This window comes from Ambystoma mexicanum, chromosome 6q (genome assembly GCF_040938575.1).
Source record: "Ambystoma mexicanum isolate Mex_15411 chromosome 6q, UKY_AmexF1_1, whole genome shotgun sequence".
NCBI classification, from domain to species: domain Eukaryota; kingdom Metazoa; phylum Chordata; class Amphibia; order Caudata; family Ambystomatidae; genus Ambystoma; species Ambystoma mexicanum.
This window is the reverse complement of record NC_090937.1, coordinates 896,246,773-896,318,861: the sequence shown is the minus strand read 5'-3', so window position 1 is coordinate 896,318,861 and position 72,089 is coordinate 896,246,773.

Genomic DNA, 72,089 nt, shown 5'->3' with positions numbered 1-72,089 from the left:
TTTTTTTCCAAAAAGCCTTCTTAGGTCGATAAATGAGTACCAACACAGGTTGGGTGAAATTTTATATTTGTTCTATAGAAAAGAGCTTAAGCGTTAATGCTACACAATAACATATTATCGTTTGGCCTTGGACCTCTGCTTGGATTCACAGTAATTTAGTGTACTTAGGAACAATGCTATTTGATGCCACTTCCTGTTTTATCAAGGGGTGACAGGTTGTGGTTCATCACTTCCCGGGATGTCACTTTGGGGTGGGGTCAAATGACATCACTTACGGTGATGTCATGAGAGGTCATGAGCCGTGAACCGAGGGTGGGCCACTTTTTTTTGGGTGACCGGGCCTATTTCTTGTCCCAGTCCGACCCTGCCTGTGTGCATGGTCAGAACAGTTTGCCATCTGCTTTGACCACTCCTTAGCAGCCTTCCTCCTCACCCTCTGCATCCTGGATCAAAAAGCAAACCCCTACAATTGAAGTAGTGCAGAATCTCTCACAGCTGCTATTAGAATACCTACCTACATTCTTTTGCCTTATTCCATGACTGGTTTTGATGTTTGATTCTGAGAAAGCCTTCAACACAGTAGGCTTTGTTAGATCCTTCTCAAACAACTGCAAATGCAAATTAGACAGATGGTGCAGCCCACGAAGAACAACATGGAAATCCGGTGCGGATGGCCTTCAATCCGATAAACACCTAACAGACGTGCCTATGCAATTCAGATACAAGTACACAAATCCATTGCATCTTAATACAGAATCTACAAAGCTCAACGTCTAACCATAGAACTTTTCAAATGTATTTGTGCATTAACATTCAACATCCCTTCTTCTATTACTAATACACAAGCTCACTCGCCAAATCCTCTCTGAATACTTCTAGAAATCCATGAAAAGGTTCAACTCAATCCTATAAGAACATGTCTTCTCTGCCCCCTGCTTTGCTGTATGAACAACACCCCAAAGACCAACCTCAATATCAACCACTTTTCACGTCCTCCTCGCTCTATTCTTCGGTCACCTTCCTAAAACTCCTAACAGCCAGACACCCTGCCATGCAGAAAGATAGTCTGCTCTCCACGTGTGTTAGTAATCTTGCATTTTCTATCATCAATACCTCATTCAACTCGAGTGATTTCCCTCCCTCTCCTTAAAAAGGCATCTTTCTTTGACATCATCAACTACATATCTATTTCTAAAAATTGCTTTGTAGTGAAACTGCCCACGATTAACATAACCACAGCTATGAGTCTTTTCTGAGTCCAACAAATGCCTACATTTTGCTAAAACCAGGTTTCAGAACGATTTGAGAAATCTAATCAATCTTACTCTCTTATTGGATGACCTTAAAAGACATATTCAGAAGGAGCCGCTGCTCTCATCTAGTGCTAACTCTCTGTAGTATTGAACACCCAAGACCATTCCATCCTCAACAGAAAACGCCATAGGATCAGCAATTTGTGAGCTACCTCTGAACTGGATTACTATGCACAACAACAGATTATGTATGTGATGGGATGAACCTTTATGTATTGCACCCACATGGGTGAAGAGCAGGTCATCATCAGAACAGTTGCATATTATTGCTTTGCTGCATGTGCCTGTTACTGAATATCTGAAAAATCTATGTAGTATTAGGGCCACCAGCGTGCATTTAAGACATCAAACAAGTTGCAGAATCCAACATTAGCGTAGCACCTAGGTTTTATGACATTGCAGGGTCAGTGGGAAAGACATTGCAAGGGTGCATTATATGCATCATGGCTGTTAGTACCTTGCAGAGCCTGTCGGAAAAGCAGGCTGGGTTATGCCAATGGCCTGTGCCTTGCAGGTGGAGGAAACTGAGCTGCATTAACTTTGGGGGTGGATGTTATTATGACCTTTTGGGCTCTATTTCATCCTCTATTTCTGCCATAATGTAGAAGACGGTGAGCCATAAAAGATGACATGTGTGATGTCATCAGTGATGTCATGCGTGGTGTTGTCAGTGTGCTTACGGGATTGCAAAATAAGGGGGTTCACAGTTAACGTGGCAAAGCTTCCAAAACCTGCCAATTTGCATGGGTTTTGCTGTTTCAAATCGGTACCTTGATGTTGCTTCAGCTAGAGGTGTTTCACCAAATAGCAAGGATACCTTTGCATTGAATTGTTTTCCTTATTTGTGGCTCAACCAAAGTTGTTTAACAGAATTTCAGGTGTGTTGTTATGCTATACTTTATAAAGGTATCTCAAAGGAAAAGTCCAATGGTACATTTTGACCAATGACGAATTAATAAAAGACCAACACAGGAATGTTTAACATACGTGGAACAGGAATGTCATAAAACAAGTAGCCGGTAGCAAATACCAACATACATAACTGATGCTTAACGTCAACCATGAATGAAAAATTGGCTCATCCCAAGATTCTCACTCCTTAGCTTCTTCAGAAAGTGTTGGGAAGATGTGTAGTTTTACTTTTACTTACACATTTTTTTTCTTCAGACAAAAAGAACATACATCATAACAACAGGCTCAATAATAAAAGAGAATGTGTATCCAATGTAAAAATGCATTTGCATTAACTTCTGCCCATCATATGAATACTGACAAAAAGAAATGTATGTTTCTTGTGCCCTACAATTGAAGGCAGTGGATGGAAAACTGATTTACTGGAGAATACTAAAATGTGCATCTATCTTTAATGTATCACATTACAAATAACTTCAAAATGCATTACATGTAAGTGGAAGTGTTTGTTAATTGTTATTAAACCAGTGTTAGTATAGGTAAACATTGAAACCAGCAAATATGTTTCCAATTCCAAAAACATGGTACTACAGCTAACTGCAAAGTGTCCCATTTTTCATTGTTATCCCCAGCCATATGGGATTGTATAAGCTCCCTAAAATTCAACATGGTTACATAACTCTTGATCTTCCATACCACCCTGAGGTCTTTAGCTTATGCCATTAACCTAAATTTAGACACGCAAAGCCAATCAATGACTATCCTACATGGGAGGAAAAGGTATGACGAGCAGGCAAGTCAGAGAATGAACTTCCATTATGTGTTTTTATGTCTGAGAAAAAGAGAAGGATCTACAACCATTCTCCCCCATTATCCCCCTTTGGGACTTTCATCATCCTGGCACCAAACCCTTCAACTTTCTTCTTCTAGCATCACACATTCATATATCCAAGGAGGACACCAGCGTTTGTCATTCAAATTCCCTAAACAAATGATAAATGGACGATTATCCAAATCAAATTGGCATCCACGATATCCTTACAGTTAGTAAAAAGGATGTTTTTGTCAGACATATTATCGCTGGTGGAGGGCCTTTGCTCCCTTTTGGTGCATCGCAAAAATGTATAATCAATAATCAATAAATCACACTGACCCTGCTTGCACACACACGAGTGCACACGCGCACACACGCACATACACACACACACACACACACACACACACAAACACTACCTTTCAGTTGTTTTAATACAAATATCTCGAAAATGGTGAAGCTGTTCAATACCAACGTTGAGATATTTCAGATTTCCTCTAAAGGTATTATGTTCAAATTGATAATCCATGCCTGCTATTCTAAAGTTAAATTCCACCTGCAGAGGAGATCAGAACAGCATTAACATTTCATTTTACTTGGCAAGGTATCCAGTGAACACAAGCACACATTCCTCTTTGTATCGAAGGGAACAGGAGCATAACCATATTTTAGCAAGATACAATGATGGCAGATTCTTAAGAAAATTGCACTTTTGCTCCTTTCATCAGAGTCAAATATATGTCCCTGGTGTTGAGCTCCATAAGCAGGGGTTCAGCTGCCAGGACCTCAGCTGCAGAAAAGACAGCTCGGTACTCCCTGGTGCACTACTTCCCTTGACAAAACAAAGAATAATCTCCAGTGTATACTATTTATTATGGAGATAGCGCATTTTGTTCTGCCTATCCAAATATACCTCATCAGCTTCAACTGATAGTACATATGTCTTACTCCACATGCATGCACGTACATTTTAGTCCACAAGGCAAACACAGGCACTTCGACCTCCGCATGAGTCTGATAAAAGCCTTATGATATCAAACACTTTTGTTGAAACACCTTGCAGATCCAGCAGTCCAGATAAGATTTTAACAAACGCTCTATTGTGAGATGTATTGACCCACTCCGCTATCTTATGTGGTATCACTCTGATAATATGGTGCAAGCAACAGCAACAATGGTGGCAAAACTCTTGTGTGCACCAAAAAACTCCAAAACTGCATATTTAAATGCACACAAAAAATATGGATGCACAACCTGCCACCCATGATGCATGTGTGGGCGGATAGATCACACACTGCAGAAAGTGTGCCATTGGGCTCCATGACCAGCAAACAGAGTTCAGAGAGGGAAGCAGCCCTTTGCAAGTAAAACTCAAAATGTGCCTATAAATGACATTTGCTGGGTTGCTAAAAACTTCAAAATGTGTATAAACAACACTTCTCAACATTCAAAATCTTGCTTGGTGCTAGAATTCATGTAATCTAATGAAGCACGGTGAATGTACAAAGTCCTAAAGTGTAAAGTACAAAAATGTCCTCAGACAAACTGGATTGTCTGTAAATGACAGCTCTTGTCAAAACCTGTGTGCAGTACACTGGGCTACCTGTGGATGACAGCTGTCAGATGCGCTCCTGATGAAACTTCAAAGTATCTAAACTAAAAGTATGTTGGGTTAGCAAACATAAAAGGATTGTTGCTAAAAGGAATACAGATCTCAGTTCTGTTTTTGATCCCACAAATTTAAAGCTAAGAAAGTAATGTATGCATGTTTGATGCAACAAGTTTGGTTTCTCCTGGATTGAAGAAGTTAAGAATTAATTAGCCTGGCTGAGCTGCAAAAAGTGGAAAAACAGGTTTCTCCAAAGGGGAGGGAAATCTTCTCAGCAGAAACTCACTGGGAGATGATAATTGTGGGTTAGGCCAGACACTTCTCTATAGAAAGAGAATGAACAATGGCAGATCCTTCAGCCCAGGAAACGGAGGTGTGAAAGGGTCGTAAACTAGGCTTGCAGAAGGATATCCAAAAGGAGGGGGCTGTTCCTGGACTCCAGAGACAGACAAAAGGCTGACCATTTGCTGTTAAGAATGAACAATGACCAATTTTTAAGACTCATAACTTGTGACTCAAAGTGGTGAAAAATATATAACTTGTGACTCAAAGTGGTGAAAAATATACAAAGAATAGATCTGTTAGTTTAATTTCTGGCTGCACGTTTTAAGAGGCGGTAGAACTGTGTAACATATTCTGGACAGGAATGGCAATATATGTGGTTTTATGTGAACTGTGTTAATGCTGGAATCATGAAAATGTACACACACATCCCTATGTTAAACGTACACATGTGTGGTAATTTGCAGAAAATTTGGAAAATGTGTTTGTGGCAAAAAGGACAACATTCTGTAGAAAGGTGAATCAAGATCCCACAGCTGCGGGATTTTGATTTACAGATGCTACATAAAAGGTAGAATCTTTGTGTGTGATTTGTGTAGAGGTGACCAAGGTAGAAATATGTATTTAGGATAAAATCCAATTTTGAGACTAGTGAATAAGGGGAGGTTTCGAAGGACTGTAAAGCTAAACCATAAATGTGACATCATCCGGCCTTGATCCAATCACTCAGATGCAAGGCTAAGATGAGGTCTTGATCCAATCCCAGCTCAAAGAGGCAAGCTTAGTTAAGCCGGCCCATACAACCATTGTGTGATGTCATTTGAAAGGATAAATAGAGATAGCAGACAACAAATAGGGACTCACTGATTTACTCACTTTCCTGATTCCGGCGAAGCACTCTGAGCCAGCATTCTACATCCAGCCTTTAACATCCTTCCAGATCCAGATGCCAAGACTCTTGCCAAGCAGGAGAGAACTATTGACTTTCATCAGGGCCTAAATCCTCAAACTTATTCTAAAAACCCAGGGTAGCGCTGTGGTGTGGAAAGGCCTTCTGAGCTAGTATCCTGAAACAATCTGGCTTGTTACCACCATGCTTGCCTGAGGAATTCACTATCCAGCTGATTTGAAATACCCACAAACAAGAAGGGCAGATCCTGTGCAAATCTGGTGACCGGCTTAGCTGATCCAGTCCCGCTCCTGATGTGCTGTCCTTCCTTGACGGACCCAATCCATGACCAGAACTGACAGTCCAATTTAATAACTTATGCTGTAAGTATTAATAGGAAGAACTGTGACACATAATATATCTGCATTGTATGATCCCAATCTCAAACCCATCCCATCTTTAATTCAGAACTCCAGTATTGTTAGAATCTTTCTTGTGCTGATTGTCTCCCCTGTGTTAACTTCCTAGTGATTTTGAATAACTAAAGTAAATCCCAGGAAGAAGTAGAGTATCCACGACAGGCGGGTTACGCTGATCACGTGTCTGTAAGATCCATATGTGGCATTCTCTTTTTCATAGTCATAATATAGTGTAATCAAACTCATCTGTCATTTTCAAAAGCTCATTGCTGTTTTCATTTTCGCGCCTAATTTGCAAAAGTGCCTCTTAATAAAACCTCTATAACTCCCTCAGTTTTTGTGATAGAAGCAAAATTTCAACTCCCACGTGTGCCTAACATCTTTAGCTATCCATAGCAAAAGAAACGGTGTGATTGGCCCGTTATTGCGAAAATCGCATAAGGAAAAGTTTGCTGCGATTTGACATTCTGAAAAACTTTACACGTGTGAATTAGCTTTATATTATTTCCTACTTTGAATTTGAGATTTCAAATGTTTTCTTCTGACTAAATCATTGCTTGTGATTGTTTGCATATGTTCAAAGCGGCTCCCATAGGAATTTATAATAATTTAAGTCTTTTTGATCACATTTAGTGTTTTTCGCTCAGCCAACTCCAAAGACAATTTCAAAGCCAATGCTGACATTTGAAAAGTCAATTCCATTTTTCTCTTGTGTTTGAAGGGGTAAGGTGGGAGTTATATTCTGTTTGATTTGTGTTTTCCGGAATACCTGCTCTCTCCTCATATCTATTTATTTGCCAATTGGTGAGTTGAGGGGTATTTCAGGGGGAACCCCTAACCATAGTGCCATCTGTCCAAACCAACACAAAAACATAATTTTCTGTGCTGCATTTGTTTTTGTGCTCATTACTTGATTCCTAGTGTATTAAAGATATTACTCAGTTTTCTGTCACCCCAATGGTGACTGTTGTTTACCTATTAAAAGATATTGTGGTTTAAATTCTAAATACCTAAATAAATATTTACCTTTGCAAACTAGCCTGATTCCTGGTTCAGTGTGAGGGGGGGGGTGGGGGTCTCAGTAGAAGGGTGTGATATGAGTGCTATATTGTTCAGAATATTGCACTTATAGATAAAATAAATAAGGGTTTCATTTGTGCACTACATGCTGGGCGTGACTTGGGTGTTTGCCATATTGAAATCACTTACTACTTGGGGGATTGTCCGGGATCCTGAATTTGACATAACACTTGTGACAGTCTAACACAGCGTGCTAGCCGACGGGGTACATACACCTTGTTGGGTTACCATACTCTGCTACACTGTACAAGCACCCCTCAAAAGAAATACTCAAAGGAATTGGGCCTGTTTGCAAAAGTAAAGTAACCCTGAGATAAGTCAGAAGGAAATTAATATTTCTGGAATGGTGACCCCAGTGGAAATTACTATCGCTAGGGAACACCTCCAGCACAAATTGTTTGTCTGGGGTGAATGGCCAGAACAGGACGAACCGGTATGCCTACAGGAAATAAAACATAAAATCACTGAAATCAACGTTGATACCTGGCAGGACAAGGGTCCATTACATCAAGCACTTAGCGAATTGTATGTGACCCCTAAAATAAAAGAGGAGCAGTGTAAAATTGCCAAAATAGCAGCCTACCTACCTCCACATAGGATTCATGCAGGAAAAGTACACAGACCATATAGATTTGACAAAGAGGCAAGGGGAAGCACTGCAGAAAATCCAGGATAATCTGGACTCTGCAGAGCAAAGGCTCCAGGATAGTAAAGAATCTGAAACAGAGGCTAGGCAGTATGCCACCAAACTCCAGGAAGATATGACTCTCTTACTGCAAAGGAATGCAGAGCAAGATGCCCAGGTACAGACACTGAAAAAAGAGTGTCAGGAAAGGGTGGACTCTCTACATCAGAGTCAACAAAAGCTGGAGCAGCAATTAACTTTTGACAGAGTCTGTGCAGAACAGTTAGTTATCCTACAAGATCGCATAGACAAATTAAAAGAGGAAAATAATAAATTAATCATTAAAGACCTAGAATCCCAAGCAGAGTTTGATGAGGAGCGCCAGAAAGCTGGTTCATTTAAAAAACAGAGGGACGACCTGGCTGAGCAGAGAGCCACTCTAAGTCAGGAGAAGGACGACTTAGGCCAGGAAGTCAGCAATTTAAAATCAAAGTTGGAGGAAAGTAAGCTGGCCATTCAGGAGTTTAGAGAAATCAAAACTGATTATGAAAAGCTGTTAGAGCACACCAGGCGAGTGGAGGATGCTTTGGCAAAGAACAATCAGACAAATAAGGACCAAACTCAGGAGGTGAGTCTCCTGAAGAAAACATTGGCCCAGTATTCCCAAACCAGGCAGGAAGCACAGAGAGACAATGAGGCTCTCTTTGAAAAGCATGACAGGCTGCACAAACAGATAGCCATGCTAGAACAAATCATAGAGACCAGTAAGGCCTTAATAGAGGAGCAAAAGAGTCAGATTTTGGCATGTCATCAAGGAATATGGGCTGAATGAGATGAGGTAAAATGGGAAAGAGAAACTCCTGAGCATAATCTCAGGACCCCTGGCATCAGGGACTTTAATCCCATCAGTTCCATGGATTCTGCCACCCTCATGTCCACTGGCTCATATGAACCAAGGGCCACGGGGATGTAGACTTCAACACAATGGGAGATATGGCACTTACAGATCAGCGCCTCCCCGAAATGGATGGGCGGGCATCTATGTACAGGTTCCCAAATATTAGGGCCAGCCTCTATGATAAGGGAGACTCCAGTAAGGGGAGAATCAGAGAACTGGATCCTCAGAAATATCACCTACCAAGGGAGCAGTCAGTCAAATTTGATTGGGAATTCCATGAGAATAATCCTCTTAAAAACCTCTTCCCAGCTCGGACAGTGGGGGTAGGGGGTACTCAGCCAATCCTGGGAGCAAGGAAGAGTCAGAAGACTCTTCTGAGTGCCACAGGTCTGAAGAGACTAGGCCCCACATTCTGCCAGTCATTCCCAAACCCGCTGTCAGGCTCCAATCTTCAAGCACAGGAGTGGTACGAACCAACCACCCCCTCCGCGGTCTGGGTGCCTGCAAGTCACAACTTACACAGACCTCCGAGATCCCGGCGGGGAAAGAGGGTTAGGGAATCGTTGGTTGGACAGGAACAGGTTTTCAGGATAACCGGAAAAAGGGTTAGGAGAGGGAAGGTGGACAGGACTGGGGGAGTTTGGTTAAATACGAACTAACAATTAAACATGCATACCCAAACCAGCATATCCATTACATGCCCACATTACAGTCTGTCATCAATGAGGCAATTAGAGCAAAAGGACTTATCTCTGTTTTTGAGTGCTGCCTCCTGCCTGCGCACTCTCAGGTCCGGTCTCCGGAGCAGATAAATGCTGCAAAGAGAGTTATGAGTTATTACCTTGTTGGTGTTTCCTCACACACACAAGAGATGCATCCAGCGGGTAAATGACATTCCTTCATGCACCCCCACTCATCTCCAAGTTGCCACGTTCTAACTTGTATGCCCCCTTGAATGGGTTTAGCCCTGATATGCGGTTAAGCCGCACGTGGTTCCGCAGTTCACACTGATCCACGTGTTAATATGGACACGTAGATTAAATAATAAACGTGCCGCTAGCCGCACGTGGCGCAGTGCGACTTCAGTACAAGTCACGCCGTGTTCCCAGTTGCGGTTCCCTTAGATGGCGCACATGACTAATTATGCATGAAAATAATATGCACTGCACATGGGATCGCTGCACTTCGGTGCGGGTCTTGCGCGGGTCTTAGCTTTGGATTAAAGGCTACTACGTGCTGCACTTATCTTTTGCCGAATAAAGGGACTACATGAGTCTGGGCGGTGCCCCCTTGCGTGTGCCCCGCTTCGCGTGGGAGTTTCCTGACTGTTCGCCCCTGAACGCAGCTTTGCTGCCCAAGCGCGTGTTTCCCAGCATGTGCTGAAGCTGCTCCCCTGCGCTTGCAGTACTTATCTCAGGCTTATGAGGGGCCGGGTGATGGCTGGCTGGGGTGTGGCCCTCGCGTGTGTCCCCTTCCTCGGAGCTGCGGTGAACATGTCCTCTTCGTTCGGGAGTTCAAGCACAAGCCCCGTGCTAACGTGCCCACGCGCATGCGCGGATGTGCTCCACCCAACGCGGGTGGGGTTTTGTAGTTTCTGGCCCAGGGCATGCTGGGAAATAGAGTTTGTAGGCCTTTGTTCCTGCAAAGAGGGCACAGAAGCCTTCTATAAGGCAATATCTGTTTGCGCTGGGGTTTTTTGTGTTTCCCCATGTGTGGACCACGTCTACAGCTCACTCCAGGATCCCCTCCACACAACCCCAATGCCTGCACCCTGACACCCGCAGAATCAGGAAAAGCCTAGAGGATTATACAGCCACCTCATTTAGCAGTGCCTCTGAGTCAGAGGAAGAGTGGACAAGGGTGACCAAAACTAAAAGGGCCAACAAAATTAAGAGGGCCATACTGAAAGATCCCCTGAAGCAAATTAAGGCTATTAGAAGCGTCATAACACCCTACCATAAAAATGCCAAATATTCAGTTAGGGAGCACCTTGAATTGTATGAGCAAATGATGGAGACAGCCAATGTTGTATTCAGTATGTCAAGTGGAAATTTTCCCCTGAATACTCCAGCTTCTTTGCACGGTTGGAGGATCAGAACCACTCAAGATTGTCCACCTCTGGGGCGGCCATCCTAAAACATTTCTCAATATGCAGAAACTCCCAAGAGGCCCGCAAGGCGGCCTACAATCTGCAATGTGGGGAAGACCAGGGCCCACAAGAATTTGTCCAAGAGCTGAAACATGCCTTTGCGCAGACCACAAGGAGGGTGCGCACAGAAAGCAGGGAGTTCATCAATACCTTCTTTCATGCACTCCCTAAATACATTATGACCCAGCTGGTGAGGGACTTTCATGAGAAAAGATCACTAGACTGGGACATTGAAAAAGCAACTCGCATTTATGAAGTGCAGAAACCAGTAGAAAATAAAAGTGCCAATAAAAGCTGAAAACCAACCAACACCCCTGCTGCTACTAAGGTAGCGGAGGTGAAGTTTTCCCCCATTTTAGATCTGGAGATGGGGGGGCCTAAAAACATTCCTGTGCAAAATCCTACTGACCAAAAACACAGAAGACCCTCGGGCCAATCCCAAACAGTGAGTCAGGGAGGTAACCCCACAAATGGGACCCCTAACTCCCCTGACTACATTAGCCCCCGTTACAAGGGCAGCAGACCCATCCTGGGCTATGTGTGGACTCCCTCAGCCCAAGGGTTGGGATCCAATCAGGCAGCAGCAAACACACAAAACTTCCCTTCTAACTTTCCCTAGGAGGGCAGTAATCCCCAAATGTTGGGTTGAGTTTCTTTGCGCGGTACCCGCCAAACAGCAACCCCCAAAAAACCCTTCTTTCTTTCCCCACTTTCCTGAGCCCAGACAGCCCAATCCGGGAGAGGAAAGACCAAGGGTGGAGGGGTATAAAAACTATGGGAGAAGGAACAGTTACCCTTCCCGTGATCAACCCAGTGTAGAACGGAGAACCCCATACCAGCCAGAGCGGGTGTCCGAACTGGATCGCCAGGTCCAGAGCTTGGCAGAGGATCTGGGTCGCATGTTGAGGGCTCAGCAGAACCCTCAGATGAACCTGGCGGCCCAGAACTCCTAAAATAAAAGGTCTGGTACTCCAGAGCAATGACGGGGAGAGAACTCCGACAACCCACCGGTTCCCAGGGAGGAGGCACAGGGGCAAGGGGGGGTGTAAATCCTTAGAGGAAGCTTCCTTCCCCACTTGTGAAAATCCCCTGGAAACCCAGGAACCAGAACCAGAATCTCCTGCCCCGAAAGTCTGCAACCTAAGGAACAGAGGGCGGGGAGGAGAAATAAAGAGCCTAAAAAGACCCATTTTGTGGAGGAGGTTTGAATCTTCCAATTTGAAGGAGAGAGGTCCGCAGAGGATTCTGGGAAAAGGATCTTCTTCTTCAGGGATGGGGGAACTCCTCCCAAAGAAAAATGGGTCCCAAGAGATCCTGATCAAGACTGGGTAGATATGGGGACCAAGTTAAAACCACCCATCATTGAACCCCAGAAGGACCAGCTAGAAAATCAGCTTGTTCAACCCAATTCTGGTGACCGCCTCCAAAAAGAGGCGGGGAGCCCAGAATCAGAACAAGGGGAGCCCAAAAGCCCCACATATCCAACTGTCACCTTTTTTTCAGGTTCCCAAAATCCCAAACAAAATACTGCCCAAATCACCCCTCTATCAGAATCTAGAGCAAATAAATTAATCCACCAATTGGCCAAACATGTGTATTATATTTGCCCCCTTGAGGAGAAGGAGGGAAGATTTTATGCCCCGGTCCAAATACAGGGGCAATGTAAATTTTTGGCACTGGTGGACACTGGATCCCAAGCCACCCTTCTGTCAAAAAGGGCCTTTGATCATCTGAATTCGGGAAGGGGGGAGAAATACCAAATCCCTCTCACTCCTCTTCCTGGACAACTTCAGAACTTCAATGAGAATGAGATTCCTGCCGAGGGGACTGAGGATTTAGACATTAAAATTGGGCGACACAAGGTGAAGCACCCGGTCATAGTTGTGACTCCAGACGGCACACCATGTTTACTAGGGAATGACATCCTGCGTAGATTGTATCCCCTAATAGATTGTGTAAACAAGGTCCTCTGGACCCAGACTAACCGACTAATAAAACTAAAACATAGTGTCAACAATGTTAGTTTAAATGGCACATGCCACATGGTTGAACAAAAACCTGACCAAATTGAGTTCCATTTCCAAAATAACCAAATCCCTGACGTGACAGTAGTTGCAGTAGGACAACAAACTAGTGATGGGAAGTCCGCTCTATTTCTGAAAATCAACCTTCCTTCCAGTCTTAAGTGGCATTCTACATTGGAAGGGAACACTCTGAAATTCTATACAAATTCACAGTCAGAAAATCCCAATTCTATAGTCCAAAATGATGAGAAACCAGCTCAAGGCTAGGCTGACATTCAGAAAATTGGAGAGCAGTTGTTCATCCCTATTCAGTTAAATGAGGGGAAGGACTCTGTTCTCGCCCGAGTGTGTGAGAACAACGGTAAGAGCTTCATCAGCGAGGCCATGATCCGAAAACTCCCAAAAGATCCAGCCATTCCCACATTTAAATTGATAGCCAAATGGGAAATGGACCTGGAAACACCCAATTCCAAACATCTCCTGCATAGCAGGTGCATGTTCAAAATTTCCAATAGTAACAAGAGCATAGTCCATAATTGTTGGGTTGTGCGAGATGTCCCTGCTACTTTTTATTTAGGCAGTGACATCCTCAATTGCTTTGCTATTAGTTTGGACCTAATAAACTTCAAAGCCTGGTCCAGATTAGCAGGTAATCCCATGGACTTTGATGACCCAGAGGAAGCATTTGGATCAGCACAACTGCTGCCATATGCAGTTGAAATTGAGATTGGAGAGGAAGTCACCATCCCAGAATGGACCCAACAATCCTCACTTGAAGTAAAAATTAAAAGAGGACAGAAACTAAAAAATCCTGACGCAAATGTTCATCTCAACACCCATTTCCAACAGCAAGGATTGGGGTTAATCCCAACACCACTAGTCAATACAAAACACAACACCATTCCAATAGAGGTGGATAACAGCGACCTGAGGAGTATCACTCTGGGCGCAGGCAACATTATTGGAATGGCGGTTGATGACCGGAATTTTTACATAGATTTAGGTAACGAACTGGTAGGACCAATTCCCAAAGAATGTTTTGACAGTGATAGGGACAATGACACAACACCAGACAGGAACTTCACCCGACATGGGGGGAATTTCCTGGTGTACTCTTCCTGCCCTTATGGTAAGGAAGAGGTGAGCTGTGACTTCATGCGGGATGAGGTGATCTTTCAAGTCCACCAGGACTGCCTTACCCACCTTAAGCAATCCGTCCAAGTCAGTAAGTTGACCAGGGACTTCTCCACCCAGCTGGAGGAGGCCACTGAGATAGCCAAACCAGAGGTCTTTCCAGGCTTCCAGCAGATGGTTGAAGAGAGAGTCAACCTAGCTGATGCCTGTGAGACTCTGGAGCAAAAGCAAAAATTGAAACAAGTTTTCTTAGATTTTCAAGATCTCTTTGCGGTGGACTCATATGACTGTGGTCGCACCGACATCCACACAACATCAATTCCCACAGACCCTGTCATGACTCCAGTGTTTGTGAAGCAATATGCTTGCCTCTCGCTTCAATGGAGTCCCTTTACTGAAATAATTAAGAACCTTGAGTCCCGTGGGATAATTCGTCCAGACCACAGCACCTTCAATAATCCGGTGCTGGGGATTTTAAAACCAAACAGCCAGTGGGGACTCTGTGCTGACCTAAGTGAGATCAACAAACAGGTCCATACTTCCCGATAGCCTCTTCCCTACATTGAACAAGTGCTGGCCCAGATCCAGCGGTCAAGGGTATATACTGCCATTGACCTGACCAATGGGTACAGGACTGTACCTGTCAGTAGGGAGGACCAATACATGCTGGCCTTTATCTTCGGGGGGCAGCAGTACACTTGCACCCGGACTCCCTTCAGATACATCAACTCCGGCAATGAATTTAACATCTTTCTGCATAAGGCCATGCCAGACTTGTTTGAAAGGGGTAACCTGGCCTATGTAGATGATGTTCTAATCAAAAGCTCAACTGTGGAGGAACACATATTGGAGATCCGTTATGTTCTGGCACAGAGTTGAGCAAAACTCTCTTTCCAAAAGGCACAGTGGTGCAGGACCCGTGTCAATTTCTTGGGGCATGAGATAACTCCTGACGGTCTCTGTCCCTAGGAAAAGAAAGTAGAAGCACTCCAGAAACTAAAAGACCCCACAACTCTGTGGGAACTAAGGAGCCTCCTTGGACTGACTAATTACAGCAGAAAATTCATTGAGGACTATGCTGAGATCACGAGACCCCTGATCCATCTGGTGAAGGGGGGGTCAAGTGGGAGTGAGATCCATAACAAGCCGAGGCAGTAAGACAACTCAAAAGAGCCCTCTCACAAGCGCCTTGCCTAGCTTACCCTGTCGGAAACAGAGTTCTTCTTGGAGAAATGGTTCGCAAATACATGCTTGACTGCAGTACTATATCAAAAGCATGACAAGGTCAATAAAGTAATCTCCTATGCGAGTAAGACTTTATCCTCTGTGGAGGAAAATTCAACAATTGTGAGAAGGCACTCCTGGCAACGGTGTGGGCATTGAAGAATTACCACCCATTGATCCATGGGGAACACATCATAGTGGAGACTCCGCACCAGCCTCTGCAATATCTTCAAAGTGACAGATCCGGACCGGAAATGTGAGTCATTCCTGAATTACTTCCAAGATTCTGTCAATGCAAGGCATTCCTGTGGAGGTCAGATATGGCCAAAACAAGAAGAGTCCCCTCGCACAAGGTCTGGCTGAATTGCATGATTGTGCCAGAAATAACTGTCTTGAAGACAAAAGTCTTAAAATCAAGGGCAACATGGAGGCATACCTTAATTCCCCACACAAAGTCTATGAAGAAGACAAGTGTGAGGAAATGCCCACTGTTTATGTAGATGGGAACTCCTACCATGTTGACAACATCGGGGAAAAAGAACTTGTGGCTGGAGTAGGGAATGCATGGGTGAATGATGCCCAAGAACCCTCCGCTGGTACAAAATTGGTCCCCAAAGTTGTCAAGTGGCAGAGCTGATGGCTGTGCATCAAGCCATCCTCACTGCTGTCCAACACCAACTCCACAAACTGGTCATAATCACTGATTCATATTATGTACGGAATGGGTTTGTGGAGCACCTGGTTAACTGGAAAACCAGAGGCATGCTATGTGCTAATAATAAACCATTAAAACATGGTTCTTAATAGAAAATATTCATGATCTGGTCACTTCAAATGGGATGACAATCTACTGGAAAAAGATCAAGGTTCATTCTAAAGTAGAGGGACCAGACAAAACTGGAAATGACCTAGCTGATCTGCTGGCCAAAACCGGATATATCCTAGAGGAGCTACTTGAGATCGAGTCACTGTTGGGGGAAATCCAGGTCACTGCTATCACTAGGTCCCAGACAAATGCTCACAATGAACTCTCAACTGCACAATCGAGTAAGGAGACCCCCCGATGCTGATGTGATTACAGCTCAAAAAGGGGATCCAATAATTGGTAAGTTTTATCAACACATTGAGGATCCTGAGAACTTTCCCCTGACGAATACTGATTACATTGGGAAAGATGACCTGAGAGTGCTGATGAAATGTCCAAAAATGTTCCGAATCCAAGACAGTTTGTTGGTGAGGAGATCCATATCTGGCCATGACCTGTGGGTGGTCCCTACTTCATTCCGAAGCCTGATGCTAAGTCACACCCATGATGCGGCCACAGCCGGTCATCGGGGGTTTCATATGACATTAGAAATCTTGCGAGAGGTTGCATACTGGCCACACATGGGGCAGGACTTTGACCAATACTTGAAGGGGTGTCTTGTCTGTGCACAATTCCAGCCAACATCACCCACACACCCTGCTCCCCTCCAAAAGAGGGGGATGACACTGCCTTGGTCAGATTTGCAAGTCGATTTTATCAGGCCCGTGATTCGCTCCTCTAGGGGGGAACAAGTACATGTTGACCGTAACATGCTTGTTTACTAAATGGGTGGAATGTCTCCCGGCTCCAAATTGCAAGGCAGAAACAGCAGCTGCCCTGTTGATCAATCATATCTTCTTGTGTTTTGGACTACACCAAAGGATTGAGTCAGACCGAGGTAGCCACTTCACCGGCGAAGTGATGACAAAGATGTGGGAGATACTTTGGGTCAAAAGGAAACTACACATTGCCTACCAGCAGTCCTCTAGTGGTGGGGTTAAGAGGTACAATAAAACTATTGTGAGCATATTAAAAAAGTTTGTCGCAGATTCTTGGCCAAGTTGGGTCATTCGATTACCCATTGTCCTGATGGCCATCAGATCTACCACTTCTTCTGCAACAAAAATGTCTCCATTTGAGCTGATGACTGGACGAAGGATGGTGCTACAAAAGCATCTGCTCTACAGGACCCAAGAGCAGACCTTGATAAATGCCTCCACAACTCATGAGTATGTTGAGAATCTGAGAAAACATCTTCAACATGCTTTTGCCTATGTGCAGCGGAATCTAGAAAGATCTGCAGACAGTATGAAGACCCACTATGTCCTTAAGACCACTAAAAAGGAATATCAAGTAGGAGACCGGGTGTGCTTGCACAATTATCAAAGGAACCAAGCCAAAGAGCACAAATTCCTGCCAACTTGGCAGGGTCTTTTGAAATTGTGGACAGAATCTCACCAGTCGCCTACAGAATCCGCATCCCCAAGGGCAGTTTGACAGAAGGGGAAGACAAGTGGGTCCACATAAACCAGCTGAAGATTTGCCATCCCAGGCATACTCCACATAAACCAGCTGAAGAGTTGCCATCCCAGGCATACTTTGCAGTAAATAGAGGAGCCGACCGGAAACCCAGAGGGGGAAAATCCAGAGACATAAAGAATTACTAAATGTTCACCTGGTATGTGTGAGAAGAGTGTTAAGACCATTAGAGAACAAAGCTGGGCAATATTGCCAATTGTAACCAATGGAAGTGTCTTTCCCACTGCTTACATCCCCCGAAGATGTGAGGACACAGTTGTGGGAAAAATTCCATAACCATGCTATTTTCTATTTTCTAGCATTGAACTAAGAATCATCCCAGGAATAACCAAGGAGGACCACTCGGGGACCGGGAGGAAAGACCCAAGAAGCCCGGAGTCTCACTCCATACCCCCAACCAGAACCAGCGAGGAGAGCGGGCCGCCTCAATCACTGCTGGGAGAAGCAACTGAATTTCCCCATATAGACAGAAAAGAACATCTCAATCTCGCGACTTGACAGGAGGTCAAACCCAAGTCGGGAGAGGGGGATCTGTGGGATATATTGACCCACTCCTCTATCTTATGCGGCATCACTCTGATAGTATCGTGCAAGAAACAGCAACAATGGCGGCAGAACTCTTGTGTGCGCCAAAATCCTCCAAAACCCAGTGTTTAAACACACAAAAAGATGGATGCACAACCTGCCACCCATGGTGCATGCGTGGTGGGATAGAGCACACACTGCAGAAAATGTGCCAGTGGCTCCATGACCAGCAAACAGAGTTCAGAGAGAGAATCAGCGCTTTGCAAGTACAACTCCAAAATGTGCCTGTAAATGACATTTGCTGGGTTGCTAAAAACTCCAAAATGCCTATACACTTCTCAAAATTCAAAATCTTGCTTGGTGCTAAAATTCATGTAATCTAATGAAGCACACCGAATATTTTAAATGTTAAATGTTAAAGGTATTTGTACCACGCACCGTCACCAACGGAGTTGGTCCCCAGACTCTCTGGTGGATCTGCAAACGAGAAGGTGGGATGGGTTAGTAGGTGAAGCGGGAGTAGGATAGTGAGAGGAGTGGTGTTCTGTTGGCAGCTTCAACTTGGTATACACCGGGTGCTGAGCTTTTGTGCGAGTATCGGATCAATGTCAGTCCTCGTGTGCTGTTGGTGCGGCTTATGTGTTGTTGTGGTGTTGTTAAGTGCGTGTGGGTTGTTGTGCAAGAGATGGTTGTGTGAGATTTTTGAGTGAGATAAGTCTGCAGAAGTGCTGAGTTTTTTTGTTAGTGGGTTCTAGGAAGTTTATCATGCTAACATTCAGAACTCTGTCCGAGTGTGGCGCTCGCCAATCCTCCCAATCTCATCAAGGTGGGCGAAGGGGTTACATCTGCCAGGGTTTTAGGTTTGTGTGAGGCGCTCCCTGTGCTGTTCTAACACCCTCTGTAAGTGTCCTAATTGCTCCTCACCGTTCTATTCTAGTGAGCTCTGTAGGTGTTCTAATACTGATGGATTGATTAATGTAGGTTGGGTTTCTATCCTCCTCCTTGGGTGTTGGAGCTGGTGGTGTGGTCTCCTCTCACATACATTCTATCTAAATGTGTCTGCTGGAGGTTTGGATATGGTACGGTCGGGAGGCAGTGGGTGAGTCATTTAAGGGCTTTATTCTCGGTCTGAGTATTTGATCAGTCTATGGTGACCTTCTTTTTGTGGCTATTTCCCATAATATCTTATGGTCTGTTGTGGGGTCCGTTCTTTGGGTTCTGTCCATTTTGGGAGTGGCTTAGGTTGGTGATATTTTGCTCGTTGTTTAACGGGGTGGGCATTCTAGTGAGTCACTGTTGTGGTTACGCTGTGAAGAGCCATGATTTGAGGAGTTTCCTGAATGCTAGGTGGTTTGTTGTGTTCCGTTTATTCTTGGGTAGGTCATTTTAGGTTTTCTGTGCCTGGTGAGAGAATGAGGATCCTCTGAGTTTTCTTCTGTTATAGGGTTTTGGTTCCAGGAGGATGTTGGTGCTTGATATCAGTGTTCTTGTTGGTTGATGTAGGCGTAGTTTATCGCTTAGGAATTCTGCGCTTTGTTTGTGTATTGTTCTGTGCGTGATGCACATGGACTTGAACCTTATTTGCTGTTTTAATGGTAGCCAGTGTAGTATTTTTATTTTTAGCACGGGTGTGATGTGTTCTCTTCTGGGTACTTTGAGGAGGAGTCTGGCTGCCGCATTTTGTATGCGTTGTAGTTTTTTTAGAAGTCGGTCGGGCATGCCCAGGTATAGGCTATTGGCGTAATCTACTCCGGACATGATCAGAGTGATGATGGTAAGTGTTTTGTTGGTGAACAACAGGAACAGTAGGATCCTTTTTGCTGCTCGCAAGAGGAAGAAACATTTCTTGAGAAGAGTGTTTACTTGTGGCTCTAGGGTGATGTTGTTATCCATCAGGACCCCTAGGTTTTTTACAGTTGATGATGCTGCTGGTGTGGTGCCGAGCTCTCTTGACCAGGGGATGTAGTTGATGTCTCCTCCCTTTTTTGAAACAATCATTATCTCTGTTTTGCCTGGGTTGATTTTGAGGTGGTTGATGTTCATCCATTTGAATATATCATGAAGGCAATTCTCTAGTGTAGTGTTTTCTTCTCGGGTGTCTTGTATGTTGAAGATTATTTGAGTATCGTTGGCGTAGTTGTAGAATGTGAGGCTGTGCTTTTTATATGAGTTTGATTAATAGGTACATGTAGATGTTGAATAGAAGTGGGGAGAATGATGATCCTTGTGGTACTCTGCACCTGGAGTCTCTAGGTTTGGACTTAAAAGGTTTCATCCATACGGTTTTGGTTCTATTTGTTAGGAAGGATTTGATCCATAGTAGGGCGGTGTCTGTTATTCCTAGTCCTTCTAATATCTTTATGAGGATGTTGTGGTTGACTGTGTGGAAAGCTGTGGATAGATCAAGGAGAATCAGGGCAGTGCTGTTGTCCGAGTCTACGTTCCTTTTTAGGTCGTCCCATATTGAGAGGAGAGCTGATTCTGTTCCTCTCATTGGTCTGAAACCAACTTGTGCCTAGTCTAGCAAGCAGTGCTCTTCTATGAATTCTTGGGTTATTTTGTAGACATACGTTTCTAGCAGTTTGGCTATTTTGGAAATGGGTCTGTAGTTGGATAGGTCCTCTACGTTTCCTGTTGTGTCTTTGAGTAGCAGCTTGATGTAAGCCGATTTGAAGGCCTGTGGTACTTTACCTGTTGAGGTTGAGAGGTTGAGGAGATTCCTGTGGTATTCCATGGGGGTTCATTGTTTGAGAATTGTTTTGTATATGTCCGGGGGAAGGGGTCTTCAGGAGAGCCTGATTTGTTGCTTTGGTTAACCAGTTTGACGAAAGTCTCCACTGATATTTCTGGGAAGCTTCGTAGCTTGTTTGGATGTTCCTCGTCGGTGTCGATGGAGTCTGAGGTGTGATCGCTTGGTCTGTTTTGTATGGTGTGTTGGATGGAAGTTATTTTGTTTTTGAAGTGGTCTCCTAGGTCATCGCAAAGTTTCATCGATGGAATTGTCATGTTGTTGCAGCTCGGTGGGTATTTTATTTCGTTTGTGATTTTGAAGAGTTCTTTTTGAGCGTTTGGTGCTCTGAAGATTCGGTTGTCGTAGTGTTTCCTCTTCGCTTTTTGTATTTCCTTTTTATATGAGCAGATCTGTTGCAGGAATTTCAATTTGTTTGCAGTGGTGTTGTTGGTCCTCCATTCAGATTCTAGTTTTAGTTTTTTTCTTTTCATGGCGCTGATTAGTGGGGTGAACCATTTTGCTGTTGTTTTCTTACGTGATGGGGTGAAGGGCTTTTCTTTGGCAATGTCATCTAGAGTTGTTGCGATCCAGGTATGGAATAGGATAACTTTTTTGTCTAGGTCAGCTTCTTCCATGGTTGTTGCTTGTGGTTTGCTGAGTTCCAGGAGCTCGGTTAGTTTGGAGTTTGTTATGGTTCTCCAATTTCTTTTCATCAAGATCAGTGGTTTTTCTTGTTGCTTCTTTGTTGGAGCGGCCATTGTGATTATGAATGGAATGATGAGGTGGTCGCTCCAGAGTATTTGAATTGGGGGTGCCATGGTGATGAGATCCTTGTTGGCGAAGTTTGCATCAAGTGTGTCCCCAGCTGAGTGTGTTGATCCTTTGACTAGTTGTTGTAGGTTCATGGCTGCTAGTTGGGCGGTTAAGGTTTTTTGTGTGGTTGTGGTTTCTTTGTCGAACCAGATGTTGAAATCTCCGAGGATGATCAGATGGTTGTACTTGATGGTTAGGATGGTGATTGCTTCCGTCTGTGAAGGTGTCTATGAAAGTCGCATCGTAGGTTCGTGGTCTGTATATCAGTATGAATTTCAGGTTAGTTTTGGGGTTTACTGATAGCCGTAGTATTAAGGATTTGCATTTATCGATGTTTAGTGGAACTTCCATTTTGATGGCCAGTTGCTCCTTGTAGATGATCACTAGTCCCCCCCCCTCTTTTGGATTTCCTGTTTGCTTGGATGCATTTGAAGTTTTCAGGCAGGCAGTTGTTGAGGGGGATCCTGTAGTTGTCGTCTAGCCATGTTTCGGTTACAAATTGGATGTATATGCCTCCTTCTGATAGGAGGTTGTATATTTCGGTTGAATGTTTGGACATTGACCTTGCGTTTATTAGGTCACAGTAGATTCTCTGGGTGTGATTTTGTTTTGTGGTTATTCGTTGTTCAGTTTGTAGTTGTCCGGTCGTGGTGTTTCCACATTGATGTTGGTAGGATGAAGAACGGCGACAGCTGTTTCTTCATTGAAGCGGTCCAATAGGTTGATAACAGGGCTGATCAATTGTGGGGCTTCTGCTGTGATGATGCTCGGTTGAAGATCAGCGATGGCTTCTTCTTCATTGAGTTAGATTGTTAGGTTGGAGGTATCATTGTTGGTTGTCAGAGCTTCGTCGTAATGTGTGGGATGTTGTGGAAATCGATGGTGCCCCTCTGTTCTTGTCATGTAAGCTGTAGTGGGGTTGGAGTCATCCCACTCTCTTGTTGAGTGCTCCCGTCTTTTTTCTGGGTGTTTCGGGAAATTCTTTGCATGTCTCGAGGTTTCCGTGTTGAGGTGTCAGTGTTCCGTGGTTGTCGCGAGGTAAGGTGTGAGGTATAAGGATTTTTCTCTTACATAGTTTTTTTCCGGTTATGACCTCATTATGCGTGTTTCCTGCCGGTGAGGTTGCTTCTTCTGGGTTCTGTAGGTGTTGTGTGTTCACATCCCTTGTTGCACGATCTTGCTCTCTTTCTCGGCGTCCTTTTCTGGGTCGGGCCATTTTTCAGTTCAAGGTGAAGACATAGTAGGGTAGTTGGTCCTCTATGCTGTGTTGTGCAGGCGCAGTAATCTTGGTTTTTCCTTCTCTGGGTATGCTAGGGTGTTCTCTGGCTCAGTCTGTCATTTGTCGGTGGGTAGGGTGTGATTCCTAAGGGTGCACTGTCGGGGGGGTTATGGGCGTTAAATGGTCTGGTGGTATGGTACTCAATTAAGCTAGGTAGTGATGGGTTTCCGGGATTAATAGAGTACCAAACTAAACACAGTTCGATTAGGGGCCCTGTCTATTGGGAGAAAGGCCTATGCCTAAGAAGGCGACAGAGTACTGGACCCTACACAGCTAGATTTGAGGGTCAGCCGAAACAGTGGAGCACGATACCAAGCACAGCTAGACTTGAGGGTCCTGCACCGTGGGAGAGAGGCCCATGCCTAGGAGGGCAACATGGTATCAGACTAAGCACAACTAGATTTGAGGGTCAGTTGAAGCAGTACTGTCTGATAACAAACACAGCTAGATTTGGGGGTCAGCCGAAACAGTGGAGCACAATACCAAACACAGCTAGATCTGGGAGTCCAACACAGTGGACGTCTCGGTCACAGTGAGCTAGCCATGTCCTCATTTTCAGGCTACCCTCGGCCTCCTCCTCTCCTTCCCTCATCTCTGACTGTCTGTCTGCTATCCAGGAATGGTGTGCCGCCAATGACCTCTGCCTTAATGCCAGTAAGACTGAGATTCTACTCATCGGCACACCCACTCCCTCCCTCCCTGCAGCTCTCTGGCCGGCCTCTCTTGACCCTCTTCCTGCTCCTACCTGCAAGGCAAAAAACCTCGGGGTCATCTTCGACTCCACACTCTCCTTCTCTCCTCATATATCTGACGTCTCTAAGAAGTCACACTACCAGCTGCACCTCCTCAGAGGTATTCTTCCCTTCCTCTCCTTCCCCCAGAAGCTCAGTGTCTCCCGAGCCCTGGTTCTCTCAAAGCTGGACTACTGTAACAGCCTCTATCTTATTCTGCCTGCCTCCACTCTCCGCCCTCTGCAACTCATCCAGAACAGAACTGCGAGGCTTGTCCTTGGCCTCAAGCCCAGGGACCGTATCTCTCCAGGACTGAAATCTCTACACTGGCTCCCAGTGGCTGCGAGGATAAAGTTCAAAACCCTCTGCATTGTCCACAAGGCCTACTGGGGCCTGGGGCCTAAATACCTTCAACTCTCTCTTCCTAAATATCTTCCTTCCCGAGCCCTTCGCTCATCCGTCTCCAACTCCCTCAGGGTCAGCCGCTTCTCGAAGCAACGAGCTGGTGGTAGATCTCTCTCCGCGGCAGGGGCCTCTCTCTGTAACAGCCTTCCTGCCTCCCTGAAATTTGAGGAGAACCATCTCCGGTTCCAGAAGCACCTCAAAACCTTCCTCTTTGCTTCTGCTTTCTCTCTCCCTCTCCCCTGCTAATTCTTCACTGAAACTGCACTGAATCTGCAACTGGGCCACTCTCACTGACCTCGGTCCTGGGCCCAGCCACTCTCCACTTGCACTGCCTCCCTGGCAACCCCTGCAATGCGGGACTGTCTCTGTATCCCTACAGCCCCCCCTTCCCAGCACTTGTCTGCACTTACCCTGCACTTGCCACCAGCTGGCCCTTTTCTTGTACTGCACTTCCCCCCTCCCCTTCCCTTGCACTTCTCTCTTCCCCCTACCCCTGCACTTGCGCGATCTGAATGACACCTGGCCTAGTAGGATCGTTGTCTGTCCTCCCCTTGTTTCCCCCCTCCCTGCCTCGTCGCGCCTTGAAACACTTGTGTATAGGCGCGTTACAAATGCCATATCATATCATATAATATCGTATCATATCATGTAGGTTCAGGGGAGGCATGTACTAGTTGAGGAGTGAGTTTGAGGGGTGCAGCTAGGACTTACTCCCTTAATGCAATTCGGCAACAGAAGTCCTGCTAGATTTGAGAGACAGGCCTCTCAATGCAATCTGAGTATCATACAATGTGATCTGGAGACAAAACCCAACTGGATTTGAGAGACCTGTATAGTGGAAGAGAGGCCTATCAATGCAATCTAAATATCATACAATGCAGCTTGGATACAGGACCTCTGGTAAACTGGAGAGACCAGTATAGTGGGAGAGAGGCCTATCAATGCAATCTAAATATCATACAATGCAGTTATGAGATGAACCCCTGCTAAATTTGAGAGACCTGTATATTGGGAGAGAGGCCTATCAATGCATTCTAAATATCATAAAATGCGATTTGGAGACAGAACCCCTGCTAAATTTGAGAGACCTGTATGTTGGGAGAGAGGCCTATCAATGCAATCTAAATATCATACAATGCAGTATGGAGACAGAACCCCTGCTAAATTTGAGAGACCTGTGTAGTGGCAGAGAGGCCTATTGATGCATACTAGCTATCACTTGATGCAATGTGGACTTAGAAGCCCTGCTAGATTTGAGAGACAGGCCTATCAATGCAATCTAAATATCATACAATGTAATCTGGACACAAAAGCCCAACTAGATTTGAGAGACCTGTGTATTGGGGGAGAGGCCTATCAATGCAATCTAAATATCATACAGTGCAATCTGGACACAAAGACCCCAGTAGACTTGTGAGACCTGCACATTGGGAGAGATGCCCATCAATGCAATCTAAACATCACACAATGCAGCTTGGAGGCAGAACCCCTGCTAAACTGGAGCGACCTGCATAGTGGGAGAGAGGCCTATCAATGAAATCTAAATATCATACAATGCAATTTGGACAGAACCCCTGCTAAATTTGAGAGACCTGTATATTGGGAGAGAGGCCTATCAATGCAATCTAAATATCATACAATGCAATTTGGACAGAACCCCTGCTAAATTTGAGAGACCTATACAGTGGGAGAGAGGCCTATCAATGCAATCTAAATATCATACAGTGCAATCTGGACACAAAGACCCTACTAGATTTGAGAGACCTGTATATTGGGAGAGAGGCCCATCAATGCAATTAAAATATCATACAATGCAGTTTGGAGGCAGAACCCCTGCTAAACTGGAGAGACCTGTATAGTGGGAGAGAGAATCCTATCAATGCATTCTAAATATCATACAATGCAATTTGGACAGATACCTGCTTAATTTGAGAGAAATGTATATTGGGAGAGGGGCCTATCAATGCAATCTAAATATCATATAATGAAGTTTGGAGGGAGAACCCCTGCTAAACTGGAGAGACCTGTATATTGGGAGAGAGGCCTATCAATGCAATCTATGTATCGTACAATGCAATTTGGACAGAACCCCTGCTTAATTTGAGAGACTGGTATAGTGGGGGAGAGGCGTATCAATGAAATCTAAATATCATACAATGCAGTTTGGAGACAGAACTCCTGCTAAACTGGAGAGACCGGTATAGTGGGGGAGAGGCCTATCAACGCAATCTAAATATCATACAATGCAATTTGGACAGAACCCCTGCTAAATTTGAGAGAGCTGTATAGGTCTGTACAGAGGAAGGGGGTCTGTGCCTAGGAAGATTGGTGCTTTTTAAATAATGATTAATTTGAGGGTGAGGGAAAGAGAGAAGCAGAGGGGAGTAATCACCTTGTTTACTATGGGTTTGGTAAGTGGCTCGGAATCTAGGGTAGAGTAGTTGCTCTACTCCTGACCCAGGCCACTCTTACCTTACTAGTCCTTGTAGTTGCTGGTTGAAGGCTGGCCACTGGCTTCCCCTTCTGACGCTGGCGGACACGGTCTGTAGCCACCTCTGTTGGATCTGCCCTTTGCCTTTGGGCCCTTAGCCGCAGGAGCTGCTGGGCAGAGGACTGCCCTGGAGGGGCAGTTATGACCAGGAGTATCGGCTAATCAGGGTTGGGGACGGGTGCTTAGACCAGGAAACAGTGCAGGGATAGGGGGAAATGCTGCTCACGTGGTCTGGGGGCACTCTTAAGGTAAACTAAGGTCCAAAATGGGGTTGCAGGTCCCGGATACACTCACCTGCTGCACGGATCAGAAATGGATGCAGCTGGGGGGCAGCGAGTTGTTCGACTCCAATAGAAACAATATTAGCCAATCAGGGTTGGGGCAGGTGCTTAGATCAGGAAGTATGGCAGGGATGGGGGAAATGCTGCTCACGGGGCCTGGGGGCACTCTCAAGGCAAACTAAGGTCCAAAATGGGGTTGCAGGGCCCAGATACACTCACCTGATGCACGGATCAGAAATTGATGCAGCTGGGGGGCAGCGAGTCGTTCGACTCCAATCGAAACAATATTAGCCAATCAGGGTTGGGGGCGGACGCTTAGATCAGGAAACACTGCAGGGATGGGGGAAATGCTGTTCACGGGGCTTGGGGGCACTCTTAAGGTGAAGTAAGGTCCAAAATGGGGTAGCAGGGCCTGGATACACTCACCTGCTGCACGGATCAGAAATTGATGCAGCTGGGCGGGCAGCGAGTCGTTCGACTCCAATAGAAACAATATTAGCCAATCAGGGTTGGGGTGGGCGCTTAGATAAGGAAGCACTGCAGGGATGGGGGAAATGCTGCTCACGGGGCATGGGGGCATTCTTAAGGTGGACAAAGGTACAAAATGGGGTCGCAGGGCCAAGATACACTCACCTGCTGCAAGGATCAGAAATGGATCCAGGTGGGTGCAGCGAGTTGTGCGACTCCAATAGAAACAATATTAGCCAATCAGGGTTGGGGCGGGCGCTTCGATCAGGAAGCACTGCAGGGATGGGGGAAATGCTGCTCACAGGGCCTTCTGGCACTCTTATGGTGAACTAAGGACCAAAGTGGGGTCGCAGGGCCCGGATGCACTCACCTGCTGCACGGATTAGATATATACAATATACAAAGTCCTAAAGTGTAAAGAGCAAAACAGTTCCTCAGACAAACTGGATCATCTGTAAACTGACAGCTCTTGTCAAATTCTGTGTGCAGTACACTGGGCTACCTGTGAATGACAGCTCTCAGGTGAGCTCCTGATGAAACTTCAAAGTATCTAAACTAAAAGTCTGCTGGGTTAGCAAACATAAAAGGATTGTTGCTAAAAGGAATACAGATCGCAGTTGTGTTTTTGATCGCACAGATTTAAAGCTAAGAAAGTAATGTATTTATGTTTGATGCAACAAGTTTGGTTCCCCTGGATTGAAGAAGTTAAGAATTAATTAGCCTGGCTGAGCTGCAAAAAGTGGAAAGACGGGTTTCTCCCAAGGGGAGGGAAATCCTCTCAGCATAAACTCACTGGGAGATGATAATTTTGGGTTAGGCCAGACTCTTGTCTACAGAAAGAGAATGAACAATGGCAGATCCTTCAGCCCAGGAAACAGAGGTGTGAAATGGTCATAAACTAGTCTTGCAGAAGGAAATCCAAAAGGAGGGGGCTGTTCCTGGACTCCAGAGACAGACAAAACACTGACCATTTGCTATTAAGAATGAACAATGAACACATTTTAGAGACTCATAACTTGTGATTCAAAGTGGTGAAAAATATACAAAGAACAGATCTGTTAGTTTAATTTTTGGCTGCACGTTTTAAGAGGTGTTAAAACTGTGTAACATATTCTGCACAGGAATGGCTATATATGAGGTTTTATGTGAACTGTTAATGCCAGTATTGTGAAAATGTACACACACATCCCTATCTTAAATGTACACATTTGTGGTAATTTGCAGAACATTTGGAAAATGTGTTCATGGCGAAAAGGACAAAATGATGTAGAAAGGTGAAACAAGATCCCACAGCTGAGGGATTTTGATGAACAGATGCTACATACAATATGGAATCTCTGTGTGTGATTTGTGTAGAGGTGACCAAGGTAGAAATATGTATTTAGGATAAAATCCGATTTTGAGACTAGTGGCTGAGGGGAGGTTTCTAAGGACTGTAAAGCTAAACCATAAATGTGACATCATCCGGCCTTGATCCAATCACTCAGATGCAAGGCGGAGATGAGGTCTTGATCCAGTCCCAGCTCAAAGGGGAAAGCTTAGTTTAGCCGGCCCATGCACCCATTTTGTGATGTCATTTGAAAGGAGAAATAGAGTCAGATGACAACACATAGGGACTCACTGATTCACTCACTTTCCTGTTTCCGGCGAAGCACTCTGATCCAGCATTCTACATCCAGCCTTTAACATCCTTCCAGATCCAGATGCCAAGACTCTTGCCAAGCAGATGAGAACTATTGACTTTCATCAGGGCCTAAATCCTCAAACTTATTCTCAAAACCCAGTGTAGCGCTGTGGTGTGGGAAGGCCTTCTGAGCTAGAATCCTGAAACTATCTGGCTTGCTACCACCATGCTTGCCTGAGGAATTTGCTATCCAGCTGATTTGAAATACCCACAAACAGGAAGGGCAGATCCTGTGCAAATCTGGTGACCGGCATAGTTGATCCAGTCCCGCTCCTAATGTGCTGTCCTTCCTTGACAGACCCAATCCATGACCAGAACTGATGGTCCAATTAATTAACTTATGCTGTAAGTATTAATAGGAAGAACTGTGACCCATAATATATCTGCATTGTATGATCCCAATCTCAAACCCATCCCATCTTTAATTCAGAACTCCAGTATTGTTAGAATCTTTCTTGCGCGGATTGTCTCCCCTGTGTTAACTTCCTTGTGATTTTGAATAACTAAAGTAAATTCCAGGAACAAGTAGAGTATCCACAACAGGCGGGTTACGCTGATCATGTGACTCCAAGATCCATATGTGGCATTCTCTTATTCATAGTCATAATATGGTGTAATCAAACCCATCTGTCATTTTCAAAAGTGCATTGCTGTTTTCATTCTCATGCCTAATTTGCAAAAACGACTCTTACTAAAACCTCTATAACTCCCTCAGTTTTTGTGATGGAAGCGAAATTCCAACTCCCACGTGTACCTAACATCCTTAGCTATCCATATAACCCTAAAAAGAAACAGTGTGATTGGCGTGTTGTAGCAAGAATCGCATAAGGAAAAGTTTGCTGTGATTTGACATTGTGAAACATTTTACACGTGTGAATTAGCTTTAAATTATTTCCTACTTTGAATTTGAGATTTCAAATGTTTTCTTCTGACTAAATCATTGCTTGTGATTGTTTGCATCTGTTCAAAGTGGCTCCCATAGGAATGTATAATAACTTAAGTCTTTTTGACCACATTTGGCGTTTTTCGTTCAGCCAATTCCAAAGAAAGTTTCTAAGACAATTATACAGTTGAATAGTCAATTCCGTTTTTCTCTTGTGTTTGAAGGGGGTGTGTGGGAGTGATATTCTGTTTGATTTGTGTTATTCCTGAATACCTGTTCTCTCTCCTCATATCTATTTATTTGCCTATTGGTGGGTTGAGGGGTGTTGCATGGGGAACCCCTAACCATAGTGCCATCTGTCCAAAGCAACACAAAAGTATTCTTTTCTGTGCTGCATTTGTTTTTGTGCTCATTACTTGATTACTAGTATATTAAAGATATTACTCAGTGTTCTGTCACCCCAATGGTGACTGTTGTTTAGCTATTAAAATATATTGGGCCTCATTACATGGTAGGCGGTAACCATAGCGCTATAAGCGCCATGGTTGCCGCCAGTATTTTACCGTGTCCACCTTGGTGGATGGCGGAATTACCGCCCTACTCCAAGGTGAGCGGGGGCGGTAATTCCCCATTCACCAAGGCACTTCCCCATTCCCATTTTTGCCCCGATAGGGCATAATGGCAATGGGGAAGGAGCTAATTATGGTACCGCAAATTGCGGTACCATAATTAGCACCGAGGTCCCTTTGCAGCACCCTACTTTACCGGCTGGTAAAAACAGCCGTTAAGGTTGGGTCCCGCAAAGGGAACTCGTAGTAAGGTGGTAAGGGTTTACCGGTACCGGTGCCCTTACCGGTACCGGTAAACCCTTACCGCCTAACGTGTAATGAGGCCCATTGTATTTTAAATTCTAAATACCTAAATAAATATTTACCTTTGCAAACTAACCTGATTCCTGGTTCAGTGTGACCGGAGGGGTCTTAGGAGAAGGGTGTGATATGAGTGCTATATCGTTCAGAATATTGAACTTATAGATAAAATAAATAAGGATTTCATTTGTGCACTACATGCTGGGCGTGACTTTGTTGTGTGCCAGATTGAAATCACTTACAGCTTGGGGGCTCATCCAGGATCCTGAATTTGACATACCACTCGTGACAGTCTAACACAGCGTGCTAGCTGACGAGGTACATAGACCTTGTTGGGTTACCATACTGTGCTACACTGTACAAGCACCCCTTAAAAGAAATTTTAAAAGGAATTGGGCCTGTTTGCAAAAGTAAAGTAACCCTGAGATAAGTCAGAAAGAAATTAATATTTCTGGAATGGTGACCCCTGTGGAAATTAATATCGCTAGGGAACACCCTCTGCATAAATTGTTTGTCAGGGGTGAATAGCCAGAACAGGATGAACCGGTATACCTGCAGAAAATAAAACAGAAAATCACTGAAATCAACCTTGATACCTGGCAGGACAAGGGTCCATTACATCAAGCACTTAGCGAATTGTATATGGCCCCTAAAATACAAGAGGAGCAGTGTATAATTGCCAAAACAATGGCCTACCTGTACCTCCACATAAGGGTCATACAGGAAAAGTATGCAGACCATATAGATTTGACAGACACAAGGGGTAGCAGTGCAGAAAACCCAGACTAATCTGGACTCGGCAGAGCAAAGGCTCCAGGATAGCAAATAATCTGAAACAGAGGCTAGGCAGTATGACACCAAACTTCAAGAAGATCTGGCTCTCTTACAGCAAAAGAATGCAGAGCAAGTACAGACACTGAAAAAAGAGTGTGAGGAAAGGTTGGACTCTCTACAACAGAGTCAACAAAAGCTGGAGCAGCAATTAACTTTTAACAGACAAATTAAAAGAGGAAAATAATAAATTAATTTTTAAAGACCTAGAATCCCAAGCAGAGTTTGATGAGGAGCGCCAGAAAGCTGGTGCATTTAAAAAACAGAGGGACGACCTGGCTGAGCAGTGGGCCACTCTAAGGGCTTCATTCCGAGTTGGGCGGTAAGAGTTTACCAGCACCGGTAAGGATACTGGTGCTGGTAAACCCTTACCGCCCTATTCCGAGGTCCCTTAGCGGGAGCCGCAAACGACGTGTGGTCTGACCACACTTCCTTTGTGGGTCACGGGAAGGGACCAGGGCGCTAATAACAGGCCTGCTATTTGCGGGCGCGTAATTATCACCTTCCCCATTGCCATTGAGCCCTATGGAAGGTGAAATTGGAATGGGGAATGGTTTACTCAATGGGGATTTACCGGGTCCTCCAAGGTCGGAATGACCCGGTAAGTCTCCATTCAGCCAGAACCGGACCCGGACCCGGACCCGGACCAGGGTTTGGAGACAGCCATGGTGCTAATAGCACCATGGCTGCCTCCAAACTCGGAATGACCCCCTAAGTCATGAGAGGGACGCCTTAGGCCAGGAAGTCAGGCATTTAAAAACAAAGTTGGAGGAAAGTAAGCTGGCCCTTCAGGAATTTGGGGAAATCAAAACTGATTATGAAAAGCTGTTAGAGCACACAAGGCGGGTGGAGGATGCTTTGGCAAAGAACAATCAGACCAATAAGGACCAAACTCAGGAGGTGAGTCTCCTGAAGCAAAAATTGGCACTGTATTCCCAAACCAGGCAGGAAGCACAGAGAGACAATGAGGCTCTCTGTCAAAAGAATGACAGGCTCCACAAACAGATAGCCATGCAAGAACAAATCACAGAGACCAGTAAGGCCTTAATAGAGGAGCAAAAGGGTCAGATTTTGGCATGTCATCAGGGAATAGGGGCTGAAAGAGATGAGGTAAGATGGGAAAGAGAAACTCCTGAGCACAACCTCAGGACCCCTGGCATCAGGGACTTTAATCCCTTCAGTTCCATGGACTCAGCCATCTTCATGTCCACTGGCTCATATGAACCAAGGGCCACAGAGCTGTAGACTTCAACACAATGGGAGATATGGGACTGACAGATCAGCGCCTCCCAGAAATGGATGGGCGGGCATCTATGTACAGGTTCCCAAATATTAGGGACAGCCTCTCTGATCAGGGAGACTCCAGTCAGGGGAGAATCTGAGAATTCCATGAAAATAAGCCCAAAAAGAGCATTTTAAAAACCTCTTCCAAGCTAGGACAGTGGGGGGGGGGGTACTCAGCCAATCCTGCGAGCAAGGGAGAGTCAGAAGACTCAAGAGACTAGGGCCCCACATTCTGCCAGCCATTCCCAAACCCGCAGATTCAGGGAAAGCCTAGTGGATTAGACAGCCACCTCATGTAGCAGTGCCTCTGAGTCAGAGGATGAGCGGACAAGGGTGACCAAAACTAAAAGGGCCAACAAAATTAAGAGGGCCCTACTGAAAGATCCCCTGAATCAAATAAAGGCTATTATGAGCATCATAATGCCTTATCATAAAAATGCCAAATATTCAGTTTGGGATCACCTCAAACTGTATGAGCAAATGATGGAGACTTTCCACCTGAAGGACAGCCAAAGTTGTATTCAGTATGTCAAGTGGACATTTTCCCCTGAATACTCCAGCTTCTTTGCGGGACTGGAGGATCAGAACCACTCAAGATGGTCCACCTATAGGGTGGCCATCCTAAAACATTTCTCAATACACAGAAACCCCCAAGAGGCCCGCAAGGCAGCCTACTATCTGCATTGTGGGAAAGACCAGGCCCCACAAGAATGTGTCCAAGAGTTGAAACGTGTCCTTGCGTAGACCACCAGGAGGGAGCGCATTGACAGTAGGGAGTTCATCAATACCTTCTTTCATTCACTCCCTAAATAGATTATGACCCAGCTGGTGAGGGACTTTCATGAGAAAAGATCACTTGACTGGGTCATTGAACAAGCAACTCGCATTTACAAAGTGCAGAAACCAGTAGAAAATAAAAGTGTCAATAAAAGCCCAAAACTAACCAACACCCCTGCTGCTGCTAAGGTGGCAGAGGTGAAGTTTGCCCCCATTTTAGATCTGGAAATGGGAGGCCCGAAAACATTCCTGCGCAAAATCCTTCTAACCAAAGACCCAGAAGGCCCTCAGGCCACTCCCAAATAGGGAGTCAGGGAGGTACCTCACAAATGGGACCCCTAACTCCCCTGACTACATCAGCCCCTTTTACAAGGGCAGCAGATCCATCCTGGGCTATGTGTGGACGCCCCCAGCCCAAGGGGGGGATCGAACCAGGCGGCAGCCAACCCAGGAAACTTCCCTCCTAACTTTACCCAGGAGGGTAGTAATCCACCAAATGCCGGGTTGAGTTTCTTTCCCCTGTACCCGCCAAATATCAGCCCCCAAAACAACCCTTCTTCCTTTCCCCACTTTCCTGAGCCCAGACAGCCCAATCCGGGAGAAGGGGAGGCCAAGGGTGGAGGGGTATCAAAACGATCCCAACCCAGGGTATTATGGGGAAGGGACAGTTACCCTTCCCGTGATCAACCTAGTGTAGACAAGAGAACCCCATACCAACCAGAGCGGGTGTCCGAACTGGAGCGCTAGGTCCAGAACTTGTCCCAGTATCTGGGTCGCATGTTGAGGGCTCAGCAGAACCTTCAGATGAACATGGCGGCCCAGAACTCCTCAAATAAAGGGTCTGGTACTCCAGAGCAATGACGGGGAGAGAACTCTGACAACTCACCGGTTTCCAGGGAGGGACGAGGCACAGGGGCAAGGGGGTGTAAAGCCTTAGAGGAAGCTTCCTTCCCCACTTGTGAAAAGCCCCTGGAAACCCAGGAACCGGAACCAGAATCTCCTGCCCACGAAAGTCTGCAACCTGAGGAACAGAGGGCGGGTAGGAGAAATGAAGAGCCTAAAAAGACCCATTTTGTGGAGGAGGTTCGAATCTTCCAATTTGAAGAAGAGGGGTCCTTAGAGGATTCTGGGAAAAAGGATCTTCTCCTTCAGGGATGGGGGAACTCCTCCCATAGAAAAATGGGTCCCAAGAGATCCTGATCAAGATTAGGTAGATGTGGGGACCGAGTTAAAACCGCCCACCATTGAACCCGAGAAGGACCAGCTAGAAAATCACCTTGTTCAATCCAATTCTGGTGACTGCCTCAAAAAAGGGGGTGGGGGCAGCCCAAAATCAGAACCAGGGGAGCACAAAACTCCCTCCATATCCAACTGTCACCTTTTTCTTACAGGTTCCGAAGATCCCAAACAAAATTCTGCCAAATCACCCCTCTATCAGAATCCAGAGCAAATAAATTAACCCACCAATTGGCCAGAAATGCACATTATCTCTGCCCCCTTGAGGAAAAGGAGGGACGATTTTATGCCCCGGTCCAAATACAGGGGCAATGTACATTTCTGGCACTGGTGGACACTGGATCCCAAGCCACCCTTCTGTCAAAAAGGGCCTATGATCAGCTGAATTCGGGAAGGGGGGAGAAATACCAAATCCCTCTCACCCCTCTTCCTGGACAACTTCAGAACTTCGATGGGAATGAGATTCCTGTCGAGGGGACTGCAGATTTAGACATTAAAATTGGGTGACACAAGGTGAAGCACCCGGTCATAGTTGTGACTCGAGAGGGCACATCATGTTTCCTAGGGAATGACATACTGCGTAGATTGTATCCCCTAATAGATTGTGTAAACAAGATCCTCTGGACCCAGACTAACCGACAAATAAAACTAAAACATAGTGTCAAACATGTTAGTTTAAATGGCACATGCCACATGGTTGAACAAAAACCTGACCAAATTGAATTCCATTTCCAAAATAACCAAATCCCTGATGTGACAGTAATTGCAGTAGGACAACAAACTTGTGATGGGAAGTCCTTTCTATTTCTGAAAATCAACCTTCCTTCTAGTCTTAAGTGGCATGCCACACTGGAAGGGAACACTCTGAAATTCTATTCCAATTCACAATCAGAAAATCCCACTTCTATAGTCCAAAATGATGAGAAACCGCTCAAGGCTTGGCTGACATTCAGAAAATTGGAGAGCAGTTGTTCATCCCTATTCAGTTAAATAGGGGAAGGACTCTGTTCTTGCCCGAGTGTGTGTGTGAACAACGGTAAGTGATTCATCAGCGAGGCCATGAGCCAAAAACCCCCAAAAGATCCATCAATTCCCACATTTAAATTGATAGACAAATGGGAAATGGACCTGGAAACACCCAATTCCAAACATCTCCTGCCTAGCAGGTGCATGCTCAAAATTTACATAGGTAACAAGAGCATAGTCCATCATTTTTGGGTTGTGTGAGATGTCCCTGCTAAATTTTATTTAGACAGTGACATTCTCAATCGCTTTGCCATTAGTTTGGACCTAATAAACTTCAAAGCCTGGTCCCGATTAGCAGGTAATCCCATTAACTTTGATGGCCCAGAGGAAGCATGTGGATCAGAACAACTGCAGCCAAATGCAGTTGAAATTCAGATTGGACAGGAAGTCACCATCCCAGAACAGACCCGACAATTCTCACTTGAAGTAAAAATTAAAAGAGGACAGAAACTAAAATATCCTGACACATATGTTCACCTCAACGCCCATTTCCAACAGCAGTAGTTGGGGTTAAACCCAACACCACTAGTCAATACAGAAAACACCATTCCAATAGAGGTGGATAACAGCGACCTTAGGAGTATCACTCTGGGCGTAGGCACCATTATTGGAATGCCGGTTGATGGCCAACATTTTTACATAGATTTAGGTAAAAAAATGGTAGGACCAATCCCCAATGACTGTTTTGACAGTGATAGCGACAATGACTAAACACCAGACAGGATCTTCACTGGGCATAGGGGGAATTTCCTGGTGTAATCTTCCCGCAATTATAGTAAGGAGGAGGTGACCTGTGACTTCACGAGGGATGAGGTGATCTTTCAAGTACACCAGGACTGCGCTCCCCACCTGAAGCCATCAGTCCAAGTCTGCATTTGACCAGGGACTTCTCCACCCAGCTGGAGGAGGATGCCGAGATAGCCAAACCAGAGGTCTTTCCAGCGTCCGGCAGATGGTTGAAGAGAGAGTCAACCTAGCTGATGTCTGTGAGACTCTGGAGCAAAAGCAACAATTGAAACAAGTTTTCTTAGATTTTCAAGATCTCTTTGCGGTGGACTCATATGACTGTGGTCGCACCGACATTCACACAACAACAATTCCCACGCACCCTGGCATGACTCCAGTGTTTGTGAAGCAATATCGCTTGCCTCTCGCATCAATGGAGTCCCTTACTGAAATAATTAAGAACCTTGAGTCCTGTGGGATAATTCGTCCAGTCCACAGCAGCTTCAATAATCCGGTGCTGGGGATTTTGAAACCAAACAGCCAGTTGGGACTCTCTGCTGACCTAAGGGAGCTCAACAAACAGGTCCATATTTCCCGATGGCCTCTTCCCTACATTGACCAAGGGCTGGTCCAGATCCAGGGGTCAAAGGTATACACTGCCATTGACCTGACCAATGGGTACTAGACTGTACCTGTCAGTAGGGAGGACCAATACAAGCTGGGCTTTACCTTCGGGGGGCAGCAGTACACTTGGACCCGGACTCCCTTTCGATACATCAACTCCGGCAATTAATTTAATATCTTTCTGCATAAGTCCATGCCCGACTTGGGTGAAAGGGGTAACCTGGCCTATGTAGATGATGTTCTCTTCAAAATCTCAACTGTGAAGGAACACATAGCAGAGATCCATTATGTTATGGCACAGTTGAGGGCTGCCGGAGCAAAACTCACTTTCCAAAAGGCACAGTGGTGCAGGACCCGAGTCAATTTCTTGGGACATGAGATAATTCCTGAGGGTCTCTGTCCCCAGAAAAAGAAAGTAGAAGCAATCCAGAAACTAAAAGACCCCACAACTGTGCGGGAACTAAGGAGCCTCCTTGGACTGACTAATTACAGCAGAAAGTTCATTGAGGACAACGCAGAGATCACAAGACCCCTGATCCATCTGTTGAAGGGGGGGTCAAGTGGGAGTGGTGTCCAGAACAAGCCGAGGCAGTAAGACAACTCAAAAGAAGCCTCTCACAAGCACCTTGTCTAGCTTACCCTGTCTAAAACAAGGAGTTCTTCTTGGAGACAGGGTTCTGAAATACATGCTTGACTGCAGTATTATATCAAAAGCCTGGCAAGGTCAAAAAAGTAATCTCCTATGCGAGTAAGACTTTATCCTCTGTGGAGGAAAAATTCACTGATTGTGAGAAGGCACGCCTGGCAATGGGGTGGGCATTGAAGAATTACCGCCCTTTTATCCAGGGGGAACACATCATAGAGGAGACTCCACACCAGCCTCTGCAATATCTTCAAAGTGACAGAATCCGGTTCAGAAATATGAGTAATTCCCTAATTACTTCCAGGATTCTGTCAATGCAAGGCTTTCCTGTAGAGGCCAAAACAAGAAGAGTCCCCTCACGCAAGTTCTGGCTGACTTGCATGATTGTGCCAGAGAAAACTGTCTCGAGGATGAAAGTCTTAAAATCAAGGACAAAATGAAGGCATACCTTAATTCTGCACACAAAGTCTATGAAGAAGACAAATGTGAGGGAAGGCCCACTGTTTATGTGGATGGGGACTCCTACCATGTTGACAACAACAGGTAAAAGGAGCTTTTGGCCGGCGTAGGGAATGCATGGGTGAATGATGCCCCAGAACCCTCCGCTGGGTACAAAACTTGTCCCCGAAGTAGTCAAGTGGCAGAGCTGATGGCATCAAGCCATCCTCACTGGTGTCTAACACCAACTTAACCTGGTTAACTGGAAACCCAGAGGCATGCTATGTGCTAATAATAAACCATAAAAACACAGAAAATTAATACAAAATATTAATGATCTGGTCATCTCGAATGGGATGACCATCTACTGGAAAAAGATCAAGGGTCATTCTAAAGTAGAGGGTCATTCCGAAGCCTGATGCTAAGTCATGGCCATGATGCAGCCACAGCCGGTCATCGGGGGTTTCATACGACATTAGAAATCTTGCGAGAGGTTGCATACTGGCCACACATGGGGCAGAACCTCGACCAATACTTGAAGGGGTGTCTTGTGTATGCACAATTTCAGCCAACATCACTCACACACCCTGATCCCCTCTAAAAGAGGGGGATGACACTGCCTTGGTCAGATTTGCAAGTCGATTTTATCGGTCCCGTGATTCGCTCCTCTAGGGGGAACAAGTACATGTTGACCATAACATGCATGTTTACTAAATGGGTGGAATGTCTCCCTGCCCCAAATTGCAAGGCAGAAACAGCAGCTGCTCTGATGATCAATCACATTTTCTCGCATTTTGGACTACCCTAAAGGATTGAGTCAGACTGAGGTAGCCACTTCACCAGCGAAGTGATGACAAAGATGTGGGAGATACTTGGGGTCAAAAGGAAACTACACATTCCCTACTGGCAGTCCTCTAGTGGTGGGTTTAAGAGGCGCAATAAAACTATTGTGAGCCTATTAAACAAGTTTGTGGCAGATTCTGGGCAAAGTTGGGACATTTGATTACTCCTTGTCCTGATGGCCATAAGATCTACCCCTTCTTCTGCAACAAAAATGTCTCCATTTGAGCTGATGACTGGATGAAGGATGGTGCTACCCCAGCATCTGCTCTACAGAATTTAAGAGCAGACCTTGATAAAAGCCTCCACAACTCATGTGTATGTTGAGAATCTGAGAAAACACCTTCAACATGCTTTTGCCTATGCTCTGCGGAATCTAGAAAGATCTGCAGACAGTATGAAGACCCACTATGACCTTCAGACCACTAAAAAGGAATATCAAGTAGGAGTTGTACAATTTCCAAAGGAACCAAGCCAAAGAGCACAAATTCCTCCCAACTTGGCAGGGTCCTTTTGAAATTGTGGACAGAATCTCACCAGTCGCCTACAGAATCCACATCCTCAAGGGCAGTTTGACAGAAGGGGAAGACAAGTGGGTCCACATAAACCAGCTGAAGAATTGCCATCCCAGGCATACTTTGCAGCAAATAGAGGAGCCAACCGGAAACCCAGAGGGGGAAAATCCAGAGACATAAAAGAATGTTCACCGGGTATGTGTGACCATTAGTGAACATAAATGGCGAATATTGCCAATTGTAACCAATGGAAGTGTCTTTCCCACTACTGATATCCCCCGAAGATGTGTGGACACAGTAGTGGGAACATTTCCATAACCATGCTATGTTCTATTTTCTAGCATTGGACTAAGAATCATCCCAAGAATAACCAAGGAGGATCACTCGAGGACCAGGAAGAAAGACCCAAGGAGCCCGGAGTGTCGCTCCATACCCCCAACCAGAACCAGCAAGGAGAGCGGGTTGCCTCAATCACTGACGGGAGAAGCAGCTGAATTTCACCATATAGACAGAAAAGAACATCTCAATCTCCGGACTTCCCCTTGACGTGAGGTCAAAACAATTCGGGAGGAGGGATCTGTGGGATGTATTGACCCACTCCGCTATCTTATGTGGGATCACTCTTATAGTATTGTGCAAGAAACAGCAACAATGGCGGAAAAACTCTTGTGTGCACCAAAAACCTCCAAAACCACGTGTTTAAACACACAAAAAGATGGATGCACAACCTGCCACGTGTGGTAGGACAGAGCACACCCTGTACAAAATGTGCCTGCCAGTGGGCTCCATGACCAGCAAACAGAGTTCAGAGAGAGAAGCAGCGCTTTGCAAGTAAAACTCCAAAATGTACCTATCGATGACATTTGCTGGGTTGCTAAAAACTCCAAAAAGCCTATACACAACACTTCTCAAAATTATCTTCCTTGGCGCTAAAATTCATGTAATCTAATGAAGCACGCTGAATATACAAAGTCCTAAAGTGTAAAGAGCAAAACATTTCCTCAGACAAACTGGATTGTCTGTAACTGACAGCTCTTGTCAAAATCTGTGTGCAGTACACTGGGCTACGTGTGGATGACAGCTGTCAGATGAGCTGCTGATGAAACTTCAAAGTATCTAAACTAAAAGTCTGCTGGGTTAGCAAACATAAAAGGATTGTTGCTAAAAGGAATACAGATCTCAGTTGTGTTTTTGATCGCACAGATTTAAAGCTAAGAAAGTAATGTATTTATGGTTGATGCAACAAGTTTAGTTTCTCCTGTATTGAAGAAGTTAAGAATGAATTAGCCTGGCTGAGCTGCAAAAAGTGGAAAAACAGATTTCTCCCAAGGGGAGGGAAATCCTCTCAGCAGAATCTCACTGGGAGATGATAATTGTGGGTTAGGCCAGACTCTTGTCTACAGAAAGAGAAAGAAAAATGGCAGATCCAGGAAACGGTGGTGTGAAAGGGTCATAAACTAGGCTTGCTGAAGGAAATCCCAAAGGAGGGGGCTGTTCCTGGACACCAGAGACAGACAAAATGCTGACCATTTGCTGTTAAGAATGAACAATGAACAATTTTTAGAGACTGATAACTTATGATTCAAAGTGGTGAAAAATATACAAAGAACAGATCTGTTAGTTTAATGTGTGGCTGCACGTTTTAAGAGGTGGTAGAACTGTGTAACATATTCTGGACAGGAATGGCAATATATGTGTTTTTATGTGAACTGTGTTCACGCCAGTATCGTGAAAATGTACACTCACATCCCTATGTTAAACGTACACATTTGTTGTAATTTACAGAACATTTGGAAAATGTGTTCATGGCAAAAAGGACACAATTCTGTAGAAAGGTGAAACAAGATCCCACAGCTGAGGGATTTTGATGAACAGATGCTACATAAAATATGGAATCTTTGTGCGTGATTTGTGTAGAGGTGACCAAGGTAGAAATATGTATTTAGGATAAAATCTGATTTTGAGACTACTGGCTGAGGGGAGGTTTCTAAGGACTGTAAAGCTAAACCATAAATGTGACATCATCCGGCCTTGATCCAATCACTCAGATGCAAGGCGGAGATGAGTTCTTGATACAATCCCAGCTCAAAGGGCAAGCTTAGTTAAGCCGACCCATATATCCATTTTGTGATGTAATTTGAAAGGATAAACAGAGACAGCTCACAACACAAAGGGACTCACTGATTCAGCCACTTTCCAGATTCCGGCGAAGCACTCTGATCCGTAATTCTACATCCAGCCTTTAACATCCTTCCAGATCCAGATGCCAAGACTCTTGCCAAGCAGGAGAGAACTATTGACCTTCATCGGGGCCTAAATCCTCAAACGTATTCTCAAAACCCAGTGTAGCGCTGTGGTGTGGGAAGGCCTTCTGAGCTAGTATCCTGAAACTATCTGGCTTGCTACCACCATGCTTGCCTGAGGAACTTGCTATCCAGCTGATTTGCAATACCCATAAACAAGAAGGGCAGATCCTGTGCAAATCTGGTGACCGGCCTAGCTGATCCAGTCCCGCTGCTGATGTGCTGTCCTTCCTTGACAGACCCAATCCATGACCAGAACTGACGGTCCAATTTAATAACTTATGCTGTAAGTATTAATAGGAAGAACTGTGACCCATAATATATCTGCATTGTATGATCCCAATCTCAAACCCATCCCATCTTTAATTCAGAACTCCAGTATTGTTAGAATCTTTCTTGCGCTGATTGTCTCCCCTGTGTTAACTTCCTAGTGATTTTGAATACCTAAAGTAAATCCCAGGAAGAAGTAGAGGATCCACAACAGGCGTGTTACGCTGATCACGTGACTGTAAGATCCATATGTGGCATTCTCTTTTTCATAGTCATAATATAGTGTAATCAAACCCATCTGTCATTTTCAAAAGCTCATTGCTGTTTTCATTCTCGCACCTAATTTGCAAAAGCGCCTCTTACTAAAACCTAAATAACTCCCTCAGTTTTTGTGATAGAAGCCACATTTGAACTCCCACTTGTACCTAACATCTTAAGCTATCCATAGCACCCTAAACAGAAATAGTGTGATTGGCGCGTTATTGCAATAATCGCATAAGGAAAAGTTTGCCGCAATTTGACATTCGGAAATATTTTACACGTGTGAATTAGCTTTCAATTATTTCCTACTTTGAATTTGAGATTTCAAATGTTTTCTTCTGACTTAATCATTGCTTACGTTTGTTTACATCTGTTCAAAACGGCTCCCATAAGAATTTTGGTGTTTTTCACTAGGCCAATTCCAAAGACAATTTCAAAGCCAATTCTGACAGTTGAAAAGTCAATTTCTTTTTTCTCTTGTGTTTAAAGGGGGAAGGTGGGCGTGATATTCTGTTTGATTTGTGTTATTCCTGAATACCTGCTCTCTCCTCATATCTATTTAATTGCCTATTCTTTTCTGTGCTGCATTTGTTTTGTGCTCATTACTTGATTCCTAGTGTATTAAAGATATTACTCAGTGTTGTGTCACCCCAATGATGATTGTTGTTTACCTATTAAAAGGTATTGTGATTCATATTCGAAATACCTAAATAAATATTTACCTTTGAAAACTAGCCTGATTCCTGGGTCAGCAGAAGGGTGTGATATGAGTGGTATATCGTTCAGAATATTGAATTTATAGATAAAATAAATAAGGGTTTCAGTTGTGCAGTACATGCTGGGCGTGACTTGGGTGTGAGCTAGATTGAAATCACTTACACTATTATATGAATTACAGTATCCTTGAAACAGTCCCCTGAATGTGCAGATTACATTTATGTTCCTCCAGCCTCAAATGGTTCTTTTAAGTTGAACTGTTCATTCTGTATGCAGATTGTTACCACTAAGCTACAGTCACAACACATGTTTTTTGTATGTTATTTATAGTTGTTGCCACAAGTTTCAGATCTTCTTCAGGTTTGGGCTCATCACCAACTTGGGAGGATAGCTCAGGGCCAATGCACTCGCCTTGGAAGCAAGACGATATGGAGCAACAAAGGATCGATATCCAGGTCTGTGCTTAGAAACATTTGGGCATTAAGCGTGTTATAATCATAACTCGTAGGATATCTGCACACTTAGCCCTACACCTGTGATAACTACACACATCCTCTTCCAAGTTAGCATTCATTTTCTGTGCATCAGGCACCTCCATGGAGGCCCTGGAATCTACACACTCTCTCTACTCTCTAGTGTCTTTGCTTGATTTGCTGTACTGAAAGCAACAACCACTGCTCACCTTAGATGTTTTGCCTGCCATTTGGGTCTCCTGAATCATCGTGGCTTTGTGTCTAGCTTCCTTCATGCTCATTTCTGTTTCTCCTGACGATTATTACAATTTTTACAGCATGACGAGAGCTTGACACTGTACAGTTGTCTGAGAAGTTATCAATTCTTTTCAGACTCTTTTACAATAAAATGTGGACTTCAATTATTTCTTTTCTGAAAAATGTCACTACCCAGATTAGTTCATTAAGTGCACATTTTATCCGGCGAAGCTGCAAGTGCATTTAACTACTAACACTGACATGTTTTGAGGCAGATGTAGGGGCATGAGTGCCTTGTTCCTACTTTATCAAGGTGGCCCTTTGACATACCTCCTCAAGTTGGTACTCATTATTCATCTTCACAGCATAAGAACCTTTACGTATGGAATGATCAATTTGGAAGTCCACCACAATTATTGTGATATCAATTAATGTGTGCCCCCACCCAATTGCAGTGAGACCTTGCTTTCAGTCAACGTTCTTGACTTTTATCAAGTTTAACCACTGGTGGACTCTACATACTTTAGGAATTGTTGGGTTCCTTCAGGGGGTCGCTGATTCTTGGCTATGAATGCCTCCTCTCACTCTTTGGAGTTGCATAACAACAGAAAGAAAATAGAGTAGACACCATTTAGTAAATAAAGATAAAGGGGGTCATCACGAGATGGGCGGTAACCCTTAAATCCGGTGGAAATGGTATTAGTGCTACCAATACTGCTCTGTCGGATCATGACTGTAAATCCCGCCGACACTATTACAGCCAGCGCTAGTACAGCTGGCTGTAATAGCGCTGGCTGTAATTGCGCTGGCACCTAAACGCGCTATTACAGAGCCATCACAAGTCCGGCGTTGGCGCTATTAATGCCAGGAAACCGTCCAGAAAACTGCCAAAAATACCCCTGGCCAAATGCTGGAGGTAAAATAACACATGATACAGCAATAAAGGCCCAAGTGAAAACAATGCACACCAGAGGCCTACAGAAGACCCAGCCATGCACAACACACCCTTCTCAACACCATTTCACCACCAGGAGCAGGGAGGAGACAGCAATAATGACCCAGGTGAAAACAATACATCCAGAGGCCTACAGAAGACCCACCCACACACAACACACCCTTCCCAACAAATGTCACCATCAGGAGAAGGGAGGAGACAGCAATAAGGGCCCAGGGGAAAACAATGCACACCAAAGGCCTACAGAAGCCCCCCCCCCATGCACAGCACACCCTCCCCAACACCATTTCACAATCAGGAGCAGGGAGGAGACTGCAATAAGGGCCAAAGTGAAAACAATGCATACCAGAGGCCTACAAAAGACCCACCCATGCAAGACACACCCTTCCCAATACCATGTTGCCATTTGGAGCCAGGAGCCTTGATGTGGACATGTACTTGCTGCACCAGGAGCTACAGAGGCCTACCAACCAGCCCAGAGCACTGGGAGCACAGGGGGGTGGTGGGGATGAGGAGAAGGAGGAGGAGGAGGAGCAGGAGGAGGAGGAGGAGGAGGAGGAGACCAGCACCAGCAAGGCAGCCAGCCATCCCCAGGGTCAGGCCAACACCCTGGGCCGCGACTGATGGGCCGCTGGTGAGTGAGTGCAGGCTTGACAGGGCAACTATCACCCAGTTGCTGGACACAATCCAGGCTGACATAGGCAGTCATATAGCCATCAGCACAGTTGTGCCGCCACTTGTGAAGCTTGTGTCCATTCTACAGTACCTCGGGACTGGCAGCTACCAACACACCGTTGCCATGATGCCTATTATGGCCCAGTCCACCTTCAGTGCTGTGCTGGGTCAGGTGCTGGATGCAATGCTGCTCCATGTAAATGAGCACATTGCACTGCCAGCCACACAGGCACAGGTCAACCAGCTCAAGATACAGTTCCATGCCATTGCCCAAGTCCCCAACGTCATAGCAGCCCTAGACTGCACACATATAGCACTAGTAGCAAACCGGGAACATGAGACAGCCTACGGGAACCATAAGAATTACCATTCCATGAATGTGCAGATGAGGTGTAGCCCCGACCTAAACTTCACCCACGGCTGCACCCGCTACCCAGGATCCAGCCACAACTCCATGGTCCTGCTCAACAGTACCCTGCCAGCCTACATGGAGAGGGACTGAGGCCAAAACACTTTGATGTTGGGTGAGTAGAAATCTCATCAGAAATGAATGCATTCCAAATGAGGGGGGCGGTATACACACAGGAATCCCTGCATGCCAGCAGGAGAAACCGGCAGCACTAGCACAGCCCCATTTCCATGCATGTGCCTCACATAAGAACCTTTGCACACGTTCCACACAGAAGAACACAACCTGAATGGCACACATATTTGAAAGAACTTTCACATATTGAAGGCCAACTACCACAAGGCATCTTGTGTGTGTCGCAGTGCTGCTCCTCACCCTGTCACAGAAGAGAAATCTCAACCTGGCCAGTCATGCCAATATAGACCTAATGTAGGCACTTCCACAAAACCACCATACACGAGTAGTTGTAGTCACAACAATGACCATCCCTGAGATAGTGAGCCCTGATTGTCCAATCTCATGCCTGGCCAAATGTACATGAATGTGCCAAGTAGCAAATGCAACACCAGCCATAGTGAATGCCACAACAAAAGGCCTAACAACATGTCACCTGAACATGCACACATAAGGGTACCCTCATCCAGACTCAAGGAACAAGAGTACAGTGGCATTCAGACACAGGGGTGGCACTTGCAATAAGTAGTCCATCGATTGAATACAGCACCTTGCACAGCACACACCACAATGAAAGTAGCCATATGAAGAATAGCATAAGTGTACTACATGAGTGTGACACACATAAACATTTATATATTAATGGATACACTGCTGCATGTAAACCTCACCCCATGCATGTCCCGGAAGTTGAAGGATATATGAGAACAATGCACGAGATGGCAGAATTCCCAATCACACACTCCCTCCACCCCCCTGTGCACTCCCCATCACACAATCTCCCCACCCCCCTCAGAACATCCCACAACAGTGCTACTGGGTCCATGTGCCCAGGGCTCCACACAACTGTGCCATGTCTATCTAGGATGTTCGTGGTAGATTCCTACGGCCGGGTCCCTCTAGTGAGCAGCGGGAGAGATTGCGCAGAGAACAGCGCCTGGCCGAAGCCTCCAGGGATCCCTCTGTGGGGGTTGTAGAGGCAGATGGTATTGCTCCTGAGACCTGCAGCTGCTAGCAGAGCAGATTGTTTGCCTCCCGCATCTGCTCAGCATGTGCAGATTGGACCTAGCACAGCTACTATATCCTGTTTCCAAAACCTGTCAGTCCACTGTATAGCCTTCCACCACTCCACGTGCCATGGTCTTGGCTGCATTCCCGTATGGCACGGCTGATAGCCTTGATGTGGAGGTTGTGCTCTGTCGACATGGCCTTAATTTGCAGCTGTTGGGCCTCAATCACATCCAGCCGCCCCATCACAGCAGCTCCCATGATGATAGGTCTTTGAGGTGTGCTGGGTATCAGACTGACAGCTCTGCCTGGGATCGAAGGGGGGCTTTTGGGGGACATGGTGCCACCTCTGATGGGGCTGCTGCAGTTGGAGTGTCTATCCTCAGGACAACCATAAGATGGTATGTCCACATCAGGCTCTGGTGTGCGGGCATGACTTGTCTGCGCTTCCCTGGGTCCACCCCATGTGTAACACTGAGGCTGGGTGAGGACACCAGCCAGTGCAGTGTGTAGTGCTGCTGTGGATGTGTGGGCCTCATCAGAGTTAGACCCACTGGTGGCTCCCTCCAAATCCTGAGTGTCAGTGGTGGATCCCAGTGTTGGAGGCGCTGTCACCCTGCAGCCTTGTGGACGCTGCACCTGTCTGAGTGGGCTACGGCGGGGTGAACTCAGATTTGTCCTGTGTCTCAGTTTTTCTTGCCGGTCCCTTTGTGGGGTGGTGGTGCTGGTAGAAGCGCGTCAGGACATGCGGGTGGATGGTGTTGCTTCCTCCCCATCATCATTGGCCTGTGATGAGTGCTGCATGTCAGAGGGTTACATAGGGTGTTGTATGAGTTGAGTGAGGGCAGCTTACATTTGATCATGCATTTCATGACTTACAGTGGGTTTGGACACCATTTCTATCATGCTTGGCAATTGCATTTTAGTGAGTCCCCATGTTGTGATTGGTGGAACATGCTACAGGGGATGGACACTGCTTGGTGTGGCATCTTCAGATGTATGAGGAGGATGCATAGCTCCCATATTGCTGTGCGGGGGCGGGGCTTTCAAACGCACTCACACATCATGTTGCTTTGCCATGGCCATGGATGTCTTTCCCCTTGGCCTTAGATTAATACATTGTACGTACTTATGGTAAAAGGGAGCGCTAGGGTACGGTGGTATGAGGGGGCAGTAATGGGTGGCTGCAGTGCCTCACACACATTGCAGGCATATACATTCACTCAGAGTCCGGAGGCATGGGCCTAACAGTATCATGCATTTTCAGGGGGGAGGATTCTCATCTGCAGCCTCCAGTGTACCGGTGCCAGCCTCCGCTCCTCCAACTCCCTCAATAGTGCCCATGTCGATTAGGGTTATCATCTGCTCCTCCCAGGGGGTGAGCTCCTGTGGTGGTGGTGTTGGCCCTCCACCAGTCCCCATGCTCTCACTCCTGTGCTGGGCCAGGAGACCACGGACCCGCAAGTCATTCAGGCACTTGCGGCAGTCCTCTCCATCCCTGGGCACATGGCCCCCGCTGACACCTTCTGGCTCACTTGCTTCCAGATCTGTGCTCGCCGCGGAGCACTTGTCTTGCACTGCTGGGGGCCATACAGCTCTTCCTGATGGCCCAGAATCTCCTCTACAAGTATGGCATGCTCCTGGTCTGCAAGCATCAATTTTTTCACCCACTTCAGGGTGATTTTCCCCTGGTGCGTTCCTGAGCCGTTTTCCTATCTTAACAGGAGTGGATGGCTTGCAGGGGCTACGATTTTCAGCGGATTGTCATTTTCAGATGAGTGCCGCTTTATTTCCCATACTGCTATTAGCACCGCAACTCAGCGGTAACGCAATGTGTGCTGGATTTACAGGTTCCTGGCCACTTTTTCCACCAGGTGCTATTTGCGTTAATGCCATGTCCCTGTGCACGTTCAAGCGGACTCATGATCGGGCATTGTTTCCATTAAACATTGCAGCGTTAGCGCAAATAGCGCTCAACAAAAAATAAGCCGGAATAACTCTCAACTCGTGTTGAGGCCCAAAGACTGAATTGATATCTACAAAGTAAGGCAAAAATTAGCAAATAAATTGGCAATAATATTTTAGGTGATAATGCCAGTGGAACACTGTTATGGCACCACTATAAAACCACTATTACGCTACTGCAGCATAGAATTAAAACCCTCTTGGCTCTTTCAACACTGCATGCAGAACACCCACACTGAACTGCACTACAATGTACTGATTAAGGTATTTTATTATTAACAAAAGCAATGTCACAAATACTTGCAGATGATTAATTTAAAACAAAATGGTTTCTCACAAAAATTAAAAGTGGCATGAAAAACAATTGCTAACACGAAGGGCCTGATTCTTGGAAAAGTATTCAGAGATCCTGCAAAGCTTGCGTGCCGAGAGTGACACTGCACGAGCCTGCATGCAGAGGTTTTTCTGCGCGATATGCATATTCATGGAATTGTTAGTGCAAATTAACCGTATATGCAAGTCACAGCAGAAATGCCCCCGACAAGCCCCCACGCAAAGCAAAAACAGCCAAAAACAGTTACCTTTGCATGCTCCCCAGGGGCAAATACATGCACCCTTTAAACAGTGTGTGTGGCCTACTGCAACAGGCCCGCATCTTCGGGGACCTGCACGGTGTCCCTGGTAACTGTTACCGGCACCAAAACAACATGCCTATATTTATCGTAACTCAGGTAAAACTTGGAAAATCTGCATGCAAATCCCCGTAAACCATCCCTGCATCCCGCTATACTGAGCGAGGGCACCCGTACATTATAATATGGAAACCCCGGCTGTGTACATGCACCCCCTAAATCCGACACCCGGTCTTACCTCTGTTGGGTGAATCATATGCACATGTGCCTGTACACGTGCCTTCGGGTAGCAGACAGTATGAGGGCTTTGCGTGTCCATTTCCCAACTGAGCGGTTTCGCTGTCGGATCCATGAATATGTTTAGTTCCACAAAATAGTGGGTGTGCAATGGACTGCCTGTGGGCCTGCCCTTGTAATGTGCACATTTTCTTTGTTTTTCTTCATTTTTTGCGTTCCGCCCCCTACCCTGCCCTCTGTGCAATCCATGCCCATGCTCTGTGTAGTGTCTCGCGTAAGTCACTTGGCCTCTCACAGTGATGTGCTGAGACTGCGCGAAGTCCGCGAAAAGTACAAAAAAGTCCCACGCAGTAGATTCCATGAATCAAGAAACAGGATTTTGTATAGGAGGAAAGGTCTATGAGGCCCCTTCCCCTCCATTCTAACCCGTTTGCAGATTATGTTCGTCCAACAGTCACCCATGCGCCTGTGGCCAGGAATGCGGATGGCTGCGGGACGACCCATATGAATGCCAAACTCAGCCAGAAGGCTGATCCCAGACTCCATTTTGTGCCACACTCTGACTCCATTTTGAACATAGTAAAACAGGCCTCATGAGCAACAGCTGCCTGCAGGGCTGCAACTCTCCCCTCAAGATTGCGCACAGTGGGCCAGTTACTTCCCACTCCCTCCTCCCCTCTGAGTCCCTCCAGCAGGCATGTTTTCACAGGTGAATAGGCACAAAAAAGCTACAAGAAAAACACAGTATCTGTCGCTTTCCTCCATCCATCACTGACCTGTGAACGACCGGGCAAGAGCTTGGGTCTGATAGAAACACTTCATCTCCACAAACATGCCCCGTCCCTTGCAGACCCTACATTTATGACATGGATTGTGGATAACCCCCCGAACCTCGCCCCTTTTTTGAAGTAACAGATACATACCACACACCTGTGTGCCCCCCTGACTCACCCACACGGCTAATCACCTCTGTAAAGACTATAAATCCCCCTCTGTGATTGTGTGTTAAGGGGCTGACACTATGGAACACACCAAAACGATCTTTACCCTATTATATGAAACACAAAGTTATGCTCCACATGTTTGGGATTTATATTGTTGGTTACACTACGTTCCCTACCAAGGACCCACCTTAATGTATGATGTGCCAAGTAGCTTGCTTGATCTGATGTGCAGCATATGACCCAAGTGCTCAATGGTGTTTTATATGTATATTTTTAAGTGTGTTCAAGAAAGCATAAGTTTCTCACATATACATTATAAATGACAAAGCCATGAGGCTAATTTGAATAGAGTGATTTTGCAGCATGATACCTACAAAGACATAACCTGTAATAATAACCGGAGCTCACCTATCATTTTTTGTGTGTGCAGTGACAATAACTCGAGTTTACCTCATTCTAATAACTGACATATAATGCCACAAATCAAACTGTACCAAATCTAACAGGCCTCAGGGTCTACTATCCCAGCCTTGCAGCACGCGCACTCAGTCCCCACCATCCTCCCCCTCTCGCCGGGCTGATGGCTGAAGGCAGTTTTATCACTGATGCTCTGATGCTACAAATGTAACCTCTCACCCTTCTGCTGAGCCTGCACCAAGTATCCATCCTTCCCTAACCCCCCTGACACATGATGTCACCATGAACCTGCCTGACACCCACGGACTCTGTTTTAAGAAATATAGACTACAAGCCCCTTCACTCCAAAAGCATTTAGATGTAACAGACGTATGGCCCCGCATCTGCATGACACCCAAGCTCACCCTAAAATATCAATCCCTTGTGTGGTAATATATTCTTTTTACACTAACAAACAATAACCCCCCCTCTCATGAGATCTAAGAGGATGCTTGATAAATGTGTCAATGATTTATTGTGGACAGTTTAGGCACCTGGACACATGTGACCTTACTTTTATTGTCCAGGTCAAACAACCAGTAATATACTTCTTATATGTCAATGTGAATAGATGAATATCAGAGTATGTGTGGCCAAAAGGGAATCGCTATGTAGCATAAATTGTAACAGCTCGGACATCATCTGACCCTGCGTTCCACCCAGAAGAGCCCAGCTGACCCGTGCACCCCCCACTGGGACCACGTGGACATCCACCAATCCTGGAGCACGGGGCCCAAAGAATACATAGTGTCTAGTCTTCACCATCCAATCCCCACAACTTATGTGCCCCCCATAGTTTACATCATATATGATGGAATTTTGTAATAAATATGAATGTTTTTCAATTGTCTGGCAGAGCGCTCTCAGAGTTTGAAGAGTTCTCTGCTTGCCCTATTTGGTTTTGGATAAACTTTACCGTTTATCTTCACCCGCACTTGGTCCTGGTCTCATTCCCTCCTGGGGTGTGTCCATTATTGACTCTCATTGGGGAGTTATCACTGTATTTTTGGGGGAAGCTCACTTTCAATTTTGCGAGCGGTATGCCGCCCAAAGTCCCAATTTTCTGCACAGATAATTCCATGAATCGGGCCCTAAGTGCATTATGGCACCTTGACACCAGCTAATCACATTCAGACAATTTTCCATTTCGATTTAAGTTTTGCTGATGGCAGTTGTTACTACCAGCAGATGGGGCTTCCCCACTCAAGAGAAAAAACAATCATGAGCAACAGGAGGCACAACAAAAAAGAGAGCTCGTTCCCATCATCCTATGAGCAAGCATTAAGCAAGAAGGCTTTCAACTTTTTCCTAAACTGCAAAAGGGTGGACGTTTTTCCTAATATCCAATGGGAGGCTCATCTAGAGCCTGCTACCATTGGCTGTGCAAGATTTAACAAAGGTTCTTGATCTGGGACTCTTTGGGACAAAAACAGGCAGAGACAGGACAGAGTTCAAGGATTCTGCTGGGATGGTACAAGGCAAACCGTAAACTCATGTATATTTTTTATTTTTTTTTTACATTTTTTTTAAAGCGCTCACACAGCCCACAGGCATCGAGGCACTGTTACAGGAATTGTTTTGTGGTTGCGGAATTGTTTTTTTTGGTCTTAGTTACATATTTATAATGCGCTTAAACTCCCAGAGGTTTCTAAGCGTGGACACGGGGATCGCACCTGTGTTTCTTCGTGTCGTCTTGCTTCCAAGGATTCCAAGGCGCGCACTTTGCCTCTGAGCTATCCTCCCTATGTATGCAGAGGCGGGGGCAAACAAACCTGTAAAGTTGCTCAAATTGCTGAATATGTTGGTAAATAGAGTCTGTTTCATAAACAAATACATAGCACATGCACGTACACAAGGATTGTGAGAATACAATCAGGGCAAACTGAAACAAAACAGACTCTGTAAAAACAGGGGCTGCGCAATATGAGAGCTGAGAATCACAAAAAAGATATCTGGGAGTCACCAGGCACCGGTAAGCAACACTCTTTGCTGAGGGCTCACAAGGTCATTTGCAGGGCCAACCTGACTCATCTTCTACCCATGTATTCCACCTCGGGCTCCAGATCCAGCGCTCCATCTGCCCTGCCCTACTGCATAGCTGCGGATCTGACGTTAGAAACGTCAGACGTCAGCAGCGTGTGTTGTGATGGCTCACATTTGCATTTTCAGGCTCTTTAGCTAATCTGCCACTATCAGCTGCTTCCGAAACTATGGCTGTATGTCACTTCAGCCTTAACTTGACCGAATTGTAGATACTATTCTCAAACGTGTCCACCTGATATTATTCTTGTTGCATGTTTCTTGAAGTGTATTTGTGTCATTAACTGCTGACGAGTTGGCAAACTGCAGTGAGTTGCGTAAAAGCCTCTAAGTCATAGGCACCATGTGTACTCAAAATAAAGGAATATCTGTGCATTATCAGACAGAACAGCTTATGTTCTCTCATTAATGCATCCGTCTCTGTATTCTATTTCCCACATGTAACCTACCTGCAGTGTAGAATTGTCCAAACGCGTTGTCACCCCCCTCCCCCAATGCTTCCTGTTCTCTGCCAAATGGTCTAGACAATGCGTGTGTCCTGCAATATTTCCCTCTGTCGTATTTATCTTATGCTATTGTATGTAGTCCATGTGTAGAGATGTTGTATTTTACTGTTTTGCACAATTCACTCAGCGAGTCTGAGAAGAATGTGCATGGCTCTGAAAACCTCTTTGGCTTTGTTCAAAATGTCTGAACCTCAAAATATTAAATTAAATAAGTATTCTATAATAATTCCAATATTTCAGAAAGGAGATCATGGGAACCCCTCAAACTATCGCCCAATCGCCCTGATGGACATTGAAAGGAAAATCTTTGCACATATTGTCCTGAAGGAATTAGAAAACTGGGCAGATCAAACAAAAATTATCAAATTTCCAGAGAGGGTTCCGTAAGGGATTGTCGACATCACTGAATGGCTTGGTACTAAACATGTTAAACACCACACAAATTAAAAAAACAACAATTGTATGTAGTTTGGATAGACCTATCCAGGGCGTTCAACACCATCAATAGAGGCACATTATGATGTAAATTAAGAGACTGGGGGATCCCGCAACGATTATTAGCAATTCTAATTCACCTATATGAAAACACCATAGTACAAGTCCGACTGAACCTGAAGGGTCATTTATCATCTAAAATACCAACAAATAAAGGCTTAAGACAGGGGTGCATAGTTGTTCCATACCTTTTCAATCTCTTTATGGCAGACCCCTGGAAAAAAACTTTGTCACCACTCATTAGTTGCTCCAGTAATGGGAGACCTTAAGATCACAGATTTAGCATATGCAGCCAATGTGGTCCTAATGGATCGCACCCCGGTAGGTCTACAGCATTTAATTGCAGCCTTTAGTAATTATGCAAGTCTAAATGACCTTATCAATCCTAGTAAAACTTTCATCATGGCATACAAACCCATACATAAGAAAGGAATCAATAGTTTGAAATAGAGATTGTCAGGTCAGAAACTAACAGTCGTCAAATAAGTAAAATCCGTAGGGTTAATGATTAGATTAAATCCTTCCTTGTTAGCACTAGAAATTGATCTAGGGAAGAAGGTTACTCAATTAACTTGCCAAATGAAAACACTTTTGTCAACATATTGCAGGTTTTCACTGTTGCCTTTAATTAAATGTTATAATGGCAAGGTAATTCCGGTACTAATGTATGACATAGAAATTGAGTCGATTGCCCTAAGAATCGATTGGGTTGGCATAGAGGGAAACATCTGGAAAAAAGTGTTTCATTTACCACCTTCATTTCCAATGGTAATATTACGATACGAGTTGGGTCTCCAGCCCTTGAAATATCATGCGGCATGGAAATGGCCTTCATTATTTAGATCAAACTTGTGTCCACAAAAGAATTCCCTGACTGGGTATGAGTGGGATGAGGGAGCCCTGTGACTGTGATGGGAGCAGGTTGGGGAGCACAGGGACTATACTAGGAGTAGGGTGTGGTGACGCCACAAAATACATACTGTCCATTTGGCATCTTTGGCGGGCCCGGCCTGCCCAAATTTTGCTCAGGGGGCCCAGGCTAAAAAAGTTTGAAGACCACTTCTTTATGTACACATTAGTAGTCTGATGGATACACATATCAACATATGTATGAAAGATCTAAAACCGGAGGTGATACTCCTCTTGAAACAATGTTACCTTGCTGAAAAGGATCTGGTGGACAATGCACTAAAGGTAAAGGAACAGTTAGCCCTAAACGACTGGTTAGACACAAGGACCTGATTTGCGGACATGAGGTTCTTTAGGGCCTTTGGGTTATTTACTTCCATATCTTAGAAAGTTTCCAGATCAAAATTGGAGGTCAAACTTTCTAAGATTATGTATGAATGTATACGTCACTCGTGATCTAATAAGAAGGGGTTACCATCTGATGGTTTATGTAATCTCTGTACGTAGAATCTGGAACAAAATGTGAAACATCTTTTACTAGTAAGCACGGGCAGTCATCAATTAAGAATGGAGCATGTGTCTCGCTTTGTGCATAAAATGGACTGGTTAGCCACTGAGAATTTCTAGTCCCGTCTAGGTCAATTCAAGGGAAAGAGGTATTTTTGTCATTGGAAGTTTTGAGATGTCTGAAGAAACTTTAACCCCTTATAACTATTTGAGAATGATATAGATTACCTGCAATGTTAAAGTGTGTACTGATGAACAGAGGATTGCTAAGAAATGTAAATATGTAGATTGTGTTCTTTTTTCTTTCTTCCTTTTGTGTTTTGTTGCATAATTTATCTTCTTGTAATCTTTTTTTTCTTCAAAGTGTCTTAAATGAATTTTGCATTTTTAACATACATTTTGTATTTTATGAAAAGTCATTTATTGACTTAATCGCAATCAAACATATAAATAAATAAACACATAAATATGTATTGAGCACATTTAAGCTTCTGAAAGAAGAGCCATTGATGCCTCTGAGGGACTTTGCTGAAAGTCTGTGCTTTCGTTTATAGCATTAGTTGTGGTGGTGTTGAATTCAGATTTAAGTTGTACATTCTTATCCTCCCCCTTTATCTGGCCAGTGATTTAGACACACACCGATATGTCCACTCTTGCTCCCTGACTACTCTACCTCTACTTCCACTGCATACAGGACCATCTGTCCTGTACATCTCTAGTGTCGCTGGTCTACGGTATGTCATGTGTCTTGCCCCATCCATGGTCTCTGTACATCAACACATTTACAAGTCCTGTTGTGCATTGCATTGCCCTCTATCATAAGGCACCATACTCAGGATTTCCCCAAATACTTGTACTCTTTTGCAAGTATTTCTGGCCGAAACACTGTGTTCTCTCAATAAATGAAAACACTAAAAAACATTACAAAGGTAAACAGTAAATACACATTTTCTGCACTTTGATGGAATCATCATCACGTGGCACATCCATTGTGCCACAATTTTGCCATGAGGTAGTGATTATGGGTTGTTTTGAATCCAAATATATATACTGAAGCATTTCACGAGGCATTAGAACGTCATCACAGAACAGGGGATTACAAAACAATTTTTATGAAAGTGGTAGTTACCACATGGGTTAGAATTAAAGTATGTGACATTTGGGAAATAAAAGATACCCTACCAGGCGAAATTGTTCACTGCCATGACTCCCTGGGATTTAATGCTATATTACGTTTATATGCTTTGTGTATAATTTAGAAAACATGGCCAACGTTACAAGTCCGCGTGTTTAGCTTTTATAATTCTATCAAGGCATAATGATAGCAACAGCAATAATAGTTTCTGTTTATGTCTGCTGTGATGTTATGAAATTAGCATTTTAATGGAAATATAGAAAATGAAGAAATACCATGTTTGCTCTCCTACCACATCACTTCTGCTGTGTGGCCCAAAATATAATATTCTCTACGCCTGCTGTGTTAAATGGAGGCCTGCTTCGTGGAATGCTCCATCTGCTGCGAAATAAACAATATATAACATATGTTTTAAATCGAGCATTTCTGAGGTAATATTAGGGATACATGATTGCATGGTGAGCAGCAGTATTATACGTTTACGTTAGGTTATACTTTTGATTTTCAAAACAATATATGCTTAGTTAAAGAACACTGGAACCCAGAGAAATAGGCAACACCAGGAAAAAACAGTAAAATGAAAGGGTAATCACAAGAATTACTACTGCATCACGGCCTTAAGCTTATGGTTAACCAGTGTAACACCAATTTTAAAATGTGCCAGAGAAGATGCCTCACAATTATTTGCAAGATGTCACTCATCACAAAACCAGAAAATAAAGGAATGTGGTCATTGTTTCCTGGCAAACCTATGTCATTTTCATTGTACAAATCTGACAAATGAGATATGTGCCAGAAACATAATTAGGCTTTCAGCAATAATTGATTTTCCTTTCAGGATGCGGACATATGTTGCCGTCACATTTATGCATTTGTGTGTGGGGTATAATTTCCACTCGTACAGATTATTATATGAACTGATATAAATACATATCACTGCTTCCAGAAACCTTTGCACCGAGAAGATTATTACGCAAATAAGGAAACAACAGATACACACAAATTTAAGTATTATTCTGCAAACTTCAAAGGAATGCTATGGATCATAACTTTCAAACTGGCTACCAGCGCACACAATTTTCAATGTGCACACTATCACATGATATTTCATTCATTGATCTCTGATTATGTTACAGGCCTTTGATGGATAGTGTCTCAGCCAAATGTGTCTACATGTCTCATAGGGATATCTATTCCAGAGGCCTGATTCACAAATGTCCTTGACCGCAGAGTGAGAGTCCTGATTTGTGCCTGGCATTCTGTGGCTCCATTTCCTGCACACAACTTGGCAATTCAGGGCACAGATTTGTGTGCAGGTGGAGCTGGTGGTTTTAGACAAAGGGACAGATCATCTATGCTTTGTAACTGTTGGTCACATTCACAACTAGTAAGCAGGCATTGGTGAAATAAATGTGTGTGTGTGTGTGTGTGTGGGGGGGGGTGAAGTCTGCCACCTGCACACCTAGGACTAGTGAGCAACTTTGCAGTTATATCTCTGTTTGTGTGGTCGAAATGTGTAAGCATTTCTATTTTGTTCATTGAAATGCTGCCAGACGCCTGAAGAACTTCTAATCAGCAACCCTGATTTCTGGAATCTCAACTGGGGGACACATGAGAGGTGAAGGAGCGCAGGGACTGTCACAGTAAAAGTACATTTCTTTTACCCATGTGCCTCTTCTCGATTGCGTTCCTTTCAACTTCTTGCACCCCTACATTGGAACTCTCTACCTCTCTCTATTCGGTCCATTCCCACCTACTCCTCCTTTCGTGCCTCCTTGAAATCTCTTCTTCTCTATCCCCCACCCTGACAGTCCTTCGTATCTCCCTTACTTCTCTCTCTCCTCCCTCATCTTTTCCCTGCATACCTTTTCCCTCCCCCTCCTCATTTTTATCTCCCTGTCCTGCCTTCCTCATCTCTTCCCTTTCCTCCTCCCTCCTTCCACGATTATGAACCAGGTAAATTGGCCTACATACTGTTTTTTTAGCTTGTTTCATGTTTGTAAATTGCTTCAACTCATTCTCATTATGTTCTATGTATCATTGTTGTTATAATGTAACGCGCTTTGGCATAAAGCGCTATATAAACAAAATAAATACAAATACAAATAATGATTTAGCAGGACTTGCAGCACATGACATGCTTCAATGTACTTTCAAGGGTTAAGTGGAGTTAATCAAAACATTAATTAGGCAGCTTTTAGTGTTAGTAAGTGGCCCCTTTTATTGTTGCTATTATAATATGTCTTGATCAGGCATTGTTAAAGAAATATTATATTTAAAACTCATGCTCTACTAGAGTTTAAAATGAGGAAAACAACTGGAACCAAGCTGGTGATTGTGGGACTTTATTAGACTGCCCTTAAACCAGTAACTGTTTTGAGACTCTCCAGGACCACAATGAAACATAACGAATACAAACAGCTCTGTTTAATGGGTCTCAACACCCAGTTTAAAACTTCAGTAGCATCTGTCCCTGCTAAGAGCATTTTCTTATTTTCAAACACACTTACGACAGCCAACCGACAAGCTGATTTGAAGTTGTTGGGGTCATTGAGCATAACTTGCAACTCACTCACTGTTAAAAGATGTGCACTCAACACAGTCATCACCAAACTAGCCACCTGTCTCAGGCGGATTGCTCACGGGCAACATGCTCGCCTTGGAAGGAAGATGATACAGAGCAACACAGGTTCGATCCCTGGGTCCTCTCTTAGAAGCCTCTGGGTATTAAGCATGTTATAAATAACCAATCATATCATATCGCCTGTAGTACCTGCTATGTTGAACTGGTACCTTGCATTCCCCTTCATCTTCAGGTAGAGCATGCTTTAATGACTTCTTTCTACGGATAACATATATCTACATTTCTTAAGTTTCATTCTGTTTATGAAGAAATATCCATTTCCTCCCAGCATAACAATCCTACAAACAAATCTGGGACAAAAAAACGGACTGATTTTCATGTGAATATTCCGTTTTCTTTAAAACTAGCTGACACAACCAACGTTGCCCAGGAATTTTTTTTCTTATAGGTGCTATTTGTTAGAAATACCTTCAGGTAGCTTTACGCTTTTTGGAATGGATCCATAAGAAAGGTGAAAAGAAAAATTCACTACATTTTTTGAATATTTCTCATTTCATTTTAAAAATGTTTTCTCATAAAGACTACACAACACAATTAATTGTTCTTCCTAAACAGTCATTCTGAAACATATAACTGTATGTGAGAACAACATGGAGATTTCTGAGCAGCATGATGGGTGACATGATGCCCACGGTGCCAACAACTATGGACCTAAAGTTCAATATTACTAGATTACATGTACATTGTAAGGCTTGTTTATAAACAACATTTTCTGTTTCCCTTCCTGGTGAACACTGTTGCTTCAATTACGTTGGCCAGCAATTAATTAACGCATAGTCCTGTGCCATTACACAGCCTAGGTGGGTCAAGATTGCAAAGCAGCATGATGGGTGACCCAACTTTCAGTTGAAGGTGATGTGGTAGCATTCCCCGAGGGTCGAGTGAGATGAGGAATTCTGTTGGGCAGTTTACAGCTTCATTGGCATCCACCACCATATTGATTCAGTTGTACTCAGTAACTATGCGCCGACGCATATCCTGAATCTGATCCTAGGGCCTGGACCTTGAATTCTTTTCCTCGTGTCGGAACCAGTCCTTTTACGACCACATTGATGTTTCACCAATTTCTGGCAACCGTCTCATGTGTGAAGGTGCTGAAATCCGGGGAAAGGGGTGAGGTGTACAAATGTCGTGTAGCTAGTAATGTCCGGAGGGTCCTAACAGGTAACTATGCAAACATTGGTGCAGTTTGCTGAAACAGTGTGGAATGTATAAAGAACAATGCTTCACAAAGCCACAAACCAACAACCACATTTTGACTTGTGCTGAAATCCAGGGAACGTCGTGGGTTATCCATATGTCATGTAGCCAGTAAGGTCTGGAGGGTGCTAAAAGGTAACTATGAAACATGTGGTGCAGATTGATTAAACGGTGTGGAATTGTATAAGGAACACGTCTTTGCCACAAACCCACAAACCCACAGACACATTTTTACTTTTGCTGACATTTTGGGAAAGGGGTGGGGTGTCAAAATGACATATAGCGAGTAATGTTTGTTGTGTCCTTACATGAAACTATGCAAAATCTGGTGAAGATTGAAATGGAATGAAATCTTCACCACAAAAACCACCACAAACACATTTTCACTTTTATATCTATAGATAACAAATCTAGAAAATTAACTGTGGTCCCCAAATGTTCATTGCTGCAGAAGACACCCAGAATATTCAACACAAGTACTAGCAGCTTGTCAAAGGAAAATAAATGCAACCTGCCTTCAATTATCTCGCTAATGTTTACATTCACAATACACTTGTGTATCTGTATGTATACAAGCAAATCCGAATAACCATTGTATACAAAAGAATAAAATCTTCTTCAATATAAACATACAAAATATTATCAGTTGTTGGATTCAAAAAGACAATAGCATTCTTACAATACCTTTACATTAATACAATTCACTTCTCTGAAAGCATTGACAAGTGTTGGCATCAGACAACAATGTGGGAATAACATAGGGAAGATTACATTAAAAAAAAATTGACAATTGGTTTGCAGCTTCAGCATAAACAAATGTATAGAACTATGTATTCCTAAACAAATGTCTTTGTTTGGAAATTGAGGAAAATGTAACTACATTTTATCTACATGTGATCTACATTTAGGATTCAGCACAATTTGGTGTACTTTTATTTGTAACAGGCAAACAGATCAATACATTCAAGTGAGCCAGTAATGGCAACTTTAGAGGGACCGATGTTGACGAAAACCCTGACTTCCAACATTGCAGTGCAATAATGCCTCCTGTAAAATGTACTGCTGTCCATTAAGAAGTCTATTAAGCAGGTCTTTGGTTCTGAAGAATGCAGTTTACTTTCTTTATACTAGGACCTAGCAACACACCAAATTCAATAATAAACTATTAATACATTTTCATATTTTAATAACCCTTTCATCGCTGCAGCTATAGAAACATGAACAATGTCTCTAAATTCAACATTAAGAGGAGGGCATCCCCTTATGACATGGTAAGATACATTTCAAGAAATGAAAAAAAACAGGACAATTGTTGTGGGTGTGAGTATGTGAACCTAAACTATCTTCAACTCTGTCCAGTCCAACATTTTTTCATGAAATGATGCTGCATGAGTAGAATTTGCTGGGTATTTAAAGTTGTTCACACAGAAAGGGGGGTGGGGGGAAGCAAGTAAGGAAGAGAGCTTCTCCGACAGGAGAACAGCTCATTGGGTCTCCACCTGAATGTACATAATAGAAACCAACATAAAATGCCTTTTCCAGAGGAAGCTTAATGCAGAATGACTCCCTTCTCTTGACGAATGCTTCTCACACTCCTCTTCTTTAATCTTTCAAGTTTCTTGTTAATATAACATGTTCAAATGTTCTCTTGTTGCTTTCAGTATCAGTTCCTGTAGTTCTTTTGGCTTCCCTCTCCACTTCAAGGATAACTTTATGTGGCCTTTGACTAATATGTCCTTGTTATTCATGGAAAGTGTCTTTTCCTATGTCTTGTTTGCAATTAGGCTTCAACCTGTCTTTGCATAGTCTGTCTTGAATATCAAGTATTACTGAGGGTACTCTTCCCTTCATTTTATAATGTTCTTTCTCTGTTACATTCCCCTTAATGTTCCTTGAGCAACTGGGTGTTTTCCCCTCTTCAAAGGATAGTTTGGCCCATGTTCCATTGATCCCTTTCTCAGGATTATTTATGGTCTTTCTTCTTACATTAACACTGTTCAAGTTCATCAGATTTAGTTTTGAGATTTTGTCATTTGTACTTAGACGAGTCTCTGAGCTTGTATAATAAGTCAAGTTTGTGCTCCTGGTCCTCCCATTCTCTCCAATACCTTTGCTCTGCCAGGCAATGTCTTAGAGGACTGTGCTGGTGTGGCATCTTCTCATTTGCTTGGTCTCTCTCTAAGCTATCTTTTGCTGGCATATTCTCCTTGCAGTTCTCTTGTCCCCTCTTGGCATCTCAGTCTCTCAATGGGGGTCAGCCATGTTTGCCAATTCCTGATTGGTACGGTATCAGCATTGATAGACAGTCAGCCTTCTCACCACAATGTCCTTACTTTGAGCTCCACTTGCCTCAGCCTCTCGCTTTCTGCACATGCTAACCTTCCAGCATTTATTTCCCATGTTCAGTGACCTTTTTAACATTGCAGGCTTGGTGGATTTCTCCGTTGTGCCTCCTTCAGATCTTACGCTCGAAAGGGGCCGCCCCTGAAAATGTATGCAGTTTGGCCTGCACTCTCTCTTCAACATCCTCGTCCTAGTTGATTGGAGATTTGTATATAAAGAGACATTTTTGTTTTCTTCCTGGTGATTGCATAAAATAACTTTTTCTTGAGCCAAGTCTTGGGACTTGACACTACTTTGTATATTAAATAGTCCCATGTATGCCGTGCCATCATGTGAATGGATGAGGTAGTTCCTCACAGGAACAGGAGTCCTTGTCCCCTAAGTGTGAGTCTTTCCCGTTGAGGTCCCACTTGCCTCTTCACCTAGGGAGGGTATTGCAGAGCGGACTAGCTTCCCTAGGCTCACGGCGGTCTCACCCTTGGGGGGAAGGGACACAGTCCCTCGATTTGTCACAAGGCCTATCAAAACATGCATCTCAATCTACTAAAAAAGTGTAAAATACATACTCTCTATTAACTCCTTGGAGAATACTAAAATATGCATTGTATAACTCAAAGTGCTCTTCATGCAACGTGGCTGCACAGAAAATATTTCGAATTAAGTAATTTCATTTTGGAAATCTTATTCTCATTGTGTTTAACATTAGTTTACATGATGTTTAAATGAAAAGCCCTTCAAAACATAAATTGCTTAATTAAAACTGTTACCTCGAGTCAAATAATGTCTACAATGCCTCCCCCAGAGTGTATCCTTCACCTCAGCACTTAATTGACACAAATAGCTATTAAGAAGAACCAGGGTTATGATTTCTACATGTGACAACACTACTAACAGGCTAATGCTCGAATATTTCTAGATGTGAAAGTAGCTTTACAGCCTTCTGATGCATGGCAGGTTGGGTCCTCTTTGCTTAGCCTACCTTCTGAACATTGTCCCACTAAATAGATGCACAAAGCCAATTAACTATTTTTCTTGCACATATTTCTGTTGATATTATGTTGATATAATGGCTGATTCACAAATGGGTTGCTTTGCCTGTCTCTAAATTACTCCCGACTGATCCCCTCTCATGTGTAACTGTTCACTGCCATGTATCACCTGGAGTTAATTCAATAATACTTTAATTGGCAACTGTGAGGAACTTGAGGGCATCCCCACTTCTTTCCCAAATATATCCGTCCCCCAGGAGGCCAGGGAAGGGCCATCACTTTCGGATCCTGACCCTGGGGGTGGGTATGCAAGGGAGGATCACCTGGGTGGAGGAGACTTGGGGAGTAGGGATGAGGCACCCTTGGCTGATACATCGTACACCCTCCCTTTTCCAGTGAGTCTAATATTCCCCAGGTCATTGTAGGGTAATATCAATCTCTTCACTATTTTGCTAGACATCCTACTCCAAACACACACCACTTATCTACCAAGATGAGGAGGCCCCCATTGAAACAGAGGAAAGGCTGGGCCAAGACACATGTCTATTTGTTACGCTCATTACCACGGAGCTGGGAACATTAAAACAGGCTCAGCTGAGAAGTATCGGGCAAGCACAGCAAGCGTGAGAGAGGGAGCAGAATCTGAGACGGTAACCAGGCACCTTCCCAATACGCTCAGAGATTTATAGAGCGAACTCCGGTGCAACGAACGAGAGGAGCTAATTGGCAGTCTGATATAGAGCGAAGAAATCGGTGTGGTGCTGAGCGAAGGGACTGAGAGTGTTGGAGAGGCTCCCAAATGCACACCATTAAAGGACCGGTGACTTCCGTTCACCAGCGTTCCGCAGTAAGCAACTGGGAAGAGAGGAAGCAGTGGAGGACGCTGAACGCCAGAGGGAACCAGCGCAAACAGACCGTGATTGGAGACAAGTCTCTAGAAAGTCCCTGAAAGGGGAAATTCGACCGTAAGAAAGCTTGTGAGTCCACTTGGGTGAAAAGGGGGCCCTGATATGGTGGATGAGCAGTTTTGAAGCCAGAGACATTTGGTTTTTGTGGGATGTTTTTACCCATGCATCCAACCCCTACCTCAGAACTGTGCATTACTGGCATTGAAAACATCATGATGGCCAGAACTCCCCAGAAAGTGCACAGGGAAAACATGAAAAATAGGTTGCCATCCATTTTCGCCTCTGTTAATGTTAATACAAGAGACCATTGCCAGGGCCTAAACTTTGGCTACAAACAGAGCAAAAACCAGAGCAAAGAAATATGGTGCTGTTCAAAATCTGAAATGTATTAAATCAAGACAGCTCCCAAAAAGGGGTGCAGTACCGGCGCTCGACACTAACCGGCGCTAGCGGTCTAAACTCTGACAGGAGGCCTATCTTTCAGGAGCTGACAAGGAACCTGAGTTAGCTGTAAACTTCAAAGCCTTGCTGGTTAATGAGAATTTTTAACACCTACTGTTCCCAGGCCCCACATCAGAAGGCAGTCTGATATAATTAAAGTTCAAGAGGCCTCTGTCCATGGGAAGCATTCCCACCTGCCCTTACCAGCAACAGCACAAGGAGATCACAGGTTTCTGTTAACCATATGCAGAGTGGCACCCTGCTCTGCTAACCTCAGTCAACACAATAGACTCTTCAGCTGAATAGGATATGCTGATTTGAGGTGTATTTGTCAACAGTTGCTCTGGGGGAAGGAAGACATTTGATCTCTGAGTCAAGCCAAGCTCCTGGGGGCGGACCCAGACTCAGATGTGAATTCCATTAAGGGCAAATGTATGTTTATTAAATTGCTTATAAAATATTGTATGAAGCTTACAAAAATGTACAATTTGGAGATTCTTAATACGAAAAATGTACCTACAGTTTGAGACTAAACTCAACTCCGTATGATGTTCTGAGACCGAACCCTGCGATTTATTATTCTTGCAGACACTGGGTTTATGCTAGAGACATGATAACTTATATTAATATGCTCAGGGAGAGGGTGCACGGCTGGGTAAATTTTGAGGAAAAACTAATATGGCGGAAGTCACTAAAAAGCGAAAAATGTTGTTGTTTCTAAACCCAAGCTCGTAGAAGCATGTGCCTTGAACCAAACTGTACCTTAAGCAATCTGTGATGTGTACATGTAATTTCAACGACGTATGTATATGGGAAACCTGTTAGTTATGAAAAATTCATTTTCTAAGTAAAAGCAAAGGGGCGTTTCTTCAATAGATTGTAAATTGGTAGCATTGAATGACTCACAACTCTGTTCCCCAGTCAGGCGACAGAGAATCCTATAGCCTATCAGGATCCTCAGAGGGTTGGGCATAGAAAGTCAGCCTTCCAACCCACTTTCAAAAGACATAAAAAGACCCACTGAAACCCAGGTAGACAGTCACTTTGCACTTTCTTGCGAAGCACTTTGCCGGACCAGACAATATCCAGAAGGACCATAGACTCCAGATAGACTCCAGAACTTGAAGCAGAGAGGCCTGAACCAAAAGCTGAATCCTTCTCAGCAGGCCTCAGAATCCAGCCACCTATCCAAACTATTCAACAGCCGGGCTGTGCTGTTCGCTTCTGGTTAGAACTTTTGCCGGAACCAGAGACCCAGACCAGACCGCAGTGCCAGTGCCAGAACCCAGAAAGCAGAGCTGTATCCAGACCACTGTGCAGTGCCGATAGAAGACCAGACCCAGACCAGACCGCTGTGCAGTGCCAGAACTTTTGCCAGAACCAGAGATCCAGACCAGCAGAGCAGAGAGAACCGCAGCTAAACCTGTTGACCAGATATGATATGATATGGCATTTGTAACATGCCTATACACAAGTGTTTCAATGCGCGATGAGGCAGGGAAGGGGGAACAAGGGGAGACAGACAACGATCCTACTAGGCCAGGTGTCATTCAGATCGCGCAAGTGTATGGGTAGGGGGGGATGGGAAAAGTGCAAGGGGAGAGGGGAAAGTGCAGTACAGGGTTAGTAATGAACAGGATAAATAATAAGGGCCAGCTGGTGGCAAGTGCAAGATAAGTGCAGACAAGTGCTGGGAAGGGGGTCTGTAGGGATACAGAGACAGTCCCGCAGTGCAGGGGTTGCCAGGAAGGCAGTGCAGGGGAGAGTGGCTGGGCCAAGGACCGAGATTGGTGAGTGGCCCAGTTGCTGATTCAGTACAGTTTCAGTGATTTAGCAGAGTAGAGGAGAGGGAGAGAGAAAGCAGAAGCAAAGAGGAAGGTTTTGAGGTGCTTCCGGAACCGGAGATGGTCCTCCTCAAGTTTCAGGGAGGCAGGAAGGCTGTTCCAGAGGGAGGCCCCTGCTGCGGAGAGAGATCTCCCCCCTCTCCCAGAGAGATCTGTGACGAGTCCCATTCCTTCCAAAATTAGGAGTGAGTTTCCAGCCAGAGCTGAGCAAAACCAATCTCTTAGTTTAAAATAATCTAATTCAAACCATTTCCACCTATTTAGATTTAGAACAGCATAGAAATCGTGTGTCCATTCTTTGATTTCGAACCTGTGAAAGTGTCATTTGTCATTCTGAGCTTTACTTTAATTTTGAGAATCTACCTCCACTAAATTGTCCGTATTTTTTTAACCGCATGTGCTAGGAACGAGATTTATTTCATTCTATAGCTAAGATCCTCAGCTTTCCAACAAGCCCTAAACCTACTCCTTATAGTTTTTCCGTAATCGTGCTTTACGCACTCGGAAAAAGTGCCGCAAATTGAAAACTAGCTCAATCTCACCACACGTTAAAAAATAGCTGTCTCTTGCTTGCATTGCTGAAATTCGTTTTCAACCTGATAATCCCTCCTGAATCATTGCTAGTGTTGACCTGGACTAATTCAAAGTAGCTGTCACTTGCCCTGAATCTCCTAAAGGGAATTAAAATCATTTTTAGCATATTTTCACTTCATTGTAAATCACATTAAAAGTATTTCTGCATGTTTTAAAAGCATACCAGTTGCTCTAAGCTTGCTAGGGGGGAACTGAATTGGTATTGCATTTGATTGTATTCCTGAACATTGTGTGCTCTCCTTCCATCTCCTTATATTGCATAGGGGGGAGTGAATTATCAAAAGAAAGTGATCACATTATCTCTTGTGGAAAACCATCTCTTATTTCTGTGCTACATTCTTTTCCATCACTGCATTTCCTTGAAACCATAAAAGCATCTCAGCTATTTTATCCTCTCTATACCAACTTAAAAAAGTGTGCTAGTGTAATATTATCCATTGTTGATCACTGTCATATTCATAAGTTTGATATCAAATATTCATTTATTTATAAAAGTGTGATATATATCTTGTTTAATTTTTCAAATAAATCTTTTAATTTGCAAAACAAACCTACTTCTTGGCTCAGTGAGGTCAGGGGGATTCAAAGAGAGGGGTGTTATACAAGGGTTTATCATCCAGATCTATGAACTTGTCATAAAAATATATAATTAAGGGCTTCCCTTGGGCATCCCAGCCTCGGCGTTGACTTAGTTGGAGTGCTGAATTGAGGTCACTTAACATTTTTTAATATCTGAATTGAATATATGGAAAAGTGAATGGAAATAGTGAATGGGAAGAAAACATTGCCAAGAGTCAAATAAATCAGCATTACTAAGAGTCAAGTAAATGAACATTGTTAAATGTTCAATGATCAAGCATTGCCAAGATACAAGACTAATTAAGCAAGAGAAATGAAATAATAGTAAAGCCAGTATGCAAGAGAATATGTTTCCTAGGGCTATAACAGCAACCATGTTTCATAGCAGTAGAGTTTACTGGGAAGCATATGTTGGTTTTGCAAGTGAAAGCTACTGAGCAAGTGAATGTTAACAACATCTGTGACAATAAAGCTTCAAAGGCAGCTGAAAGGACACTGAGTCAAGCCTCATTGTGAAGCTTAAACTGTGGCAAGCAACCAACGAACCAATTAAAATGTGTCGGTTGCTTGACCTGTAATGGGTGGTCTGTGTAGTCCGACAACTGCGTCTAGACCGAATACACCCACGTAAGGAAAAGCCACACTGTGATTAAATAAAGCAAGCCTATGTGAATTGAGATCGATGAGCAGAATTTTAAATTGGTGAAAATTAAACAAATTCAAAGAGCTGGGGAAAGTATCCCAAAGAACTGTGTTACTTTGAAACTTTAAGTATCCTAAGGAACTATGTTTTGGTGGAACCTTAATTATCCCAAGGAACTTTGTTGTTTTGAAACATCGCAAGACTTGAAAGCCAGGGGAAAGGAAGCCCTTTGGTGTAAAGTGAACTATTTTGAATCATGGGGAAGTGAAAACCCTTTTCCACTTAAGAGCAGGAAGAAGCTCTGAACGATTATTTGAAATACTTATCATTTGATGCTGACATTCTTATACATTCTATTCAGTTAGATGTGAGGGCAGGTATAGGGTTTGGACACAGAAATTTGTATTGTATTGTATTTGGTTATTTATATATCATTCTTTCCCCATTTGTATGGCCTCAATGCGCTTTGTGGTTAGAAGCCTTCTGTGACCAAGGTCAATGTAGTGGAGGTTCTAAGAGTTTAGATTATGAGATGTATGGGTGAATTATTGGCGGCTTAGGACTTAGGTGGCTAGCTAGGCTCCACTAAGCAGCCGAAAGGTCAGGCACATGGGTGGGTGCTGTTGGTGGTTTTGGATAGAATGCTATTGTTGAAGATTCAATGTGTGCCCAGCTATACCACATTTTATTTTCATTGGTAGTCGCTGTATGCTAGTGGCAGAGGTGGTGAGGTACGTCAGGTGCTTCAGTGTGGATGGCTATGTGCACTGCTACACCGGAATGCCATAGCCATAGCTGCATTCTACGGTGCATGGATGTTTGGCCGTGTCTGTGGCCTGCGTCCACAGTGTGGTATAAGGTATGCCTACCTTATGCTTCAATGTATTTCAGCTGCAGCGTCCTTTGTCCAGTGTGGATGACATGATCTCATTATTCGTGGTCTCTTTGGAGTGAAAGTCTGAGCGGCGTGAGCGAGTGAGGTTTGTTGCGATGAGCCTCAGCGAATGCTGCTAGTTTCCCTGGAGTATTTGTCTGGTAGGAGTGTTGTTGTGCATGGGGCGGTGGCCTGTCAAGGTGAGCTGATGAGAATGCTGCTGTTTTGTGTGCTGTAGTTGGAGGAGGAGTACGGTTTATTGCTTTGTGCCTCAGCAAATGCTGCTGGCTTCCATGCAATATTTATCGGGCAGTAGTGTTGTTGTGCATGGGGCGACAGTTTGTAAAGGTGAGCTGCTGCAAATACTGCTGGGATCTGTGCTGTATATTGGTGTATAGGAATTTTGGGTTCAGCAGTGTAGTTTAGAGAGGAATTCAACAGTATGTTGGTAAGAGCCAGGTTTTTAGGGCCTTTCTGAATTTCTGGTTGTTTTCAGTATTGCAGGTGTGTAAGGGTATGGAGTTCCAGATGATTTGTCCTTGGAGGAGAACAGAGATTCGCCCAGCCTGGAGGAGTTGTGAGGTGGAACCACTAAGTGATATGCTGTGCAAGATCTGAGGTTCCTTGAGGGCTGGTAAGGCAAGTTTTTTTGGCTTGAAGGATTGCTGTGGATGGCACATTGGGGGTTGCACATGGCTTTAAAGGTAGTGCATCGTCCCATCAGGCGACAATGGAGGACTTTTAGTGTAGGGCTGATGTGTTCTCTGGGGGTAGTTTAAAGAGCAGGTGTGTTGCCTCATTTTGGATTCTTTGGAGTTTCCTCAGTTCAAATGCTGGATAGCCTAGGTAGAGGCAGTTTATATAATCCAGGCAGGACCGGATGATGGAGTTGATGGCTGAAAAACTGTGGGAATAGGTGAGGTAAAGGAAAATATGCCTGCGGATCCGTAGATGGAAGAAACAGGTTCTTGGTACAGTGGTGGTGTGTTTAGTGAGGGATAAGTCTGAGTCCAATGTGCATCCAATGTTTGTTACCATGTATGAAGTTGCTGGTGCTTGTCCTAGTGATTGAGGCAATGGAATTTGGTTGGGGAAGGAGGGCTGTTTTCCCACAAACTAGGATTTCAGTTTTCTCAGTGTTGAGGATGAGGTGGTTGGTCATCATCCAGTGGTCATTATCCGTGAAGCATGAAGACAGGTTCAGAGTGCCGGAGCCTCGAGATTTTGGTATTTTAAGGATGATCTCGGTCTTGTCTGCATAGTTGTAGCAAGTAAGATTGTATGAGCGGATGGTTGTGGGCAGGGGTGTTACTAGGTCTGGAAAACGCTAAAAATGTGGCTATGCTAATGTTGGGACTGTCTGGACTCGGGTCTAGCTAGCCTTTTGGTTGTAGTCCCTGAGCTTCTATCTTGGGTTACAACCAAAAGACCTGGGAGTTACAGCCCCCACAGCCCCCCCTAGCAATGCCTCTGAGAGTAGGCAGGGGTTTTAGATACAAGTTTAAGATTAGCGGAGATAGGGATGCTCCTTGTCGGACACCTTTTCTTACAGGTCGTGAGGTGGATGTGAACAGGTGGAGGTGCATTCTTTGTGAACAATTTGGGATGAAAGAGGAGATCCAAGAGAGGCTGTGTTTCTGATTCCTAGTGTTTTTAGCCTGTCTAGTAGGATAGTGTGATTGATGGTATTGAAGGCTGCGGAGAGGTCCAGTAGGATGAGCACAGCACAGCCTTCTGCATCAGCTGTTCTTTTCAGTTCCCCTGAGTGGCCTGAAGCCGATTGTGCAGGATCTATACGGTTGTTGGCTTCGGCGAAAAGGCCAAGCTGCTTCTCTGCTACACGATCCATGAGTTTGGTGATGAAGCGTGTGTTGGAGATTGATCAGTAGTTCTGGGGGAGTAGTCG